Source organism: Mustela lutreola, chromosome 8, assembly GCF_030435805.1.
Source record: "Mustela lutreola isolate mMusLut2 chromosome 8, mMusLut2.pri, whole genome shotgun sequence".
Classification (NCBI taxonomy): Eukaryota; Metazoa; Chordata; class Mammalia; order Carnivora; family Mustelidae; genus Mustela; species Mustela lutreola.
The window spans coordinates 96294792-96366880 of NC_081297.1; the positions used below are offsets into that span (position 1 = coordinate 96294792).

Consider the following 72089-nt stretch of genomic DNA (forward strand, 5'->3'; position numbering starts at 1 on the left):
CTTGACATTGATCACAGAATTTAAAAGAAACAAGAACTTTCCTGGACACTCAGAGATCAGCAGCCTATAGAACATAAGGTCAGAATATTCAAGGAACCACAACCAGTAACATTAGACTTGACTTTTGGTTTGTTCTTCTTTCTAGACATGGTAACTTTTCTACTGAACATTTTAGAAATCCTCATAATAACAGAATTTGTTCTAGGAAATTTTGCCAATAGTTTCATAGTGGTGGTGAACTGCATTGACTGGGTCAAGAGACAAAAGATGTCCTCAGCTGATCAAATTCTCACTGCTCCGGCGATCTCCAGAATCGGTTTGCTCTGCGTAATGTTAATAAATTGGTATGGAACTGTGTTCAATCCAGATTTATTTAGATTGGAAATAAGACTTCTGGTTCATATTGCGTGGACCGCAAGCAATCATTTTAGTGTCTGGCTTGCTACTTGCCTCAGTGTATTTTATTTGTTCAAAATAGCCAATTTCTCTAGCTTTATTTTTCTTCGCCTCAAGTGGAGAGTTAAAAGTGTAATTCTTGTGATACTGTTGGTGTCTTCGTTCTTTTTGGTTTTTCATGTTGCGGTGGTAAGCATATATGAGCTGACGAAGGAATATGAAGGAAACATCACTAGACAATCCAGATTGGTGAACATTGCACGCCTTTCAAATATGACTATATTCACGTTAGCAAACTTTGTGCCTTTTGTTATATCCCTGACATCTTTTCTGCTGTTAATCTTTTCCCTGTGGAAACATCTCAAGAAGATGCAATCTGGTGGTAAAAGATGCCAAGATCCCAGCACCAAGGTCCACATAAGAGCCATGCAGACTGTGATCTCCTTTCTCTTGCTATTAGCTGGTCACTTCCTGACTCTAATTGTCACTGTCTGGAGTTCTGAGTGGCTGCCGACCAAACTGTTCTACGTGTTTTGCCAAACTTTTGGATTTGTGTATCCTTCAAGCCACTCATTTATCCTGATCTGGGGAAACAAGAAGCTAAAACAGGTCTTTCTGTCTATTTTGTATCAGGGGAAGTACTGGCTGAAAGAACAGAAACTCTCAACTCCATAGACCAGTAAGAAGTGGCACTGTGTATATTTTGAAGGTTATTAGCACTTTATACCTCCTACTGGTTTTTCCGTAGTGTATGTAATTGAGTAATTTTTCAGAGTTTTACTTAGAAAAGTCTTACTTAAGCTTATCACTTGAAAGTATATATGTGTATGTATGAAAAATGTAAGAAAGATTGGAAATAATATACCCTTGCCAATTTTTTTCAGGTAAACAATCTAATTATGCATATTATTATAAGAAATTCCAGAGAATTATGAAGCCATGTGTATTTCAAATACATTCACAAAGGTATGATGAAATGAATGAAGATTATGCATTTTTCATAACTGACAAGTTATCTGGGATGTCATTGCTCTTTTTCATTGTAATTGCTATCACTGTGTGTTTAGATTTCATTGTTTGAATATCCAGTCTTCTGCATGGTAAGAATATTCAATTCTAAATCACGCAGTGAGGTGAATGTTTGGGGTTGATATTATTCAACCCTAAATTCTTATTTCATGGTTAATAAAGAGCAGTTAGGGCTGTGATTAAGAAAGTTGTACAAATATTGCAAGTAAATTTTATATATGTGTATAATAAACTCTACTGAAGGGTTGCTGGGGGGAAGGGGGTTGGGAAAAGGGGGGTGGGGTTGTGGACATTGGGGAGGGTGTGTGCTTTGGTGAGTGCTGTGAAGTGTGTAAACCTGGTGATTCACAGACCTATACCCCTGGGGATAAAAATATATTATATGTTTATAAAAAATAAAAAGTTAAAAAAAAAGATGAAAAGCTTAGGAAGAACTGAGTTCTACAACAGGGATAATATGAAGGAAACATGCTCATGACATCTTTTAAAAATTTTTTTTATTTTTTAAATTTCTTTTTAGTGTTCCAGAATCATTGTTTATGCACCACACCCAGTGTTCCATGCAATACGTGCCCTCCATAATACCCACCACCTGGCTCACCCAACCTCCCACTCCCCTCCCCTCTAAAACCCTCAGTTTGTTTCTCAGAGTCCACAGTCTCTCATGGTTCATCTCCCCCCTCCAATTTCCCCCAACTCCCTTCTCTTCTCCATCTCCCCATGTCCTCCATGTTATTCTTTATGTTCCATAAATAAGCGAAACTATATGATAATTGACTCTCTCTGCTTGGCTTATTTCACTCAGCATAATCTCTACCAGTCCTGTCCGTATTGTTACAAAAGTTGGGTATTCATCCTCTCTGATGGAGGCATAATATTCTGTAGTATATATGGACCATATCTTCTTTATCCAGTCATCTGTTGAAGAGTATCTTTGTTCTTTCCACAGTTTGGTGACTGTGGTCATTTCTAGTATGAACATTGGGGTACAGATGGCTCTTCTTTTCACTCCATCTGTATCTTTGGGGTAAATACCCAGTAGTGAAATTGCAGGGTCATAGGGAAGCTCTATTTTTAATTTCTTGAGGAATCTCCACACTGTTTTCCAAAGTGGCTACATCAACATGTATTCCCACCAACAGTGTAGGAGGGTTCCCCTTTCTCCACATCCTCTCCAACATATGTTGTTTACTGTCTTGTTAATTTTGGCCATTCTAACTGGTGTAAGGTGGTATCTCAATGTGGCTTTGATTTGAATCTCCCTGATGGCTAATGACGATAAACATTTTTCATGTGTCTGTTAGCCATTTGTATGTCTTCTTTGGAGAAGTATCTGCTCATATCTTCTGCCCATTTTTTGACATGATTGCCTGTTTGTGTGTGTTGAGTTTGAGGAGTTCTTTATAGATCTTGGATATCAGCCCTTTGTCTGTAGTGTGATTTGCAGATATCTTCTCCCATTCCGTGAGTTGTCTCTTTGTTTTGTTGACTGTTTCCTTTGCTGTGCAGAAGCTTTTGTTCTTGATGAAGTCCCCAAAGTTCATTTTTGCTTTTGTTTCCTTTGCCTTTGGAGACATATCTTGAAAGAAGTTGCTGTGGCTGATGTTGAAGAGGTTACTGCCTATGTTCTCCTCTAGGATTCTGATGGATTCCTGCCTCACGTTGAGGACTTTTACCCATTTCAAGTTTATATTTGTGTATGGTGTAAGAAAATGGTCAAGTTTCATTCTTCTACACATAGCTGTCCAATTTTCCCAGCACTATTTATTGAAGAGACTGTATTTTTTCCACTAGATATTTTTTCCTAGTTTGTTGAATACTATTTGACCATAAAGTTGAGCATCCATATCCGGGCTCTCTACTCTGTTCCACTGGTCTATGTGTCTTTTTTTGTGCCAGTACCATGCTGTCTTGGTGATCACAGCTTTGTAATAAAGCTTGAAATCAGGCAACGTGATGCCCTCAGTTTTATTTTTCTTTTTCAACATTTCCTTAGCAATTTGGGGTCTCTTCTGATTCCATACAAATTTTAGGATTGTTTGCTCCAGCTTTTTGAAAAATGCCAGTAGAATTTTGATCAGAATGGCATTGAAAGTATAGATTGCTCTAGGCACTATAGACATTTTAACAATGTTTATTCTTCTGATCCATGAACATGGAATTGTCTTCCATCTTTTTGTGTCTTTTCAATTTCTTTCATGACTGTTCTATAGTTCCTTGAGTACAGATCCTTTACCTCTTTGGTTAGGTTTATTCCCAGGTATCTTATGTTTCTTGGTGCTATACTAAATGGAATTGATTCTCTAATTTCCCCTTCTGTATTTTCATTGTTAGTGTATAAGAAAGCAATTGATTTCTGTACATTGATTTTGTATAAAATACCTTTTATTTCTCTTTGTTGTCTGATTGCTGTTGCTAGGACTTCTAATACTATGTTGAACAAGAGTGGTGAGAGTGGGTATCCTTGTCGTGTTCCTGATCTCAAAGGGAAGGCTGTCAGCTTTTCCTCATTGGGGATGATATTCACAGTTTTTCATAGATTTTATGAAGTTGAGGAATGTTCCCTCTATCCCTATACTTTGAAGCATTTTAATCAGGAACGGATGCTGTATCTTGCTCATGACCTCTTTTTAATGCTGTTATGAGTTTCCATAAGCAGTGAGAAAAGACTGACCATATATGAAGTTGAGATCTGATTTCAAATATTTCAGTTTTCTCTTAAACCACCTCTGGGTCTCGAATCGTCAAACAACTCAAACACCTTCCATTTTTAAGATTCTTTTAAAACTTCAGTAAAGACCTAAATACTCCCCATCAAAAAAATACTATAAGAATAGTAAAGAAATTATGGAGTATAATTCAATATACCTTTCTGCATACATTAAGTGGCACCTGTTAAGTCCATGTAAAAATTAAAGGGGGTTTCTTAAAGAGATGTTATATTATGATCTTTGAAAACGATGAAATGAGAGTATGTGAGTATGTGTTGGCATATTCAGTGATAGAGAATTCTACTGTAGTAAAGAAATATGTAAAGTTGCTCAACAACAGAATTCTGCATGACCGTTATTTCTTGGTGTTAGGCATTGTAACAATTTTCTACATCTTAAGATAAATCATCTTCACATCTGCTGTATCTGTTTATTATCTCTCTCACCTAGTGTAACATACACTTCAAAAAAGGGAAGAACTTATCTAGTGCTGACTCTTAAAACTTACAAGCCAGTCATAAAAGTGTTGATTAAGGGGGAGTTAGAGAAGAGAAGGGAGTTGGGGGAAATTGGAAGGGGAGGTGAACCATGAGAGACTATGGACTGTGAAAAACAATCTAAGGGTTTTGAAGGGGCGGGGGGTGGGAGGTCGGGGTACCAGGTGGTGGGTATTATAGAGGGCACGGATTGCATGGAGCACTGGGTGTGGTGCAAAAGTAATGAATACTCTTATGCTGAAAATAAAAAATAAATTTTAAAAAAAAGATTTAAAAAAACGTGTTGATCAAAAATGATTTTTTAGGGATGCCTGGGTGGCTCACAGAGTTAAGCATTGCCTTCCGCTCACGTCATGATCTCAGGGTCCTGGGAGGGAGCCCAGCATCATCTGGCTCCTTGCTCCACCAGGAGCCTGTTCCTCCCTCCCCATCACCCCTGCTCCTGTCTGTCTCCCTCTCTGTATCTCTCAAAAATAAATAAATAAATCTTTAAAAAATGATTTTTTTTTACTTTTACTTTTTTATTTTTTATAAACATATATTTTTATCCCCAGGGGTACAGGTCTGTGAATCACCAGGTTTACACACTTCACAGCACTCACCAAAGCACATACCCTCCCCAATGTCCATAATGAATGAATGTGTGAACTTTTTGAAAACTGGGAAACCAATGAAAATAAAATGTGTCATAAAACCTTCAGATGCCATGCATTCTCAGCTCTGGTTTCATATCTACATTTCTTAGAACAGAAGACTGGCTATCCCATATTTCCTAGGGAAACTATCACTAGAATATTGCCTTGGCATGACTATTCTATATGTGTGAAGTGGAAACAAGGTACAATGTCTGTTAGACATCTATCACAATAATTTTTAAAAAGCATATAAAAGATTTTGTACATTTGTATTTTCTTTATTGCAAATGTTATCTTTTTACATGATTTTTTTCTAGCTGGGTATTGGATACACAAAAATTGTATTTGATTTATTAAAACTGAGTTAGTAACTGTTTTACTAACTCAGCTGCCTTAGTAAAATGTTATTTTTGACATAACATTTTCTATACCCTTTCCAAATACAATTTTTATTGTATAAACTCACATAAAGTAAGTAAATAATGATTGTATATCTCATTGACTATCTTATCCTGTGGCCTCTAAAATCCAATCAAAGTCAGGGCTCAAAATGATGACATTTATTTTGGAAGGTTGAGTCTGGGACAGGAATAGGGAGAACATATGGAAATGAGACAAGAGAAGATGTAGAAGGTTGTGCTGTGTTGTGTCACTCTGGCAGCTAGCCTCTTACAATGTGTCAAGAGACAATATGGTAGTCTGCATATGGATGCACATGGCACACAATTTTTCCAAGAGGTTCCAAGGAGGAACCACATGTAGCATTAGTCCACGGAAGAGAGAGAGGAGAGGGGAATGTATCTAATCAGCTCATTCTTGTCTTCTATTTTCCATGGGCAGGGTTTACCAAAGTGGGATTAACACCTTGGTGGTCATTTTGAAAGCCACATTTCATAGCCCACAGTGTAGTGTTGCTTTCAAATCCAAAAATGGAAGAATAATCTGGCTCCAGCATGGTGCTGACCAAAAGAAGAGGAGGCAGTGAAGGGAATCTGAGAAAGCACATAGATTTGTGTTCCATGCAGTCCACCCTTGTGTGGAGTACATGTACTCACGCCCTCAAGTCATGGTGGCTTTTTGAATGTACGCCTTGCTCAGTGGCACAGGGCTTCTCATTAGAGGGGCTTCATGCTTGGTTTAACATTGTGCTCTTGTCATTTTGTTTTTCAAGCAGATGAATTAATAAAAAATTTTAAGAAATTTCTCAGAATCATGAAGCTGCTTAATTCTAATTATTCTTTCTATATTATTAGTTTCACAGTCGAGGATTCTTGCATTGCATTTACCATTATTAAGAATATATAATTTATATTTGGATACAAGTTGTATTTGCCAATATAGCTTTTAAATATGTAACACAGTACATTTTAATTTTAATGTGTAAGATTACCAAATCTTGGCTGATTGGCTAATGATAGACTTTTTTTTTTAAAGATTTTATTTATTTATTTGTCAGAGAGAGAGAGAGAGTGAGTGCACTAGAGAGCACAAGCAGGGGGAGCAGCAGGCAGATGGAGAAGCAGGTTTCCTGCTGAGCAAGGATCCTGATGTAGGACTCAAACCCAGGACCCTGGGATCATGACCTAAAGGCAGACATTTAACCAACTAAGCCACCCAGGTGTCCCTGATGATAGTCTTTTAATTGTGTATAACTTTCTGGGAGATTGGTATTTTTGTTATATTTTATCAAGTACCTCTATTTTGCTGGTGAATGGGAAACAACAGATTATAGTACAGAAATTTAGAGTAACTCCCGAATAACAAATGATTAGCATGAAATTTGAATCTGTTTATATGTTAATCAATATTGGTTGTATGACAGCAATGAAAGCTACATAGGTAAAAAATTTAGAATAAATTAAGGTCAAGGGGCAGAGTAAAGAGAGACAATCATGGTCATGTGCCCTGTGTTCAATATTGTGAAATCTTGAGTATGACAGGATCTGGTTTTTTTTACAAATGAAAAATTCTTTAAAAAAAAAAAAGATTTTATTTATTTGACAGTAAGAAGCACAACGAGAGAGGGAACAAAAACAGAGAGGATGGGAGAAAGAGAAGCAGGCTTCCCACTGAGCAGGGAACCCAATGCAGGGCTCAAACCCAGGACCCTAGAATCATCACCTGAGCCAAAGGCAGGTCAATGACTTAATGACTTAATGACTGAGCCACCCAGGCACCCCACAAATAAAAAATTCTTGACCCATGGCTTACATTCACAAAGTAAAAGCCTTTATATTTGAAATAGATTTTCTTGTCCTCTTGATGAGGATCATTCATTCATTCATCTATTTATTGAATAAATATATGCCAGACACCTTTTCTATGTGCATTTTGGAGACATTTTAATAAAAAACATTAGCTACAAAATAAAACAAAAAGTGAGCATATGTAACAGGTAGCCACTAAAAAGAGTAAGTTATGATATTTACGTGTCAGTTAACCTGCACACTTCATTACTTGTTAATACTTCACACGTGCATAATACTGTTTTTCATGTGAAGAAACTGACTTCCTGAGGTATTTCATGACTTGCCTCGTGGTGCATAAGGATGCAAGCACAGAGCTAGCATGATCCCGAATAGAGTGGGGCTCCTCCCCAAACTCAGTCAAATTATCAACAGGGACAGGCTGCTTATAGCCACATCTGGTATCTAGTGGGAAAAGCATATAAAAATATGCAAATCTGGTACTTATATTAATAATTCTTAATTTTATCTGTGATATTTAGTACCTGGTTAATGTGTCTACAAAAAGGTCATTGTATTTATTTGCTTGTTTGTTGAGTTAGAAGCCAGTTGCCTTACTAAATTGTCACATGTGCTCTTTTAAGGCTCATTCTCTTGACTTTTGCAGATAGAAAGTGATGTCATTTGCATATGATGATTATTTTACTTCTTTTTTGGATTATTTATAATAATCATTATTATTTTTGGTGTTGGCTTTTGTGATGAAACCCCCAAATTTTAGATTAACAAACATGTTAGGTATATGTATATATGATATTTTATAAAATAAAATCTTAAATATTTTGTATGTTTATAAATTTTATATATTTTATCCTATGAAAGAGTTAAACCTAAAAGAAATAAATGAAAAATGGTTGAAAATGCATGGATAAAGATATAAGAATGCAAATGGCCAAAGGACTGCTAGATGCTTTCCAGTATTTATTCTTTCCTTCTTGGTTGATGACAAAACCCTAATATTAATCTTGTGCATCATTTTTTTCTAATTTTTAAAATTTATTTTCAGCATAACAGTATTCATTGTTTTTGTACCACACCCAGTGCTCCATGCAATCCATGCCCTCTCTAATACCCACCACCTGGTACCCCGACCTCCCACCCCCGCCCCTTCAAAACCATCAGATTGTTTTTCAAAGTCCATAGTCTATCATGGTTCACCTCCCCTTCCAATTTCCCCCAACTTCCTTCTCCTCTCTATCTCCCCAGATCCTCCATGCTATTTGTTATGTGCATCTTGGTGTGCAAACTAATTTTTTTTTAACCAAAATGATTTTTTACTTTTTACCAAAATGTTAAAACCCAAAACTTTGGGTTTTGTTAGTTGATAAACTTCTAGCTAAATCACTAATATGATTTTACTCATTTATTTAGCTTTATAATATGAAACTGAGTTCTATACCAACATACCAATATACCAACCAAACACAAGTTGGTAGAGCCACACTGATATCAATGAAATAATATTTTAAGGTAAAGGTCTTCACTACTGAAATGTGAGTCAACATTTTGTTCATTTTAAAAAATTGGATTCGTTCAACTTGGTACTACATTTTTAAAAGTGCTCATACCTCTAATCATTATCTCTTGTGTACTGTTGTTTCCTTTTATTAGTTTATATATTTCTCTTTCAATAGTGATGACACCTTAAAAATTATTTTGCTTACTATTTTAAAAATTACATATTGACAAAGTCTTAAAGTGAGATTCACATATTTTCTCCCATGTTTTTAATGTACTTCAGGCCAAGTGCATGGAGGGGTCTTTGGGGTTAGCATTATGTATATAGCCCAGGGTTTGAGACTTTCCAGCAGTTCATTTTAGAATATGTTTATTTAAAATCCCTGGCAGCACCTAGATAGCTCAGTTGGTTAAGTGGCTGTCTTCAGCGAGGGTCATAGTCCCAGAATCCTGGGGTCGAGGCCCATTGTCAGTCTCCCTGTTCAGCAAGAAGATTGCTTCTCACTTCCCCTCTGCTCCTCCATCCCACACATGCTCTCTCTCTTGTTCATTCTGTTTCAAATAAATAAATAAAATCTTTAAAAATTAGGGCACCTGAGTGGCTGAGTTGGGTAGTGTTACTTCATTACAGACCTCCTCCTGTCCCCACTTTCCACTTTGAATTCATCTCTCAATCCAAACTAAAACACATCTTAACATGAGAGAAAGAGACTTTTTAAAAGCCACTTTCAATAGATTAGGGTCCTCCAGCAAGAAATGCTACATCTGTGTTTGCCTGTCTTCTTCTTCTTGTTGCTCTCCTTGTTCTTGTTCTTTTTCTTCTTCTTCTTTGAGAGGGAGAGAGCAAGAACAGTGGGGAGCAGAGGGAAAGGAGAATCTGAAGCAGGGTCCATGCTCAGCACAGTGAAGCCTGACACAGGGTCTGACATAGGGTTCGATCCCAGGACTCTGAGCTCATGACCTCAGCTGAAATCAAGAGTTGGGTGCTTAACCAACTGAGCCACCTAGGTGCCCCTTGGCTGGCTTCTTTTAGTCACTAGTAAATGTTGGCATGGGGTGAGATATTTATTTGATTTGCATGAGTCTGCTTTGATTATTTTAATCCTGTGTGTTAACATAGATTGATGGCAGCGTCCAGATTGCCTTTCAGACCCACAAATCATAATCACAAGCTACTTTCTGGCAAAAAAAAAAAAAAAAAAAAAAGAGAGAGAGAGAGAGAATAATGACAAAAATATAAGAATTTGATACTGGGATGAAAACATCAACATCTATGGTATAAGTCACTAATGATTCATAGTACTCTTAACAACAAGTTTGGGAGGAAGTAGACTTAAACTTGGGATCTTGGATAACTGGATGGACAGATAATGCCAAGAAGAAGGAAAGTTAGCTGAAAATTATATTCCCTACCTGTAATTAGCAGTCCTGTTGAAAACTGGACATGTAAAGGAAAAAACCAGAATATTGGAAGAGAAAGAACTTATTCCAGCTACTGGAAGTCTTCCTATGTTTCCTTGGAGTATTTCATAAAATATCGGGGACTATTTTATGTTGACCTTCAAGGTAACTCACTCATGACAAGGAATCGCCCAAAGGATCATACAAGTAGTTCCTAGTAGTGGTCGAGTGACCTTGAAATCTAGAGGACAAAGCTGTGACACTTCATGGAGAAACCAGTAGAATCTTTTTTTAATACTTTATTAACTATTTTTATTAACATATAATGTATTATTTGCCCCAGGAAACCAGTAGAATCTTGACAAATACCTGTTAGCAAGGATGTTCAGAATAAATAATCTCTAACTCTAGATAATACATGGAAAGACTCAGTTGACAGCTGTTGCCCAATGTCTTCAATAGTTGTACATTTTGTGAGCAGTCTCTTCCAGACTGAATAATGACTAACAATGCAATGTAGGAGGCAGAAGTTAAGCAGGATTATCCTGAAAGTGTAACTGCCTCACCTCTTCTCTAAGTAAAAAATTTAATATTCCTTCCTTAGCACTAGAAATATTATGGGTATAGGCAACCCTAGATTGACTGTATGATGATTAGAGGATAGGTAATTTGATGTCATTGTCACAGGCCATGATAGATGCTGTGATTCAGTAGAGTCCACAATCTCGAGCACCTTATGTAAACTTGATCTTGGTGACAGGCATTAGAAGAAAAACCTCCCTGAATTTATTGCATTTCTGCATGGCCATGGTCTTCCTTTCTGAGTAAAGAGCATGATTGATTAGCAAACAGCAAGACCAGGGTCAGGGCTAGAGGGAGGTATGCAAGGCAACTAGGGGGCAAAGATTAATAAGCTGCTTGGTCTCACGGTCCCTCAAGTGTATGCTCAGCACTTGACTAAATACCCCCTTAAATTTTATGCCCTAGGTGCCTCTCTTGCCTCCTTCTAAACCTGGTGCTGGCCTAAAGTCTTAGAATTTTAAAATGGTGTGTCTCTCTTGGTCAAAGGGCAAGTTGTTTAAAGATAGTTTCCTTCTCTCCCCAGAGAAATTTGCTTACATTCCAGTGTGAGGATAAGGTCTCACAGAGACCTTATCCCCAGAAGGGAAGATAGATCATCCACAGTGGTCAGAATTTATAAGATCAGAATTTCCTGATTTCAGGATTCTTCTGTTATTGCCCCTCACTGCACACACATATGATATTTGGCTGTCATCTTACCTCCCTAAGAGGATTGAAACTAGGGAATCCAGTGCTGTGATGTTCCTCTGGCTAATGCTTCTCTGAGTAACAAATAGTCTAATGTCTTCTGTACTACAAATGGCAGGCTAATTTATTAGCTTACAATAATTTTGACAATAAGGTTGGGGCAGTGGCAAAGACATGGCCTTCCAGAGAGAAGTTCAAGGGCTCTGCAGACTGATTAATAGTATTTGAGGAAGTCCATAGGAATCATTAGCTGGCATATTAACCAAACTGCGTAGCCATTTAGTCAATAAAGTATCTTCCATTTTGTTGCTTATTAATGAGTAAGATTGAGAAGTGGTTAATAGTTGAGCAAGCTGGTAGTATTGAAACAAGCCTCCCACCCAAATGGCACTTTTAGTTTTTGCTCTCTGGTATAGATAGAGGATTAAGGATTCCCCAGATCTGGTACAGACCTTTTGGTAGAACTAAAATGTTGGAAATTTATTCAGTTGAGCCATAAGCAGCCACTGAAGTGTTTGAATTCAAAAGTAAATGTGTTTTGTTACTGGCACAGAGATATTTTATCTGGATATCTCTGATCCGTTCTTCCCCTCAGCTCTGACCTCTGTTTCTTAAAGAATTTGGGTTGGGGTTGAGATTTCTCTGCTCCAAAGACCTTATGAACTCATCCAAATATGTTTCAAAATACCAAGAAGGGTAAGAATGCATACTTTCATGGCACTGTTGAGTACAGGAGCTCAAATCCCCATTCTACTCAGTTCTGGGGGACTGGAAGGAAACCTGCCAGACACAGGAGTAAACACTGGTGCTGGGGAATAGAGGATGGAGCCACAGTGGTGTGTGAAGGGACAGAAAAAGAGAAACCCTGAGTCTGCAGACTCTACAGACCCTGGGAGATGCACTGAAAAGGAGGCAGACATTAGGACAAGAGGAAAAAGAGCCTCCCTGGATGCTCTAGCCATTCTTCTCAAGCTAGCCTCATTCTCTCGCATTCCACAAATCTGCAGCCAGAAGATATCAGGACCTCCTATCATAGCCCTGAACAAGCAGATATTTTAACTCTGCTGTTCTTATGGAAAAGAAAAAAAGAGCTGACTGGGTTTGACTGGTAAGTTTTGAACAAACATTGCCTTAAAAAAAGTTGGACCTTTTGGGACTACTCAGTGTGTTTTTTTTTTTTGTTACTTTTCATCTGTATGTATAGTAGGATGTTATGTACATATATTTTTGTCTCATAAGTGCCAGAGAGAGTCATCCAGAGGAAAACTGCAAGAAGGAGAATGTGTCAGGGGGACAAACTCCCCTCCCATTTGCTGCCAGTGGGTAGATCAAGATTTAGTGTGAGTGCCTTTATTCTCTGATGTCCAAAATTTTCCTTATAAAACTTTTGGTATCAGAAAGAGAGCAAATCCTTGTATATTTTTAAAAAGAGCAATTTTCAAGAAATAAAACCATCAAACAATGCTAACTCTCAAATAATTTAGATATGGAAATGATCAGACAAAGAACACAGAACAGTTGTTACAATTATCCTCTATGGGGTAAAAGTAGACACTTTCCAAATACATGGACAGAAAATATTTTCTCAGTGGAGAAACAGAACCTATACAAAAGAATGAAATTTAAATTTTAGAACTGAAAAACATAAATCTGAAATTTAAAAATGACAGGTTTAATCAATAGCAGAAAGGAAGTGACAGAGACAAGAGTCCATGCTCTTGAGTGTGACTTAATGGAAATCATATAACCTGAAGAGCACAAGGCACAATAAGTGAAAAGAAAACAAGTAGAACTTCAAGGACATGAAGGACCATAACAAATGACTTAATGATTTTGTCATCTGAGTCCCAGAAGAAGAGGAGAAAGAAAGTGGAGCTGAAAATCTACTCAAAGAAATAATGGCTGAAAACTTTTCAAATTTGGCAATAGATATACACCTACAGGTTAATAAAGCTGAGCAAACCCCAACCAGGAGATATATATATATATATATATACATATATATATATATATATATATATATATATATATATATGAAAATCTACACTGGAAATTATTGTCAAATTTCTCATAATTAAAGATGAAGAAAAATTGTTGAAAGCAATGGGGGAGAAATAATATATTACTTATAGGGGAAAACAATCTGAATATCAGTGGAAGTATCATTAGGAACCATGAAGACTAGAGGGAGTGGCAGAGCACTTTTAAAGTATTAAAAGCAAAGAACTGTAAATCCAGGATGCTGTATCCAGTGAAAATATTCTTCAGTACTAAAGAGGAAATCAATTCCTTACATGGAAGAAAACTAAGAGCACTTGCTGCCGACAGACTTACCATAAAAGAGCAGATGGACTTACAGATACATACAAAACGTTTCATCCCAAAGTGGCAGAATACACATATTCTATGCTCATGATTGGAAGAATTTATATTGTCAAATTGTTCATATTACCCAGAACAATCTACAGACCCAAGGTAATCCTTATCAAAATTCCAATGGCATTTTTTATAGAAATAAAAAACCCCAAATTTGTAAGTAGCTGTAAAAGATCCAAAGAGTCAAAAAATCTTGAGAAAGACCAAAGCTGAAGGCTTCATGATCCCTGATTTCACATTTATATTACAAGAGTATGGTATTCAAAATAGTATAGCATTGGCATAAAAATGTACATATAGATTAGTGGAACAGGACAGAGAGTGCAGAAATAAACCCAGGCCCATATGGTCAATTAACTTATGACCAAGAAGGCAAGAATATATAATAGGGAAAGGAACATCTTTTAATAAATTTTGCTAAGCTAACTGGACAGTCACTTCCAAAAGAATGAAACTGGACCACTATCTTACCCTGTATGGAAAAATTAATTCAAAATGGATTAAAGACTTGCATCTAAGACCAGACAGCATAAAACTCTTAAAAGGAAATATGGGTAATGAACTCCTTGATGTTGCTCTTAATGATATTTTCTTTTTGGATTTGACTCCAAAAGGAATGATAACAAAACCAAAAATAAACAAATGAAACTACATCAGACTAAAAATCTTCTGTACGATGAAGGAAACCATCACCAAAATATAAAGGTAATGTACAGTACCCATGCTACCGAATGGGAGAAGTTATTTGCAAAACACGTCTCCAATAAGGGGTTAATATTCAAAATACATAAAGAACTCATACAACTCAATAATAAGAACAACAACAAAAACCCAGTCCGACGCTCTAAATAAAAGGACAGAGGATATGATCAGACTTTTTTCCAAAGAAGACACCCCAATGGCCAACAGACACATGAATGATGCTCAACATCACTCAACATCAGGGAAATGTCAGTGAAAACCACAATGAAATATCACCTCACACCTGTCAGAATGGTTATATTTAAAAGGACAAGAAGTAACAAATGTTGGCAAGGATGTGGAGAAAAGGGAATCCTCAGACACCTTTGGTGGGAATCTGAAGTGGTGCAGCCACTTTAGAAAACAGTATGGGGGTTTTTCAAAACATTATAGATAGAACTACCATACAATCCAGCAATTCCACTTTCGGCTATTTATCTGAAGAAAATGAAAACACTAATTTGAAAAGACGTATGCACCAAATGTTCCTTGCAGTCTTATTTATAATAGCTGACCTATGGAAGTAGTCTAAGTGTCCATTAGTGAATGAATGTAGTCGTATTCCATCATATATGTGTACATGTATATATACCACAAGATGTGCTACTGCTTCACCATTAAACAAAAGAATGAAATCTTGTCATTTACAACAACATGAATGTACCTTGTGAATATTATGCTAAGTGAAATAAGTCAGACAGAGAAAGTGAAATACTTTATGATTTCGCTTAGAATCTATAATACAAAACAAATGAACAATCAATCTGACTTATAAGGTGCCTGCTGTCTGTGGTGATGAGGAAAACGTGCCCATAAATCTCTGACCTAAGGGATCCTCATTGGCTACGTAAGGGCACATACAAATTAAAATGAGAGGTTTAATTGTGATTGCGCCCTGAAAGAAAGTTCTCCAACACCAATCTGAGCAGCCTTGCAGGGCTGCCTCTGCAAAGGAGAGCAGCAGCCGCTGAAACCTGCACTTGGCTTTCATGGTTTTTTTTTGTTGTTGTTTTTGTTTTTTGTTTTGTTTTGTTTTTTTGTTTTTTTGTTTTTTGCTTTTTTTAATGAGGAAAGCAAGGGCAGATGCTTCCCAGCATGGGAGCGGAGAACAAAGGGATGGCAAATATACTGAAGCAGGCTTGCCCTCTCCCCTATGGGTAGGCACGCAGGGCGTCAGTCATGGGGTAAGGGAGGAGTGGGGTGTTGGGGCTCCAGTCGCTAGGTGCAGAAACGGGGTGGGGACTGAGGGTCACATCCTTCCATAGCTCCTAACTCATGCCCTGCCCCTTGGGTCTGTGGGATCCTACTTCTACCAGGCCCAAAGCCTGTGTTCCAAAGCCTGAGAACAGGAATGCTGCTGACCTGTGGGCTGCTTCCACAATCACTCCTTAGGGTTTTCAATATCTCCCAGTGTCTATGGGAGGGTAGGAGCCTCACTTCAGCGAGTTCCTGACTCCAAGTGGCAAAACTACCTCCTGTCATAAATATAAACACTAATTTTTCCTTTGTAGAGAGCCAATTAGCTAACATAGATGGTCAACCCAGGTAAACTGAGGCTAAATTGCCTGTATTCAACCACGATGCCAAGTCTCCTTACTTGAGGACTAGTTATTGTTTACCTTGAGAACATATGGACAGTATCTGTTGCACTCTATAAAAGGGTGAGACTTCTTTCTGCTTTTTTAAGTTTCCATGAGGTGTATCCGATTCTGGTTTAATAAAGTGGTTTTCTTTTTCTACTACCTTTCCTGGAGAGGTTTTTTGGGGTTTGGCAGGAGATTTTGCTTTTTTGCTTTTAACAGTTGGCCAGCCCATGTTCCTATGCTCTGCAACCCTTCTATGAGCAGCTCCCCGCCAGTGACTGAGCTGGGCAGAGAGTCAGTGGCAGGGTCACTCCCACGAGGCTTGGGACACCTCTGATGGGCTCTGTGGGCTTGCCAAGTCCCACTGGACTTCTTGAGACTCTCTTAGGACTGCTCTGCGACCAAGACCTACCTTCTTGCCTTCCCTCTCCCTCCACAGGACTCAGACTCAATGTAGCCTATAACATCTCCCTCAGCCCTCTCTTGCTCCCTTCTTGATTTTCCATGCAAGCCTTTCCCCTGCTCATTTGCTTATTTCTCAGAACAGAAGACCGAGTCACTCTGTTTTCTAGATTGGTGCTTTCTGTCTAGCTTATAACAAATCAAAAAATGTCTCTTTTTTTTTTAATTTTAAAGATTTTATTTCTTTATTTGACAGAGAGACATCACAAGTAGGCAGAGAGTCAGGCAGAGAGAGAGAGAGGAGGAAGCAGGCTCCCCGCCAAGCAGAGAGCCTGAATCGGGGCTCGATCCCAGGACACCGAGACCATGACCTGAGCCGAAGGCAGAGGCTTTAACCCACTGAGCCACCCAGGTGCTCCCAAAAATGTCTAACTCTTAAAAAAAGGTCAACAAGGGGCGCCTGGGTGGCTCAGTGGGTTGGGCCGCTGCCTTCGGCTCAGGTCGTGATCCCGGGGTCCTGGGATCGAGCCCCGCATCGGGCTCTCTGCTCAGCAGGGAGCCTGCTTCCTCCTCTCTCTCTGCCTGCCTCTCTGCCTGCTTGTGATCTCTCTCTGTCAAATAAATAAATAAAATCTTTAAAAAAAAAAAAAAAAGTCAACAAATCAAAGGTCAATGAATCAAAAAAATGTCTAACTCTTAAAGAAAATAAAAGACATTGTAAAAATATGTAAAAATCTAGCTCTGGTTTGTGTTTTTACAAACCAGGATTCAAATCCTAATGAATAGCTTTACATAGAAATTATAATCAGAATCATGGGAGCAGGTAACCTGTTATTTGCCTTGAAAATCACTAGCCTGGAACTTGAGAGACGATTTCCCAACGTTAACTAAGACTTTGGGGGTGTACTGGAGGCATTCTTTTCTTTGCCAGTGGTTATGAACGTCCAGGAAAAAGAAATGTATTGAACATTAAAGTTTTGGATCCACAAATCTGTAATTTGCAAATTACTTAATTTACAGATCAGTGAAGTACTGAAGACAGAGATTTCCTGACAGCAGTCATGGCAAGCACATTCAAGAATGTATTTACGATGATTTTTGCTGGAGAATTCATAGCGGGGCTTTTGGGAAATGGGTTCATTATATAGGTTAACTGTATTGATTGGATCAGGAGCTGGAAGTTCTTCTTGATTGACTTTATTCTTACCTGCTTAGCTATTTCCAGAATACTTCTTCTCTGTATAATAATGCTAGGCATAGGTATAGATATAATTTGTGAGGAAATATGCTACAATGACAATCAACTGATGATTTTTGAAATCCTCTGGACAGGATCGAATTATTTCTGCATAACCTGTACCGCCTGTCTCAGTGTCTTCTATTTGCTTAAGATAGCCAACTTTTCCAATCCCATTTTCTTCTGGATAAAACAGAGAACTCACAGACTGCTTCTCATTATTGTCCTTGGAGCGGTCCTCTCTTTCTGTTTGTCCCTGCTTTTTAAGGATACAGTATTTAAGAACCTGATCAAAACCTGGGTAAACCCTGACAGCAATCAGACATTGAACTTCACAGTAAGAAAATATGATTTATTAACTTCTAATATAGTCCTGAACATAATGTTCATCATCCCCTTTGGAGTGTCTCTGGCTTCCTTTATCCTTTTGATCCATTCCTTATGGAAACACACCAGGCGGATGAAGGGCACAGGTTTTGGGGATCTTATCACCAAGGCCCATGTGCGAGCCATGAAGTCTATGATTTCATTCCTACTCTTCTTCTTTATGTACTGGTTGAGCAATATTATAATATATTTGGCCTATGTCATGCTAGACAGTTTGGTGGCAAAAATGTTTGCTTATATGCTTGTATTTTCCTATCCATCTGGCCATTCATTCCTTCTGATTTTATGGAACAGCAAATTGAAACAGGATTCTCTCTGTGTCCTGAGGAAGCTGAGGTGGTGCAGGAATGTCAGGAAATCTTCAAATCCATAAAGCATGCCTGAAATGACTGTGATTTTCTGAAGAATGAAGATCGTGAATAGAACTCCATGTACCTTTCTTTTATTTCCTTCAACTTCTTTTATACTGTTCTGTGGTAGGTCCCTGAACCTTATTGGAAATATCTGTCTGGAAGAAGTTAAAAGAAAGAAGAGCTTGCTGTGTTTCCATCAGAATAATGCTGATATAATTAATAGTAAAATTAGAACATATCACCAAGACAGAGAGACACAAATAGACTTTGAGAAGACAGTAATTTACTTGTGCTTAGATTACAACTGTAAAAAAATTAAGTGTAGCAAGTCTCAGAGACAGAAAAACCCCCCAAATCATGAAATGAATATTTCAGAATTCTAACAACTTATTACCTGTGGCTGATGGCTAACCATGACTTAAAATTGTATTTGGGAAAGAATGAACATGGAATGAACTGGTATGACAAATTTTCGGCTACTATCTAAAATATGCTCCTGGAAGTCCGGTTACAGAACCCATGAGAACCCTACTATTTCTTAAATATATACCAAAGACGGTCTCAAACAAGTAAATGAGTAAGAAAGAAAACACATGACTTAGAAAATACAAGGCGTGATCACACGGCAGCACAAAATTGGAATGATATAGAGACTAGCATTGCCCTGTGCAAGGATAACACACAAACTCGTGAAGCATTCCATATGTTTTTAACTTCTTTCATTTGTACCATTCCTTCAAATAAAGTAATTTGGTATCTCCCCCCAAAAAAGATACAAAACTCAAAGTAGAGGGTACAGTAGAAGTTATTTTGTTGGGTAAAAAACACAGAAAATACAATGCAAAATAGTTTTACATTTTTCTCATTCCTCAAGTATGGTACCAGTTTTGGTACTAAGCATTACTCGTTAGTGCTGGGTTATCAGGAATCTCATGTATTGACAGAGATCACTTGCTTTCCCCACCCCCCCAGTAAAGTTTATTCCCCAATAAACTATTTTATTTATTTCACTTTTCTCTCTCTTGGTGTTTTATTTTTTAAGCAAGAGGATTTGGGTTTACTGTTTGACTTTCCATTGGTATATGAGAAAAAGAGTATTTATTTTTCAGAAATATGTTGTTTTAAAGGCCTATAGAATATATCATAGGAAAATAAATGGGGCGGAATTATTTTTTGTTGTTGTTGAGATGTAACTGACGTATAACATTGTGTAATTGAGGTGTACAGTGTGTTGGGTGGATACATTTATATATTGTCTTATGATTACCACTGTGATTCATTAGCTAATACTTCTGCCATGTTGCATGATTATGATTTATTTTTTGTGTTGAGAACAATTAAGATCTGGTCTCTTAGCAGCTTTGAAGTTTATAAGTCATGTTGTTGACTATAATGACTATGTTGCGCATTAGACCTCACAAATTTATTTATCTACTAGTTGCCAGTTTATACCATTACACAAAAATTCCCCCAAATCCTCAATCCTAGCCTCTGGTAACCACCGTTCTACTCTCTTTTTATAAATTCAGATGTTTGGGATTTCACATATAAGTAACATACAGTATTCATCTTTCTCTGTGTAATTTATCTCACTTAGCAAAATGAGTGATCACTTGCTTTTGGCTCCTTCTTTGGGAAGTTCAATTTATATATGGGGTACCGACATTTTAAGGGGGTAGAATATACAAGAAGCTTTGCCTAGGTGAGATATAAATGAAATTTATCTTTAAAAAGTTGGACTTAGGGGCGCCTGGGTGGCTCAGTGGGTTAAGCCTCTGCCTTCGGCTCGGGTCATGATCCCAGGGTCCTGGGATCGAGCCCCGCATCGGGCTCTCTGCTCAGCGGGAAGCCTGCTTCCTCCTCTCTCTCTGCCTGCCTCTCTGCCTACTGCCTACTTGTGATCTCTCTCTCTGTCAAATAAATAAATAAAATCTTAAAAAAAAAAAGTTGGACTTAATAGCATGAAAGCAGAAAGCAAATTTATTCTTTCTTATTATGGCTCCTACAACCCTTTTTGTTGAGTTATCTTTTTCCAGGATAAAACCTTAGACAGAGTCCACAGCTGCTATAGTCACTCATACATTAAGTCCAATTGAGACTAAAACCAAAACTTATATCTGTCATTTAATATCAAACTTCTCTCACTCACCTTTTTCAGATCCTACTCAAGCTTGAAAACCTGACATAGGAAAGGTTGTGTCATTGTTGAGTCTTGTTCTTCTCCCCAGTATTCATGCTGCTTTTAGTTTCTTTATGATTCCAAGAGTTGGATAGCTAGTGTCCCCTATAGCTTTCTTTTGGCTAAGGAAAGTTGTCAATCATATCAGATATTTTAATGCAGATTCATTCTTCTGTAGGTATCTATGTCTGGGATCCCCAAGGCCACCCTCATGTTTGATGACTCACAAAAATACTCAGGGAACTCAGAAGGGCTGTTATAGTGACAGTCGGGGGGGGGGGGGAAGACAGATCAACGATTGCTTGTGCTCTGTTAATTTACTCCAATACAGATATAATGCCTGAAAAGTAGCTGCAAACTGGGTGAGAGACTGTGGCTCTCTTTCATAGCAACCTAAATTAGGATTCTGGTTATGAAAATTAAAATTTTTTCTGTGTTATATGGATTAAACAGCATTTCAGTGAGCTAATGACCTTCTTCCTGAAAATTTGAAGCATCGATCTTTATTGTTGCAATTTATAAATTCCTCCAAGATATATCTAGGTGTGGAGTTTGCTTATTTGCTTTCTAAAATTTTTGTTATTATTATAATGATGAGTATTCTCCTTCTACTAAAGCCTCAAGAATGTCCTCAGTTTAGCACTTGGACTACCCTCTCAATCCAAAGTTTTATTTGGTTAGGAATTTTTTCCTATTATGTGATTATTTCTTGTCATTTATCTTTTCTCTTCTATTTTTAAAGATTTATTTATTTATTTATTTGACAGAGATCGCAAGTAGACAGAGAAGCAGGCAGAGAGAGAGGAGGAAGCAGGCTCCCTGCTGAGCAGAGAGCCCAATGCAGGGCTTGATCCCAGGACCCTGAGATCATGACCTGAGCCGAAGGCAGAGGCTTTAATCTACTGAGCCACCCTGGTGCCCCTATTTTTAAATAAGAATATGTAGACATATTATCCTATGGATCCACCAATTGTTCTTTATTTAATATTGATTTAATATTCTATGACCTCTGCATTTTCTGCACTTTCTTGAAGGTTAGTTCATTTGTTTTTTCAATTTAGCATTTCTCTTGTTTTGATTTCCCTCAATATTAATCTCTAATATCCATATGTGTGTACAACACACCTTCATGTTTCCATCCAGCAATTATAGGAATTTGATTTTATGACCTTACTCAAGGATATGCCTTAATAAGTAGAGGGAACAAGTCAGTTTTCTCTGTCCAAGTGAAAGTCACCAGTTGCCTAAAAACTAGAGCAGGGTTAGGAAACCCTGGGTCTGGTAAATATGTTAGACAAAAGCATGAAGAAATGACTGCAGAATTTTCTTAAGATAAATGGACTGCTTGTTTTTGGAAACATGGCATCCTTTACACCTTGAAAGAACCTGAGGTACTGCACTATTTTTTCTTAATTTAATTGTTTGTCTTGTCATGAACTTTATCCCTTTTTTTAACAGGACTATTTGACTTTTTCTTATTACTCTTCAGATCCCTTTATGAATTATGACTATTATCTCTTTGTGTGTTTCAAATATTGCGATATTTCCCAATAAATTATTTCTTTTTAAAAGTTTTACATATGGTATTAATTTTTATAGGATTATTTTACTATTGTATGTACAAAAATTTTCACCTCTTTTATGGTTCTGGGATTTTGTTCTTTTTTTCCCCTCACTTTTTAAATTGAAGTGTAATTAATATATAATGTTCTATTAGTTTCAGGTATACAATTTAATGATTCAGTATTTTTGTACATTACTCAGTGTTCATCTTAATAAGAGCACTCTTTTTTTTTTTTTAAAGATTTTATTTATTCATTTGTCAGAGAGAGAGCGAGCGAGAGGGAGCACAGGCAGACAGAATAGCAGGCAGAGTCAGAGGGAGAAGCAGGCTCCCTGCGGAGCAAGGAGCCCGATGTGGGACTCGTTCCCAGGACGCTGGGATCATGACCTGAGCCGAAGGCAGCTGCTTAACCAACTGAGCCACCCAGGCGTCCCAATAAGAGCACTCTTAATTCTCTTTATTTCACACATCCCCCACTCATCTCCCCCTTTCTGGAATTTTGAACTGAACTCTTAGGAAGAATTTCATATTCAATTTTTAAGAAACATTTCCCCATTTCTTTTTTTGTTTTGTTTTGGTTTTTTGTTAGCTTTTTTATATGCAAGTTTTGGCACAATTACATCTTTAATCAAACTCAAGCAGAGAGAGTCAATTATCAAACTCATTTTTAATTTTGTATATTCTGTGAGGTAGGGAATCTGACTAATTTGAATAGATGATCAATAAACTGTTTAAAGTAAAATACCTATATTTTATTATTTTTTTAAATTAAATTTAACTTTTTTTCAGTTTTCCAAGATTCATTGTTTATGCACCACACCCAGTGCTCCATGCAATACGTGCCCTCCTTAATACCCACCACCAGGCTCACCCAACCACCACCTCCCACCCCTCCAAAATCCTCTGTTTGTTTCTCAGAGTCCATAGTCTCTCATGGTTTATCTCCCCCTCTGATTTCCCCCAACTCACTTCTCTTCTCCATTTCCCAGTGTCCTCTGTTATTCCTTATGCTCCATGAGTAAGTGAAACCATATGATAATTGACTCTCTCTGTTTGACTTATTTCACTCAGCAAAATTTTCTCCAGTTCCATCCATATTGATACAAAAATTGGGGGGGCACCTGGGTGGCTCACTGGGTTAAGCCTCTGCCTTCGGCCCAGGTCATGATCTCAGGGTCCTGGGATCAAGCCCTGCATCGGGCTCTCTGCTCAGCGGGGAGCCTGATTCTCCCTCTCTCTCTGCCTGCCTCTCTGCATACTTGTGATCTCTCTCTCTGTCAAATAAATAAATAAAATCTTTAAAAATAAATTGGGTATTCATCCTTTCTGATGGAGGCGTAATAGTCCATTATATATCTGGACCATATCTCCTTTATCCATTCGTCTTTTGAAGGACATCTTGGCTCTTTCCACAGTTTGGTGACTGTGGCTTTGCTGCTATGAACACTGGGCTACATATGGCCCTTCTTTTTCACTCCATCTCTATCTTTGGAGTAAATGCCCAGTAGTGTAATTGCAGGGTCTTAGGATAAATAAAATATCTTTATGTAGTGGTAGCAAACTCTAGTGTCCACAGGAGCCAGGAATGTCTATAAATGTGTGAGCACATTGATAGTAGAGCTAATTGTGATGAACCTATGAATGAGCTCCTCGTAATTATGTTCAAATTTATGTTTTAAACAGTTACTGCCAGATCAGTCTGCCAGTGGCCTCTTACTGTCTTTTTCAATTTCTTAGCTACTGTGTAACATATACTCTTATAGAGGATTTTCAGAATCAACTTCTCAAATCCCATAAAATACACTATTGGGATTTTGACTGGACTCTCAGTGAACTTACAGATTTCTCTAAAACGTAATGTATTCCCTTTAAAGCATATAACTTACAAATTAGTTTCCTTACGCCTTCTCTAAGGTTATTCAATAACATTTCATAATTATTCTTTCCCTTAGGTATTATGCTTTTTTCTATTGACTTTATTCCTAAATCCATTTTAGTTTCCCAACTAATTTTAAATATATTTTTTGTCTTACGTTTGAGATGAGAAAAATAAAACTTTTGTTTAGAGCCATGTTGTTAAAAGGCCTGTGCAGTTTGATGAACTTGTATAGAAAGTTAAGAGTCATAACCCGGAACTAAGTTCCACCTTGTTACAACAGTGGAAATCATGGGAGTAACGACTTTGTAAGTAAAGAGATATTAAAGAGTTTTTGTCTGGAAGGAGAAGAGTACAGTTGTTCAATATTCCATTTGGTGTACATTTTAAATTATAAATTAACGACTTCTATTTTAGCTTCTAATTTAAAAAGCAAGTAACAACTGAGATTGATTAATTGATACAGAAAACAGAAAGTATGCTGATATATCATGATGGAAAACACCATGTTCCACTTTTCAATTAAATATTTTTTATTAATTAATGGTAATGCTTTGCATAGGCTGATAACAATTTGGGTTGAAAAATATGCATTGGAAAACCCAAAAATACTTACACATTTAAACTCATAATCTCACTTACTGAAGTTTCATCTAAGTAGAGAAATAATTACAGGTACTTGGGTAATCATTGTCATATTGTGAAAAAATAAAGTAGAAAAAGAGATAAAAGTACTCTCAATAAGGGATTACTTGAAATAAAAATATTATATGCCTTTGATGTAATGTTATGAAGCTATAATCAGAATAATTGTTGTGGAGAGTTTACAAAATTTACAAAAGGCCTTATCTTCTAAAGCTAGTGAATCAAAATTAGACCTCAACATTACAAAAATAGTATGATTATAACTATGTGTAATGATAAGTAAGGAATAGTTAAATATTAAAATACTGGAAGAAAATCAGTATAAATATTAATACATTATTGGTATTTTAATTTTTACCTACTTTTTACAAAAAGATTTTATTTATATGATAGAGAGAGAGAGCGAGCACATAAGCGGGGGAGCGGCAGGCAGAGGGAGAAGCAGATTCCCCTCTGAGCAGAGAGCCCTGTGTGGGGCTGGATCCCATGACCCTGAGATCATGACCTGGGTGAAGGCAGAAGCTTAACCGACTAAGCCACCCAGGTGCCTGAAATTTTTATATACTTCTAGAACTTTCTATGATTGTACTTTTTTCAATTCAGAAAATATTTATGAAATGTTTACTATTTGTCAGGTTTTGCATTTACTAAGAAGATTTTGACAGTGAAACGTTAGAATTTTTTCTTCCTTCCAAAAAATTACAGTCCAGAGAATAGTCATAATAGATCACAAAAAAATGCTATAATTAGAGAGACACAGGATGATGAAAAAGGACACCAAATCCAAGTTCAGATGATGAGGGACATTTTTCCAGAAGAAATTGTATCCAAACTATGTCTGTGGGAATCAGAAAGGAGATGAGCGCCAGGAATAAAGCATGAAAATAGGGATGCTTTCATCCTGAAAAGAATGACAGCATTTTCACCAAAGCAGAACCTCTACATACATAATGGAAAGAACTTCTACAAAAGGATAAGACTCTAAGTAAAGAGTAATGAGACTGGTCTTGCAGTCCGTGCCAAAATGATGAGGGTCTGAATCAAGATAGTAGTCATAGACTTGGTGACAAGGGGATAGATTTGAGAGCTTTTAAGATCGTAAAAATTACTGGATTTGGTAGTGAGTAAAAGTAAAATCAGGCTGGCACAGATTTCTGGCTTCTGTGAATAGATGACCTATAAAGGATTTAGAGCTATAATTTCTGGATTTGTTTGAGAAATTAAGAACTAGTCTTTGCGAATTCTCTCTAGTCTATGGAATGATTAAATCAGCACTGGACAATATAAAAGAAAGAGATTTATTTTGGATATACTGGGAAGTGGAGGGCAAAAGGGGTGTCATCCGTCCCCTATTCTTTTACACGATCTCTAGTCCTTAGGGCATGAAGTGATTAAGGTCTGTGTATCTCTCCTCTGAATGTATTTTGCTAGCAACAAACGTAATGATCAAACTGTCCTTGGATCATGTCTAGATTGTTGATGGGCCCTCCTTTATGGTAGATTTGTTTGTTCTTAGAGGTTGAAGTGGCAAGGTTTAATTAGTCCTAAAGCATCATCTAACTAGCAAACCAGCTAACTAACTAGCTGCTTGTTGCAGGACTACCTTAACATGATCTGCTTCTAGAACATCATAATCTCACAGGATCTCTTCCCTTGGGCTAGTTATGTCATTATTTGAATCTTTTCACTACTAATTCCCTTGAAAGACCAAGTCAGAAAGGTAGGGATGAGAGTGACATCTAATTACTATTGATTCAACTGCACTGAAGACATCAATAAATCAAAATATTTTTCTAATTTATTTCAAATGATCAGAACAGATATCCCTCAGGCATTTTGTATTTTAAGCAGAAATATACCCTGTAGGTAATTTTAAATATAGTAAAACATTTTTCAGAGATTTAGTTATTAATTTGAGAGAGAGGGAGATCAACATGGGAATTTCCTGGCCAGCACCAGCAAATTTACTGATAGACCCCTTTCAGTCACCTTAGGAGTGTGACCTTGCCTAAAATAATAGATTCTTTGTTAGTAATTCCCTATTTTCTGCTCCCTTTCTACCTTTAAAAACTTTTCTTTTTCTGTAGCCCTTTGTAGCTCCTCTCTACTTGTTACATAGGATGTTGTTTGATTCATGAACTGACTAATAAAGCCAATGGGATCTTAAAATTTAACTCAGTTGACTTTTTGTTATTTAACAGAGGTACCTATTTCACAATTGAGATTTGTAAATCAAATGAAGCAGTTCCTTGAGAGGAGAGAGGAATTTTTATTCAAAAGAATGAAAATTAATCTGTGCCTTTATTTACATATTAGCAAATGAGGGTCTAGTCTTTCAACCATCTCTTTACATAGGATGTTACAATTTCTAGCTGACATCTGGACCAAGACTTAAAATCTTAGCAGAGCTGGTTGGAAATGTTCAATGGCTGTTGGAGATGACTGGGATTTATAGCTAAGAGGAAGAGCCATAATAAAAAAGAAAAGTAGATATTATTGCATAATTAAACAAAACCTATATCCTAATCTAGTAAATCGTAAGGAGATTAGTCAACAAACTGAAGATCAGTTTTTTCTTTGCAACCATATCGAATACATTGGAGAAAGTTCTCATGGTTGTAACACGTGAGAAATTTAAAATAGATATTTTAAGGAATGGATTCATTAGACTCACAAATTGCATTGCTTGGATTAGAAGTAAAAAATTGTGCTTGATTGGCTTTATTCTTATTAGTTTGGCCTTTGACAGAATTAGTCAATTGTGGTTAACAATCATTGATTTGTTTTCAGTGTTGTTGTACCAGAAAATCCCTGTTCCTATGGGAAATAACCATATCCTAAACTAGTGTTTGGATATTGGCCAGCCACTTGAGCACTTGGTTAGCTACCTATCTCACTGCCTTTTTGTTTTAATCCTGAAGGTCGCCAATTTCTCTATTCACTTCCCCTTTGGCTAGAATGGAGAATTAATGAGGCAGTTTTCATCCTTCTGCTGGTATCTGTGACCTTCCTGTTCATAAGCTTTCCTTTGCCATATAGTTTTGATGTTTCTAATATCATTCCCTAAAACAACAACAAAGAGGAAGTGAAAGAGGGAGAGAGAGAAATATAACTGGGATATTCAATGTGAATAAAAATAAAAATTTAAATTATGTGATTATCTTTACTACTGGGTCTGTCGGAAGGCAGAATTCTCCCTTTATCTGCAATTTCTTCCAGCTGGACTAAGAATTAGATTTATGTGAGAGGGATTAAGAGGAGGAAAAAAAAAAAAAAGCTTTTTTTTTTTCTTCCCCCTCATTAAACTCAACAATGAAATTGAGACCTAAAGAAATTACCAAGGCAGGCAGTTTTTTATACATTTTAGACAAAGAAAAAATAAATTTGTGAAGAATTTACAGAACAAGGAAAATAGGTGTTTGGGAGTTTTAATTAGTAAGGAATTCTAAACAGAATTTGGGCTGAAGTTGTAAAGGAGTGAAAAGAGGCAAAGATTGTTTCTACAGCTTTCTCAGCTTTCAAGTCCCTATCTCCGGTGATAAGGATGTCTTTTTACTTTATTGCAGAGGGGATATTTTTTATTTAAGAGATTCATTTCTGCTTTCAGGGGAATGGAGGAGGGTCCAAGTGTTTTGGCACTGGTTTCTTAAGTAACTTTTATTTAAAATAATCAGTATACCAAAGTGGCACATTGTGGGAGTGGCCTGGCTTTGGCCCCTCCAGTTTCCTCACTCCTGTATCCCCTTGATTTTCTTTTTCTCTGTTCCTCCTTTTTTTTTTTTTTTTTGTGGAAACACACATGGAAGCACATTGAGCTCATCAGCGATTCTAGAGACCCCAGTATGAAGGCCCATTTCAGAGAGGCAAACCTAATTTTCTCTTTCTTGTGTTCTTTGTGCTATATCCGTTTGCCTTTTTCAAATTTGGGGAATATTTTTTTGCTACAGAACAAGCTGGCTTGGTTTGGATGTTTGGTGGTATGATAAGAATTCCCTATCTTTCAGGTCACACATAAGTTGTGATTTTTGGAAACAGCCAAATGAGTAAAATCTTAAAGGGAGGGCATTTTCAGCTACATTGGCCTATGAGAGAAGTCAATGAGAAGTCTGTGTAATCTTCCTTGTTTCACTGGATTCTTCCTTTTGTATATGTGCTATCTCACTGAGTGTCATTTAAATTCTTCCTAGATCTGGACAGACCTCTAAGCAATAACCAGATGAAAAAATAATAAATAAATAAATAGGAACTATCACCTCTCTGAACTGTTAGAACTTCTGTGCATGTATGTATAAGTCACCTTCCACTCATGCAGACCTAGAGAAGAAAGATGTTATTAAAAATCAAACACAAGTAATCAAAATTGAACAGGTGGGTATAGTAAGATATGGCAGAGAGACAAAGCTAAATAGAAGAAAAAATTCCAAGACCAATTGAAAATTGCTGTCATTAACACTGAGTCATTCACAAATGTTAGGAGGCGAGTATGGATCTGTGATATGAATGGTCATTCAGGGATATTAATGTCATATTAATGTGCTTTTACCTAAAGCTATTTAATTCCTCTAAATCACCACCTGGTTTCTGGAATAATCCAGATTTAGCCATTTAATTCCTGTTTTGGTAATCTTTTGCCATAAACTGTATTTGAGAGTATTTCTGTACTGATGTAACTGCAGAAATCAAATAGTTTAAAATTCATTGAGGTTGTTAAAATCCTTTCCTATCATCTGGTAACTAATGCTGGAAATGTTATTATACTAGCATATTGTACATCCTGAGGGATGTGGGGCTATCATATCTGGAATACATATCAAAATAATGCACAGGGAGTAGGAAAGGTAAGGGTAGAGTGGTCATATATTGGTAACTGATGAAAGCAGATGATTAGTACATAGGACTTATTTTTTTTTTTTAAAGATTTTATTTATTTATTTGACAGAGAGAGATCACAAGTAGGTAGAAAGGCAGGCAGAGAGAGAGAGGAGGAGGAAACAGGCTCCCTGCCGAGCAGAGAGCCCGATGTGGGACTCGATCCCAGGACCCTGAGATCATGACCTGAGCCGAAGGCAGCGGCTTAACCCACTGAGCCACCCAGGCGCCCTATACATAGGACTTATTGAATCGTCCTCTCTGCCTTTGTTTATGCTTGAAATTTTTCATAAAAAAAAGTTAAATAGAAAATAAAGAGAAAAAAAAAAGGACTAGTGTCCAAAATCTATAAAGAACTTAGCAAACTCAACACCCAAAGAACAAATAATCCAATCAGGAAATGGGCAGAGGACATGAACAGACATTTCTGCAAAGAAGACATCCAGATGGCCAACAGACACATGAAAAAGTGCTCCATATCACTCGGCATCAGGGAAATACAAATCAAAACTACAATGAGATATCACCTCACACCAGTCAGAATGGCTAAAATTAACAAGTCAGGAAATGACAGATGCTGGCAAGGATGCGGAGAAAGGGGAACCCTCCTACACTGTTGGTGGGAATGCAAGCTGGTGCAACCACTCTGGAAAACAGCATGGAGGTTCCTCAAACTGTTGAAAATAGAACTGCCTTATGACCCAGCAATTGCACTACTGGGTATTTACCCTAAAGATACAAACGTAGTGATCCGAAGGGGCACGTGCACCCAAATGTTTACAGCAGCAATGTCTATAATAGCCAAACTATGGAAAGAACCTAGATATCCATCAACAGATGAATGGATAAAGAAGAGGTGGTATATATACACAATGGAATACTATGCAGCCATCAAAAGAAATGAAATCTTGCCGTTTGCGACAACGTGGATGGAACTAGAGCGTATCATGCTTAGCGAAATAAGTCAATCAGAGAAAGACAACTATCATATGATCTCCCTGATATGAGGAAGTGGTGATGCAACATGGGGCCTTAAGTGGGTAGGAGAAGAATAAATGAAACAAGATGGGATTGGGAGGGAGACAAACCATAAGTGACTCTTAATGTCACAAAACAAACTGAGGGTTGCTGGGGGTAGGGGGGTTGGGAGAAGGGGGGTGGGGTTATGGACATTGGGGAGGGTATGTGCTTTGGTGAGTGCTGTGAAGTGTGTAAACCTGGTGATTCACAGACCTGTACCCCTGGGGATAAAAATATTTGTTTATAAAAGATAAAACAATAAAAAAAAAGAAAATGAAGAGAAATGCTCTTTGTTTACGTCTTAGTCTTTTGTTGGCATAAAACACAGATATGAAAGAGGGAAAATATAGTAAGAGGCCAATAAAACAATTTCTTGGAAATACTTGTTTTATAAGTTATGCTTAGAAAGGTAAAAGTATGAAAAAGTGGTTCGATTTTTTTTTTACCATACCTATATATTCACAATGCACAATCCTACCTGATAGTTGATCCTTAAGGAGGAATCCTCCAATAAAAATGGAACAATGTTGTTAATACAGAGAAGACCATTATATTGTACACAAAAATACAGACTTCACCACTTTCTTAAGCTATCCTCCGAAGATAAGGACATAATTGAAAAATGGTAAGATTTCTTCCTTTCTTTCTTTTTTAAAAAGATTTTCTTTATTTATTTGACACACAGAGAGAACACAAGCAGGGGGAGCAGCAGGCAGAGGGAGAGTGGGCTCCCTGCTGAACAAGGAGCCCAATGTGGGACTCAATTCCAGGATTCTGGGATTATGACCTGAGCCGAAGGCAGACGCTTAACTGATTAAGCCACCCAGGAGCCCCAAAATGGTAAGATTTCTGATTACTTTCAGATGGTGCTATAAATCTCAGAGTCAAGAAGATAGCAGTTAGTAGAAATCTTCATTTTATGTTGAAGATTTTATTCTCCAGGAGCCGCCTGCACATCACTCAAGAGCTAAGTGCTTCCCACACAGAGGGAAACAAAGGGCTGGCTGTGTAAAGCTGAGACTTTATTATGGATTTTGAGAATGAAAAAAGAGAGAAAGACAAGAGAAGAGACTCTATTTCTTAAAATATACCAGGATCAAGTTAACTAGTAGTCTTCTAAATATACTCTTAACCTGAATAAGGGAGACATTATATTTAAAGGTCTTTTGATTTATACTCCTAAAAAAAAAATCAAGGTATATTTTATTGTTTAAAATAAGCTCTAGGGGCACCTGGGTGGCGCAGTGGGTTAAGACTCTGCCTTCGGCTCACGTCATGATCTCAGCATCCTGGGATCAAGCCCCTGCATTGGGCTCTCTGCTCAGTGGGGAGCCTGCTTTCCCCTCTCTCTCTGCCTGCCTCTCTGCCTACTTGTGATCTCCCTCTCTGTCAAATAAATAAATAAAATCTTTAAAAATAATAAAGTAAGCTCTATACCCAGTGTGGGGCTTTGAACTCATGATCCTGAGACCAAGAGTCACGTTCTCTCCTGACTGAGCCAGCCAGCCAGGTACCCTGTCACACACACTTAATAAACAAGTAGAACACTTCTTTTGTCTGACAAAGTACACTTACTTGAAATCACTTATTTATTCATTTGCTTATAAGAATAAATATATATTTATATTTAAAATATATGGATGATTCATATTTTATTCAGCAGACATATTGTATAATGCAGGCTCATATTTTATTCAATGGGTTATTACCTATTACTATCATGATTTATTTTAATGCCTACATGGGTCTAGATTTGTCAAGTAAAAACCACTTCTAGTTGACTTTTGTATTCTTTTGACATGTCTCCATAATGCTTTTAGTGTTTCCTTACATTCTTGCACAGCAAAATATTTTAGGCTCATTTTGTATTTCTTCTAATTTTGCCCTGTATTTACTATTTCTCCAAGGAGTCCTGATTTCTTTTAGTGTAGAAGTGTACTTAAAAATCAGGATTTGGTAGCATACATACATACACATCCATTATTCTCTCCACGTGTCTATATATATATATAGACATATATATATAGACATATATATATATATATAGACATATATATATACACATTCATTTGTTTAATCATAAAATACATCGAAAGTAGTTTCAGATTTGCTAACACATGCCACTTGTAGAAAGAAAGAGTACTAACTACATCTCAATACTTCTTTATTGTTCATGAATGCCTATATGAAGACATACAGTAAAAAAAATCTATTCAAAGGTTATTTTGGAAAAAAAAAGTTACTTTGGTTGGTTCTCTTCTTTTTCCCCTTCTGACTATTAATTTGAAGATGTAAAGGCTGTATTTTAATTGCATTTTGCTTTAGGTTTTTTCTTCAGCCCTTGCTTTATTATCTAAAACATTATCATCAAGACTCAAAACTAAACAAAAGGCATACTGATAATAGTGTAATCCCTCTTCCATAACTTCCATTTCATTTTAAATCACTTCCTATAGGTAGTCAATTTCACTTATTTCTGGTTTCTTCTTCCTATTTGTATTTTGTTTGTTTTTCTCACTCTTTTTTTTTTATAGGAGGGTATCAGTTTCTTTTTTTTTAAATTTAATTTAATTTTTTCTCAGTGTTCCAAAATTCACTGTTTATTTTAATTATGCTGCTTAAAATGCTTTGGAAAAGCACAGAGCCCCAAACTGCGTGAAAATCAAAGAATAACCTTTGCTCCTTCATCCTCACTCAGTTCAGCGATTCACCAATGAATGGCAGGAATGACCATGGTGACTCGTAAATTGATTTAAATGTTGCACCAACTTTGGAGAATTCCTGATCTTTCCAGGGTGGTCCACAATCACTGGACTTGGGGGTGATTTCAGCAGTGGAGAGAATGGGCAGGAAACCAGGCTTTAAGGAGGTGGACAGGTTTTCAGTGTGCCCCCAAGATCAACAGGAAGGGAGCTGAGCTCAAGCCGTCTGCCCCAGGCGTGCCCCAGGCAAACCTCGGGGGCTCTCCTGGGCATCACCTCTGCCAGGGCCAGGAGCAGGGGACAGGGGTGTGTGGGCTGTCTGCTTGGATGAATGGAAGTGGTACCGGGATGGAGGGCAGGGATCTGAGATGTGTGTATCGTTGTCCTGCAGTGATGGGAGATGGGGGTTGGGGGCGTTGGGGGTGGGGGGAGGAGGGCGGGTCGCCATCTGGGATGAGCGGAGTGGGGGGCGCAGTTGGGGCTCCGGTGCTGGCAGAGGTGACAGGGCTGTCCTACCACCAGGTGACACCTCCTCAGGTCGCTGCTGTGTTGTAGGGACTGCCTCTCCTATTTGTGTTTTTGAAAAAGTAAACAAATATGGAGCCTCTGACTGGCTCGGTCTATAGGTCATGTGACTCTTGATCTCCCGGTTGTGAGCTCAAGCCCCATGTATAGAAAAGAGTTTACTTAAAATAAAAATTTAAAGAAAAAAAAAGATACATACATATTACCTTTTTCCCCATTTCTTATACGAATGGCAGTTTGCACTTTCTTTTTTTAAATTCTATAATATGTAAGAGACTGCTTCATCCGTTTGTAAAATTATTTCTTATCCTTTTTCATGGCTTCATAGTACCAGAATGGATTCAGCAACGTTCTTATGTTTATTTTGTTTCCAAGATTTTGCAATGACACACAATGCTGCTATGAGAAATCTTGTGTGTATGTGTTTACTGATTCTGACACCCAATTCCAGTGTGTTGGGGGGTGGGGGGAATAGGGAGAGAGATTTCCTATACCACCTGTACCACCCAGCTCTTCACTCAGTTCTGTCACTCTCTACCCAGAGATAGCATCAGTACCACCAGACAGACTGCCAGTCAGATGCTAATCCCAGGCTCATGTTGTTACTTGTGCTTTGACCCAACTGGTTATAAATCAGGGGTTTCCACACCCCCTTCTCCGGGTCTGTTAATCTGCTAGAATGGCTCATCAGAACTCAGGAAACCAGTTTCCTCAGCAGATTACCGGTTTATTACAAAAGACATTAGAGGATTACAAATCAAAAGTCATATGGGGGAGATAGGCAGAATGAGGTCCTGAGCAAGGAGCTTCTGTCCTTGTGTAACATGGGACCCCGCACAGTGGCACTTGGAAGCATTGTGATTCACCAGCCTGGAGCTCTCCAAGCCCCATCCTTTTTGGTGTTTTATGGAGGCTTCACTATATAGGCAAGATTGATTAAATGATTGACTTCACCTCCATTTCAATAAGAAAACTAAATGAAATAATTACATGCTCCTCTTCTCCCACACACTTAGTAGAAAAAAATATATGGGCATAGTAGTATGATACATTTCACATTTTATCAAAGAATTTGGGCATCTGATCAAAGCAGGTATTTCTGACGTAGTCCGTAGAATTCTTGTTATTATTAATATTAATAAAATTTCAGAGCACTTATATTATAGTATATATACATTATATATAATATTTTATATATAATTTATTATATATTATATAATATGCAATTATAATATATAATATATATTATTTAATATATATTAAATATATTTTAATATATTTAATATATTAAATATTTTATTTTATTTTATTTTATTTTTTTTTTTTAAAGATTTTATTTATTTATTTGACAGACAGACATCACAAGTAGGCAGAAAGGCAGGCAGAGAGAAAGGAGGAAACAGGCTCCCTGCTGAGCAGAGAGCCTGATGTGGGGCTTGATCCCAGGACCCTGGGATCATGACCTGAGCTGAAGGCAGAGGCTTTGACCCACTGAGCCACCCAGGTGCCCCTTAAATATTTTAATATATATTTAATATATATTAAATTTAACATATTAAATTAAATTAAATAATATATATTATTACATATAATTATATATTATTACATATATTGCATATATTATATATATAAATAATATATATTACATATATTACATATATATTATATGTAATTATAATATGTGATATATACTGTATATTAAATAATATATAATTATATATTTGTATATTATTTAATATATATTATATATTAAGTATATAATATATAATATATTATATTATATTAATAATATAATTGAAAATAATGTTTGAATGGAATTTTGATTTACCTTCCAAGAAGTGTCTCATCATCAAGGTCACTTGAATCTATTAATATTCTTAATTACCTATTAAAAAAGTGTTTATTAATAAACGTTATCTTTCCAAATAATGTAAGAAGCTCTCCAATGTGTTAATCACGATTTTCCAATTCCAAAGGATAGGATTCAGCATTTGGTAAACGCCTGGGGGTTCAGTGGCCCTCTTGGAAAGGTCCCAGGAACCCTGCACCCTTTCCATAAACCTTGCCCTATGCATCTCTTCCATCTAGCTGTTTCTGAGTCATATCTTTTTAAATAAATCAGTAATAGAGTAAGTAAAATGTTTCTCCACGTTCTGTGAGCTGCTCTAGTAAGTTAATCAAAATCCAAGGAGGAGGTTATGAGAATCTCTCTGATTTAGAGTTAGTTCAGAGCCCCACGTAACAGCCTGGGCTGGTGATTGGTATCTGAAGTGGGGGGCAGAGGGAGGTAGTCGTATAGGACCAAGCCTTGACCTTCTGGAATCTGACAACATCTCCTAGTAAATAGTGTGAGAATTGAATTGAATTGTAGAACTCTCGATGTCTGGAGAGTTTCTTGTTGATGGTATGGGAACCAAACTTTCTCCACACATTGAAACTGCTCTCAGAATGAATTCACCCTAGTTCTTTTTTTTTTTTTTTTTTAATTTTTTATTTTTGATAAACATATATTTTTATCCCCAGGGGTACAGGTCTGTGAATCACCAGGTTTACACACTTCACAGCACTCACCAAATCACATACCCTCCCCAATGTCCATAATCCCACCCCCTTCTCCCAAACCCCCTCCCCCCGGCAACCCTCAGTTTGTTTTGTGAGATTAAGAGTCACTTATGGTTTGTCTCCCTCCCAATCCCATCTTGTTTCATTTATTCTTCTTCTACCCACTTAAGCCTCCATGTTGTATCACCACTTCCTCATATCAGGGAGATCATATGATAGTTGTCTTTCTCTGCTTGACTTATTTCGCTAAGCATGATACGCTCTAGTTCCATCCACGTTGTTGCAAATGGCAAGATTTCATTTCTTTTGATGGCTGCATAGTATTCCATTGTGTATATATACCACATCTTCTTGATCCATTCATCTGTTGATGGACATCTAGGTTCTTTCCATAGTTTGGCTATTGTGGACATTGCTGCTATAAACATTCGGGTGCATGTGCCCCTTTGGATCACTACATTTGTATCTTTAGGGTAAATACCCAATAGTGCAATTGCTGGGTCATAGGGCAGTTCTATTTTCAACATTTTGAGGAACCTCCATGCTGTTTTCCAGAGTGGCTGCACCAGCTTGCATTCCCACCAACAGTGTAGGAGGGTTCCCCTTTCTCCGCATCCTCGCCAGCATCTGTCATTTCCAGACTTGTTGATTTTAGCCATTCTGACTGGTGTGAGGTGATATCTCATTGTGGTTTTGATTTGTATTTCCCTGATGCCGAGTGATATGGAGCACTTTTTCATGTGTCTGTTCGCCATCTGGATGTCTTCTTTGCAGAAATGTCTGTTCATGTCCTCTGCCCATTTCTTGATTGGATTATTTGTTCTTTGGGTGTTGAGTTTGCTAAGTTCTTTATAGATTCTGGACACTAGTCCTTTATCTGATATGTCGTTTGCAAATATCTTCTCCCATTCTGTCAGTTGTCTTTTGATTTTGTTAACTGTTTCCTTTGCTGTGCAAAAGCTTTTGATCTTGATGAAATCCCAGTAGTTCATTTTTTCCCTTGCTTCCCTTGCCTTTTGCGTTGTTCCTAGGAAGATGTTGCTGCGGCAGAGGTCGAAGAGGTTGCTGCCCGTGTTCTCCTCAAGGATTTTGATGGATTCCTTTCGTGCATTGAGGTCCTTCATCCATTTTGAGTCTATTTTTGTGTGTGGTGTAAGGGAATGGTCCAATTTCATTTTTCTGCATGTGGCTGTCCAATTTTCCCAGCACCATTTATTGAAAAGGCTGTCTTTTTTCCATTGGACATTCTTTCCTGCTTTGTCGAAGATTAGTTGACCATAGATTTGAGGGTCTATTTCTGGGCTCTCTATTCTGTTCCATTGATCTATGAATTCACCCTAGTTCTAAGAGCATGCCCAAATAGTATCTGATAATGTCAGAGCAGTTATAAATGTTTGTCAATAGAATAATGGTTTTCATATCAAATGTGTCAAATGAAGATCAACTGCCTTGGAAATTTTCCTGGTAGCTCAAAGTCAATTAAAAAAAATCTTCATCTGTGGCAAAATGTGTGTATAATGAGTTGGAGTCGATGTGTCTTAACTGCAGGTACTCTAATTCATATAAAAGTCAAATCATAACTTTTAGTAATGCTAACCAAAAACAAATTCTCTACTCTCCAGATTTCATTTTGATTTTTACAAAAAATCTTTATGCCATTACTGGTGATGTCCCCTTTCATTTCTGGTATTAGTAATTCGTCTCCTCTCTTTTTTTTTCTTTGTTAACCTAAGAAGTTTATCTATTTTATTTACCTTTCAAGGAAGTGGCATTTTTAAAATTGATTTTGTCCATTGATTTCCTGCTTTCAGTTTCATTGTTTTCTGCTCAAATTCTTATTTCTTTTCTTCTGCTTACTGGGTTGAATTTGCTCTTCTTTTTCTAGTTTCCTAAGGTCGAGGCTTAGATGATGATTATAGATCTTTCTTCTTGTCTAATACATGCATTCAATGCTATGTATTTCCCTCTAAGCTCTGCTTCCCCTTCATCTCCCAGATTTGATAAGTTGTGTTTTCATTTTCTTTATATTTTAAATTTCTCTTGGGATTATTTCTTTGACCCACATATTCTTTAGAAATGTGTTGTTTGTTCTCCCTGTATTTGGGGATTTTCCAGTTCCTTTCTGTTATTGATTGTTAATTCCATTCTGGTCTGAAAGCAGATGCTGTATAATTTCTACTCTTTAAACTTGTTAAGGTGTACCATGTGGCACAGAAGGCGGTCTATTTTTAAGAATGTTCCAGGTGAGCGTGAGAAGAAGGTATAATCTGCTGTTGTTGGAGGAAGTAGTCTATAGATGTCAATTATATCCTATTGAATCCAGCTATGTCCTTACTGATTTTATGCTCGCTGGATCAGTCCATTTCTATCGCAAAGTGGCAATTGCTCAGTGTTTCTATATAATTGAGTCATAATCTATTGTTCTCTTTATATTGAAACTTAAAATGTGTTTTGCCTGAATTATCAGGAAAATAACAAAAATGTGTTTATGCCTCTACTTATTCAAAGTAAGTGTCTACATTGGCTAGATTCATTTGCCACCTCTATAAACTGTTTTTCATTTATATATGTTTAAACGGTCATAAATACAACCCAAATGATGAAGTTGTAGTTGATATTTAAAAGGACGAAGTCAAATTTTTGTTTCTGTTCTGTTTCTTGTGGGTATACATTTGACACTCCGACTCCACAAGTCAGGTTAACAGATGCAAAATAGTCTCACAGGAGGATAAGTGAAATCCATGAAACAGAAACTTTCATTTGCATCTTCACAAATCGTACATAGGCATTCAGTCTGAACACATGTTCCTCAGACTCGCTAAGTTATAAATGAAACTGAGGTGGTCTCCATGAAGACATTTCCGATTCCATCACAAGGCATTTTAGGGGTATTTTTAAGTATTTATGAAATGAAATAGAAGAAAAAAATTCTTCCATCAAGCAGCTAACATTCGTCTCATTCTGAAGCAGGTAACATAAATGTAATGTAACAGAAGCAATACTAGGAATTGGCAGATATGATAAGCATACTGGAAGGCCTTCTCATTTTTATAGCAGTTAGTGAAGCAGTACTGGGAGTTCTAGGGAATGGATTTATTGGACTTGTCAACTGTGTAGACTATGTGAAGAACAAAAAGTTTTCGATGATTGGCTTTATTCTCACTGGCTTAGCTACTTCCAGAGTTTTTCTGATATTGTTAATAATTACAGATGGACTTATAAAGCTATTCTCTCCAGATATGTATTACTCTGGCAAACTAATTGATTTTATTAGTTACTCATGGATAATTATCAATCAATCAAGTATCTGGTTTGCCACCAGCCTCAGTATCTTCTATTTCCTGAAGATAGCAAATTTTTCCCACCATATTTTTCTCTGGCTGAAGGGTAGGATCAATAGGGTTCTTCACCTTCTGATGGGATCCTTGTTTATTTCATGGTTATTTACTTTTCCACAAATTGTGAGGATTATTAATGATAACAGAATGAGGAGTGGAAATACAACCTGGGACTTCAACATGCCAAAAAGTATATTCTTTACTAAGCAGATTTTGGTCAACCTAGGAGTCATTCTTCTCTTTATACTCTGCCTGGTTACATGTTTCTTGTTAATCGTTTCCCTCTGGAGACACAGCAGGCGCATGCAAATGAAGGTCACTGGACCCCGAGACCCCAGTACAGAAGCACACGTGAAAGCAATGAAAGTTTTAATATCTTTTATCTTTCTCTTCATCTTGTATTTTATAGGCATTGTCATAGAGATAGTATGTTTCAATATGCCAGAAAACAGACTACTGTTTATTTTTGGCATGACGACCGCAGCCATCTATCCCTGGGGTCACTCCCTTATCCTAATTCTAGGAAACAGCAAGCTGAAACGAGCCTCTTTGAAGGCCCTGCAGAGATGCAAGTGCTGTGAGGCCGGGACACGGCTCACAGCTGACAGACCCGCGTGGGGGCAAATGGATGTTCTAGGAGAATAATCTAGAGAAGAAGCCCCTGTAGACCTGTATTACTTGCACCACACGCACTTGCATTGACTGTAACTGTGTTATTGAACCTCGCTAAAATCGTCCATAATTATCTTGACTACATTCTAGGAAATTTTACTCTTCGAGTGATGATTCGGTGGCTTTGTCACCTTTCCGACCCTGTGATGTCTTCTTCCCACACGCCTCCTGGAGGAAAACCAGCTTGGAGACTATTTTCACTGTTAAGTTTATGATGGTGAGAATAAGCACCTAAAACAAGAGTTTGCACTGTGCTTTGCCCGACTTCCCTGAACCACTGAGAGCCTTTCACCAAGAAGACCCGTAGAAACAGAAAGCAAGACAAAGGGAATCATAATCAGCCTTGAGATTTAGAACATGGATATAAGAGTCAGAGACAGAAGTGTGTGTTTTGAGTGTGCAATTTTAATTATTTAAAAGATCACTTTTACTCTCACTGTTTAAATCTTAATTTGTGTGGAACTGGATGTGTTTGATGGGATAGAGATAGTAGTAGGTGCTTGGTAAGAAGGAGCTAGGAAGCACAGCCTACATGGGGGTCAGGGCATTAGAGCCCTGATGAAGGAGTTTTTATATTTCAAACCCACTGACTGGAGATGAAGCAGAATCACGAACCAACTGGAGCTGAGCAAAACTTCTGCTAGAGGTACAGATACAAAAGACTCAACACGGTCCCTGAGTTATGCTGAGGGACATAAGATTAAACCTGGGATGAATCAGTATGAATTAGGAGATGTTCTGCTTTAAGCTCTTACATGTATTTAAGTTCATACACACAAACTTGCACTCACAGATATATCTCAAATGCTGATTTTATTTTTTTTTTAATTTTTATTTATTTATTTATTTATTTGACAGAGAGATCACAAGTAGACAGAGAGGCAGGCAGAGAGAGAGAGAAGCAGGCTCCTTGCTGAGCAGAGAGCCCGATGCGGGGCTCGATCCCAGGACCCTGAGATCACGACCCGAGCCGAAGGCAGCGGCCTAACCCACTGAGCCACCCAGGCGCCCCTCAAATGCTGATTTTAGAAGGGAATATTTATGCCTAATCCAGAATGTGAACCAAGTAACTTATTTTGGTCACTTGCAGAAGTGCATTGATCTTATACTATGACCTGAGGTCTAGAAGATTTCTCAATATAAGTGCTTAATTCATTCAAATAGTTTTTGAACACTAACTCTGTTAAGGGATGAAGCTATAGTGCTGAACAAGAGGCCAGCATAAGGAACAAGATATTCTAGTAGAAAAGCAAATAAATAGCAAATAATAACTTAGACAATTTTATTTGTGGAGTTGTGAAAGAAAAACTGAAGGATACTAAATAAATGATCTGACTTGGTCCAGAGAAAAGAGAAGGTGCCATTGAAGTTGAAATGCTTTTGTTTCTGTTTTTGAGATCTGAATAATGCCTAAGAGTAAGGTGGGCAGAGCGGGAGAGATTTGGGGTGGGGAACATGCAAGTGCATACGTGTTGAAGCAAGAAGGAGTAGAGGGCATTGCAGGAACTGAAGGTCCAATATGACTAGCATATAGAGAGTGCAGTATGTGAAATTATTTTTTAAGAAAAACTCCAATATGGAAAAATTTGATAAATTCCTTGCAGAATTGAGAAAATATCCTGCAGAAATTGTAAATTAATATTTTCTCCACTTTATTTTATTTTATTTTTTTTCAGTGTTCCAAAATTCATTGTTTATGCACCTCACCCAGTGCTCCATGCAATATATGCCCTCCTTAATACCACCAGGCTCATCCAACCCCCCTGACCCCCTCCCCTCCAAAACCTTCAATTTGTTTCTCGAGTTCACAGTCTCTTATGGTTCGTCTCCCCCTCCGATTTCCCCCAACTCCCTTCTCCTCTCCATCTCCCATGTCCTCCATGTTATTCCTTATGCTCCACAAGTAATTGAAACCATATGATAATTGACTCTCTCTGCTTGACTTATTTCACTCAGCATAATCTCCTTTAGCTCATCCATTTTCCATATATAGTACAAATTCTGGTTGCAAATATACATATGTACAAGTCTTTCTTTTGGAAAATCTCAGAATAACAAATATTTTACATTCTCACTTCATTCAGTGTGCTTGACAGGTAAATATCCCTAATTTTAACCTTTTGCTGGACACACAGTATTTTTTCAATCGTTTTTAAGGAATTGCATTTCAAGGGTCCTGGTTAATTGATAGCATTCAATCTCACTTCTAACCTTGGAGAGGCCCAAGCTACACCCATTATCTGGCCTGTGCATGGTCCTTCAAAATGTATGAAGTTGAAAATGCCCCCCAAAACTTTACTTGCAGCATTTCTTTTCTTCTCAAAATTTGCAGTATCTCACTATTTTTGGCATCTGAAGATATTTAAAAAATTTTTTCCTGGCAACTAAGCCATACACTTAATGTAATTCTGAAGACTTGTTTTTCCTTATTTTTGTGTATTTGAACTGGAAGTATTTCTCTAGACATCTTGTTTGGCATACTCTTGAAAGCAAAAGTTGTTTTTTATTTTAATTTTTAAAAATTTTTAATTTTAATTTTTTTGCATTTTTTTGTTTTTCTGTGTGTTTTTTTGGATTTTCTTTTCTTTCTTTATTCCTCCTCCTCCTCTCCTCCTCCCCCTTCTCCTCATTCTTTTTTGTAAATACATCCAAAGCTGTATTTTCTGCCTCAATATTTTTTAGATACATTCTGCAGTGTCGACACATAGTTCTTATATTTTTTAATCAGCTCGAAGAGTTTTAAAATATTCCTTGTAATTTCCATTTAAGAGTTAACAATAATTTTCTAGTTAGAAGAGGTTTATAAAGGAAGTTTTGCATTGATATTTCACGGAAGTGAGGTCAGGCAACATACTTATATGATACTTGGCCTAGAATAAGATATATTTGGCTTAATATATGATCTGTTTTGGTGAATGGACCATGTTTTCAAAAAAGGAGTTTGATGGTGTTCAAGTGAAATTTACATACATGAGATAAACCATATTAGTGATATGGCTTCTCTATTATCTGTGTTTTTTATTTGTTAATTTGCGATAGTTAATATACATTCATTCACAATTACCGAATGATTGATAATTCTTTTATTTGTAGCTGCATTTAACTTGAAGCAATATTTTAATAATTGTGTTTGTGTTCATGGTCATTACTTTATTATTATTATTATTATTATTTTAATTTCTTTTCAGTGTAACAGAATTCATTGTTTATGCACCATACCCAGTGCTCCATGTAATACGTGCCCTCCATAATACCCACCACCAGGCTCACCCGACTTCCCACCCCATGGTCATCACTTTTATTATTAATTTTACTTATATTAAAAATACTGCTTGGCACACATGTAGTTTTTTGCTCTAACTTTTCTTTTGTCCATGTTAAAAATCACTAATTTTGTTACTTTGCTTCATATTTGATTACTACGTGTTTTCTATCTGTATATTTTCAACATTTCTATACTTTTCTTTTATTGTCTCTTGTGGGAAACAAATAACTGATTTTTGATGCTTTAATATTAGAATCTCAAAATTATGGTCATCAAGTGAACCCTTTTATACTTACTGTAACTGCAATTATATTAATTTTTTATCTTCCCATTTCTTCTTTTTTTTCAGTTTTTCATCCTTTCTTCTAGTTTTCTTTCCCTCCTTTCCTATGCTCTAGTGATACTAGTTTCATGTGCTGGTCTAAAAATATCTTTACCTTCATGTCCTCTGGTCAGTTGGTTAAGCATCCGACTCTTGATTTCAGCTCAGGTCATGATCGCAGGGTTGTGAGATTGAGCTCAGCATCAAGCTCCCCACTTAAGATTCTCTCTCTCCCTCTCCCTCTCCTCCTCCCCACTCACTCATGAATTCTCTCCCTCAAAAAATAAAATCAAATAAAAATCTTCACCCCAAGTAAAATTGAAGTTTAGCTTATCTACTTCTAGTCTTTCCTATGTGCATATTTTTATGGTCTGAGGTTTCCAATTTCAAAACTTATGTTTTCATTTAAAATGTCTTTTTATTATGGTAAAATATATACAACAAAAAAATACACTCTTAACTGTTTTAAGTGTACAATTCTGTCACGTTAACTATATTCACAATGCTGTGCAGTCTTGAAAAGATTCTTCTCCTAATAAGTTGTTTTAACATCTTTGTTAAAAATCAATTTACCATATGTGTATGGGTTTATTTCATGACTTTCAACTCTATTGTGTTGGTACATGTGTCTATCTTTATGCCAGTACCATACAGTCGACTACCGTAGCTTTGTAGTACGTCTTAGAAAACAGTAAGTGTTGAGTCTTCCGACTTTGTTCTTTTTTTAAAAAATTATTTAGATATTCAGTATCCCTTGTAATTCCATATGAACTTGAGGATCAGTTTTTCTGTTTCTGAGAAAAAAAAAATCTGGGAATTTCTGGTAGGTATTTCACTGAATCTATACATCACTTTGGGTAGTGTTGGCATCCTAACAATATTGTCTTCTTATCCATGAATCTCTGTCTTATCTTTCTATTTATTTGTGTCTTCTTTAATTTCTTTCAGCAATACTTCATAGTTTTTAGTGTATAATACTCTTGCTTCCTTGGTTAAATTTATTTCTAGGCATTTTATTCTTTTGTATGCTATTGTAAATGGAACTATTTTTTATATTTACTTTTAAGATTGTTTATTGTAGTGGTATATGAAACAGCATATTTTGTGTGTATACCCTCCAACTAGAGTTTTAAGATTTATTTTCCTAGTAAACTGATGTTCACCACAACTTTACATAGATTTCCATCATAAACTTTATAAAATTCCTTACTAAATTTAACTCCACATATGTTGTATGGCTTTCTTCTCACTCTGCTTCAGTTTTTGCTAATGCATCCTCCAAAAAACTTCTTTGAAAAAAGGTCTGTGTGTTGTAAACATTCTGAAACCTATATACCTGAGAATATTTTCATTTAACTTGCACATTTAATTGAGTCATCAAATAGAAATAAACATTCCTTTGTGTTTACATGGATATACTGTTAGTTTCATTTTATTTATGCCATTGTGAAGGAAACAAAAGAGAAACCTGTTGTATCAGTATCAGAATATGTAATTAGCATTAATACTGAATGAATAAAAGAACAAAAAACTGAATAAGAAAAAACTTACTAACTCCATTGTTAGTTTATACATCTTCAGTAAATAATAAATAAATTGTTGAACCATCACTATTATATTGCCATATTAGATTTCATATAACTATCATGAGCCTTGGAATTTGTACAAACATAGGGAATTATAATTATGATGCATCAAGAAAGGCTCTATAGCAAAACAATTTGATAAAGGTGTCATGATTTTTTTGAATTGACAAGAAATTCAATAATAATATCTAATATAAGACTTCATTAATCATAACTTCTATGAGGTAGATATTATTTTTAGCCATGTTTTACACATGAAAAGAGTTGAACACAAATGTCATCAAAATTTTGATATTAACTAATTGGTACTAGTGAGTTATTTTGCTCAGAAAATTAGTTACAGAAACTACTTCTTGACACTAATAACTATACTTTAACAAGTATGCAAAGGACATAATTCACAAAATTTTTTACTTTAAATATTCTTTCAGTTCATAAATTCTTAAAAAACTTTGGTCAATGCCTTTCAATATGAAACAGCAATAAAGGATTTTCTGACCAAATTATTTTGAATAAAGGTGAAATAAATGAGACTCTTTTGATTTTTTTTCCATTCTGTTCTGTTTATATTCTGTTCTTAGAACATACATATAACTTCTCTATAGAAGAGTTTCTTGGGGTGCCTGGGTGACTCAGTGGGTCAAAGCCTCTGCCTTCAGCTCCAGGTCATGATCCCAGAGTCCTGGGATGGAGCCCGGCATTGGGCTCTCTGCTCAGTGGGGAGCCTGCTTCCCCGCCCCTTCTCTCTCTGACTGCGTTTCTGTCTACTTGTGATCTCTGTCTGTTAAAGAAAGAAAGAAAGAAAGAAAGAAGAGTTTCTCAATGAATAAAAATCTATTGTATTTAATTTTAGTTTTTCCCAAATTCTAATCTTTGGTTAAATCTACTCTCTTTTTAGCCACAGTATATAAATTTACAATGTTTTTGTAATATCTTTTTTTTTTTAAGATTTTATTTATTTATTTGACACAGAGAGAGATCACAAGTTGGCAGATGGGAGGCAGAGAGAGAGGGGGAAGTAGGCTCCCTGCTGAGCAGAGAGTCTGATGTGGGGCTTGATCCCAGGACTCTGAGATCACCACCCGAGCTGAAGGCAGAGGCTTAACCCACTGAGCCACCCAAGCGCCCCTGTTTTTATAGTATCTTATATTTCCTAAAATATTTCTGAAAGACGTTCACTAGAGGGTATTATGCTTAGCAAAATAAGTCAGACAAAGAAAGACAAATGTATGATTTCACTCATATGTGTAATTTAAGAAACAAAACAGGTGAACATAGTGGAAGGAAGAGAAAAATAAAATAGGATGAAAAAAAAGAGAGGGAAAAAAACCCATAAAAGACTCCTAACTATAGGGAACAAATTGAGGGTTATTGGAGAGGATACAGGTGGGGGATGGAGTATCTGGGTGATGGGTATTAAGGAGGGGACTTGATGCGATGAGCACTGAGTTTTGTCTGAAACTGATGAATCACTGGATTCTATCTCTGAAACTAATAATATAGTATATATTAATTAAATTGAACTTAAATAAAAATTTTTATAAAGCAGGTCATAATAAACAAACAGTTGGATCTCTGAAGAGAAAAAACAAAATAAAGAAATGAGCTAATACTTAAAAAGAACATTCAAGAAAGCTTTTTAAAAGTAAATTATTTGAAAAAATAAGATAAATAAAATAAATTACTTGAAGTCATATGTTGGAATGACAACATATATGGGAAAACTGATCCAGAAAGGTCAGTTTAGGAACATATGCTACTAATCACTGTAGGCTTTAAATGTGAAGATAAATGTTTCTGAGTTGACAGGCAAATATATACACTTTAATCTATCTGGATTTCTTTAAATTCCGTGTATTTTCATTTCATTCACTTAAATAAACATTCTTCTGAGGACATAATAGTCTTCACTAGTCTGTCAAAGTAGTCCATGGTACAAAAAAGTTTAAGACTCCCTGAGTTCAAACAAAAAAGGTAAAGTGAACTGTCAGAAAAATGGATGAGAACATCAGGTTTTTGTGATAATTTACCATGAATTGCTGTGGACATGGTGAAGGATTTGGAGTGGAGAGGGAGATGAAATCAGCAAGTGATTCAATTTATGAGTTGTCTAAAAATAGGACCAGTATGGCAGCATTCTATTATTTTTCTTTTTTAAGATTGATTTATTCATTTGAGAGACGGAGAGGACATAGAGGGGGAGAGACAGAGGGAGAGGGAGAAGAAGACTCCCTACTGAGCAGGGAGCCCAACGTGTGGCTGTATCCCAGGACCTGGAGATCATGACCTGACCTGAAGGCAGATGCTTAATAGTCTGAGCCACCCAGGTGCCCCAGCATTATGTTCCTGATACATGTAGAAAGTATAGTCATTTGCCTGACTTGTCCATAAATAATCAGGAGCAAAACTAAGGGGAAAATATCAACAGAAAATGCAATATTCTAAAGAATGGTAAACAGTATTTCAACAAAGAAAAGAAAATACATTTAAAGAAACATCTGCCTACATAAGTTTGTATTTGATCACTTCTGATAATAAGAAATGAGAGAAATAACCCAGGCTAATACGTTGAACCCAGATTCTACCAAGGGGCAGTTATATCAATACACTGACCCAGATGCAGTGTTATAATCTATCCTCTTTGGTCTAAACTTTATACGGTCCATTCTCACATGTATTCTTGGAGGGTCTGCCAGTATAAACGAGTGAAATCTTGCAGTTCTTTTGGAGTAAGAGATGTTTTCCCCTTTTGTCAGACTTTGTAAACACCTTCCACCTTTTCCTGCCCCCATTGCCTGGAACATGCTGCGTATGACTTTGATTATGGGTCTAGAGACAAAAATAGTGATTGAGGTGGATCTTAAGGAAAATAAACATCACTTTGCATGCTAACTTTCCCAGGTGAGGCTACTACATGGTTTTCAAACAAAGCAAGGCTGATTCCCTCTGACATGGGAGGGTGGACTGCTTCCACCAGAAAGGAAATTTGAGATTCTCACGTTTATTGATCCAGGTGTACCTTGATCTCCTCATTCCCAGTTTTAAGGTCCTACTCTTTTCCCATCATTGCTCTAAATTTCATTTGATGAAACATGATGAGTCTGTGACTACATCTTATATAGGAATTCTCTTATGTACACAGTTAACTTTTAGAGCTGACTTACCACTGTAAAGAAATGAATCTTTCAGGGCCACCATAGATCTCTGGTTTTCAGACTGTCATGAGTTGAAAATGTAAAATCTCCAGTTGTCATCAGTTCTCCTTATGCAGTTAGAAATAACTACGCCACTCACCATCCTTTTAGTCATTTCTAATGCATTAAAAGTCAAGAGCAGTAGCCACTTGGTCTGCAAATACATAAGGGAGATTATTTCAGTAAAGGTGGCCTCTCAAGCAGGGGTACAAGATGGATTACCAAATCAATATTATTGAAACAAGTGGATACCCATCTTGATTCCATTAATCAAGTTGGATCCACAGTTGACAATATAGCCATGTATATATTGCCAAATTACTTTTACAATTTTTTTATTGTGAAGAAAAAGCAAACCATGAAAGTAACAGAGAAAATATCAGAAAATTTCAATGGAGAAATTTTCTAACAATAACTCAAAATCCAGAACCTATAAACAACTGATAAATATAATTATATGAAATTTGAAAACTTCTGCTTGCATTTTATAAAATACAAGAAAAAACTAAAGACAAATGACAAAGTGGGGAAATACTGTCAATACAAATATGCTAATTTCTCTAACATAGAAACACCACAGGAATTTATAAAAAGGTAGAAAAATGAGCAAAAATATAAACAGTCTAACAAAAAAAAATTCAAATGGCTTTTAAATATATGAAATGATACTTGACTCCTAACTCACCTAATGGGTGAGATTCTTCCTCTGCAGTCCCGATACTCAGTGTCTTTTGTCACGAATATTCTTAAAACGCATGTGCAAATGATGTTGGATGTTTGCTAAGATCATCACCTCAAGTCCTTTCTCTCTGACAGAGTAGCTTCTCCAGTCAGAGCAAAGTCTAGAAATCACCAGCATACATGTTAAGTTGTTGAACTATTAAAGTCTGTACGGGAGAACATTAATATAGCTTGGTTTATTGTTTTCTGGATTTAGATGCTATGTGCTTTAAATCGTGAAAAGTATACAGATAAAAAAAGTATACAAATAGTAAAAATGTGATTCAATATGTTTTGTCTTTGAAATTGGTATTCATTATCATAAAAGCATTATAAGGGATTATTACAAGGAAGATTGTACTCAGATTCTAATGTAAGCTACATACAAATACATATTCTGAGGTCAAATTCTGAGTAATAACAGACACAACTGGAATATCTTCAATGCTCAGACTTCTTTATCATAGGGTGAAAGAACTGGAAAGTCAAGTAAGAAAATTGAAAACCACTGCTTCCTTACCTGAGTTATCCTAATTAATGAGGTGAATACATGGCTACAAGGCTGAAATTAGTCATGTTAACTGTCTACACTCTAAATTCACAATTATTTTTCAGCTCCAAAGCATCCTTTTGCATCAAATGAACCATAATTTGGGGGTACTTTGTAAGTCATCAGAGATAGTAATGCTGCCACATCTCCAAATTAAATAGTATCCATATTTTCCAAGTAATTATTTTTTTTTCTTGAAGTTCCTGGTCAAAAGCTTAAATTCAACAACTCCAAAATACACAGAGCATAAAATAAGGAAGATTTTGCAAATCCAAGAAATGAGATCCATTCCTATTTGCATCTTGGAGACTTTCAAGCATCACTGCACATGAAAGACATTACTGGCCAATCAATGAAGTCTTTAGGCAGTTCTCACTGGAGCAGAACTGGCAATCTCACTGACCTGGATCAAAGCTGACAAAGAGGACAGAAGAGACAACTGCAGCATGACCTAAGTGACAGACATATACACCCTTCTTCACCGGTCAGCTGAAAGCCAATTCATCCTCAGTGATATCCCAAATCAGATCTCTCTGTTGACATGCTAAGTACAATGGAGGTAATATATACCATCTTGATCGCTGGTGAACTGACAATAGGAGTTTGGGGAAATGGATTTATTGTACTGGTTAACTGTACTGGCTGGATCAAAAGGAGAGATATTTCCATGATAGACGTCATCTTGGTGAGCTTAGCCTTCTCCAGAATCTGTTTGTTGTGTGTGATATCTTTAGATGGCCTTCTTATATGCATCTCTCCAGATACATATGCCAATAGCAAGTTAACGAGCATTGTGGATGTTTTCTGGACACTTAGCAATCATTCAAGTGTCTGGTTTACTTCTTGCCTCAGCATCTTCTATTTACTGAAGATAGTCAATATATCCCACCCACTTTTCCTCTGGCTGAAACTAAAGATTAACAGAATCATCCTGGGGATTTTTCTGATGTCCTTCCTTAGCTGTATAATCATTAGTGTTTCAATGAATGAGGACTTCTGGGATCCCTTCAAAGTCAATCATAAAGGGGCGCCTGGGTGGCTCAGTGGGTTAAGCCGCTGCCTTTGGCTCAGGTCATGATCTCAGAGTCCTGGGATCGAGTCCCGCATCGGGCTCTCTGCTCAGCGGAGAGCCTGCTTCCCTCTCTCTCTCTCTGCCTGCCTCTCCATCTACTTGTGATTTCTCTCTGTCAAATAAATAAATAAAATCTTAAAAAAAAAAAAAAAAGTCAATCATAAGGAAAACACAACTTAAGGAACTGAAAGTGAGTAAAATCCCAAGTGCTTTCAAACTGCTTTTCCTGAACCTGGGGGTTATCATTCCCTTTGTTCTTTGCCTAACCTCGTTTCTCTTATTACTTTTCTCTCTAATTAGACACACCAAGCAGAGAAAACTTTATGCCACAGGGTCCAGAGACCCCAGCACAGAGGCCCACATGAGGGCCATAAAGGCACTGATCATCTTTCTGCTTCTCTTCCTTATGTACTATGCAGTCTTTATTATACTAACCTCTAGCTTACTGATTCCTCAGGGAGAATTAGTGGTGATGTTTGGTAGTGCTATAGCTGTCATTTTTCCATCAAGCCATTCATTCATCCTGATAATGGGGAACAGCAAACTGAGGAAGGCTTTTCTGAAAGTGCTAAGGGTTGTGAAAAGTTTGCACAGAGGAAGAAAACCTTTTGTTCTGCAGAGAATCCTGAATACAAGGGGAAAGAAATCAACAAAAGATCCTCTCCCTTCTCCCAATTAATTACATTCAGTTTTTATAGATGCTATTAAAAATCATTAATATCTATATCTATCGTTATCCTAAATTTTCCTTTGTGTTCCTTCACATTTCTGTCTTAACTTTAAATCAAATGTTATCGAGCCACGTATATTTCTTTGCCTTTGCAAGAAAAAAATGAATACAAACCCCATGCTAACATTTCATATCATTGCCTAAATGCAAAGAGATTCTACTTCTTTCTGTCTGGTAAAGGTCTTGAACTCCAAAAGTAGAATTTTAGGCAAATAGGGTGCGGAGCAGAGATTTTAGAATATATCAGTCCTTCCTATAAAATCAATCATGTAAAACCTGTCTACTTTGTGCTGGAAGTCAGTACTTACCTTTTCTGCCCTGTCTTCTCCATTTCAAAATGGTTTATCCTCATGTGGAGGGAGAAAGGACACTCTGGTGAGATTCTCCCTAGGGTGAAATACAATGGTAAAAAAGAGGGGTGATCTCAAGGAAAGGTTGACCAGGAAAGGGGACAAGGGGACAAAGGGTGTACACTTAGAAATATGCATATTGAAACCACCCTAGCCAGTTTTAGGAGTCAGTTCTCAAAGATTTTTTGGAATGTTTTCTTTCTTTTCTTTTTTTTTTTTTTACTCAAGAATCTTTGACATGTCTTTTTTTTTCTTTAGCATCATTCTCTCTTCTTTTTTGTTTATTGTAACATTTTAAAGACAACTGGGTTTCCTTAAATTATTAATTTCATGCTTTCTTATTACACACTATGCATGCATAAGAAATAGGAAAAATAGTACATATGTTTCTTACATTATAGAAATACCTAAACACAGTTAGAAGAACCTTAGTTTATGTGATTTGTATTACCTAGGTTTAAATTTATTGTGGGTTGGTTTTCCCAAGAAAGAATAAATCAATTTAATAGTAGAATTAGTCCTATTCCCTGGAAATATAATTCAGTAAATATTTTCTTAAAAGTGATTGCTCCATCTAGAGAAATGACTATAATTTAGAATGTGAGATTATAAATCTTATAAAAGGGTTTGGTTGTAAATAGAATAATTTAAAATATGTTTTCTTAATTTTACATGAAAATGTTCCTTATCCAAGAGATGACATTTCAGGAAGTGAATTGTCATGGACAGCATTTCCTGTATTAAATAAAACTAAACATAGCAAATCCTTATCTAGCATCTTTCACATTTTGAGAAAAAAATGTTTAGTAAATATCGCCATGTGCCTGTCTCATAACAGTCATTTATAATTCGATTTGTAACACAGCCTTCGTTAATTAACCACTTATATGAAAACAAAATTATTATCCTCTGACTGAAAGTTAATTTTCTACAACTGACTGTACTGATCATTTCCAAAATCAAAATTAATTTCCACTAGGGAAGCTGACTTTTGATTAATTTATAAATATGGTGAAGAAAATGTACTTTCATTTACACATTGTGATTTTTATAGAATACATGCTTTTGTTTGCTTTCTGTGGCTCTGTATTCAAAATTCAATTTGACAGATCAAAGTACACAAAACTTAAGAGCAAGAAGCTTGTTGCAAATTCATGAAATACAATCTCTTTTAATTTGTATGAGAGCAGTTTCAACCCAGCATTTCCCTTATCACACACTAAAGGGTGATGGCTGTAATTTGCCCGAGATCAAAGCTAGTCAAACTGTTTGGAGCAACCATTTGGTTTAGTCCTCATGAATGGAGAAGCAATTCTATTTCAAAAGAAAGCCGCTTACTTCTAGAATTATATCAAAGTCAAAATAATGGATGAGATGATGTCTGTCTGCAGTGATATTGGAGATCGGGGTGTTCTCCCTACCAACATGCTCAGTATGGAAGACAACATCTTTGTGATCATTATAGCTGAAGAATTCATAATAGGAATGTTGGGGAATGTATATATTGGACTAGTAAACTGGGATTGACTGGATTCAGAAGAAAAAGATCTCCTCAGTTGACTATATCCTCACCAGTCTAGCCATCTCCAGAATTTGTTTGCTCTGTATATTGATACTAAATGTCATCATAATGATATGCTACCCAGATTTTTATGAAAATGATAAACTACAGACATTCATTAGTATCTTCTGGACACTCACCAACTACCTAAGTACGTGGTTTGCCACCTGCCTCAACGTCTTCTATTTGCTCAAGATAGCCAATTTCTCCCATCTGTTTTTTCTCTGGCTAAAGCGAAGAATAGACAGAGTGATTCATTGGATTCTGCTGGGTTGTTTGGCCATTTCGTCTTTGATCAGCCTTATACTAGCAATGACACCAGATTATGATCATGAGTTTCATAAAATTGTAAATCCTAAAAGAAACTGCACTGAAATGTTCAATGTGAGTAAAAGTCAGTTCTTCCACTCATTGATTCTCTTCAACCTGTTGGCAGTTGTCCCATGTACTGTGTCATTGATCTCATTTTTCCTTTTAGTTATGTCCCTATAGAGACATATCAAGCAAATGAAACTCAACGTTACAGGCTGCAGAGACCCTAGCACAGAGGCCCATGTGGGAGCCATGAAAACTATGACTTCATTTCTCTTCCTCCTTTTTGTATACTATGGGGCTTCTCTTTTGGCGACTTTTAGCTAGCTTATGAAAGAAAGGAAGTTAGTTGTGATGTTAGGAGAAATGATAGCAATTCTCTATCCTTCTGGTCGTTCACTTATTTTAATTATTAGAAATAACAAGCTGAGGCAGGCATCTATCAGGATGCTGAGATATGGGAGAACATTCTGCATGTTGTAAAATCTAAGCTTTATAAATGGATTTTGCTAATAAAAAATACATTTTCATTTTTTCCAGTTATCCTGTTTATTTTGGGTACATATCTTTATTTAAGTGTTCTTGAGACCTGTTAGCACATGAATGTATATATCTCTTTGTGTACAGTTCAGATTCTTATCTTCAGATGCCCTTTCCTCCAAGAGTGTGAGAGCTCACACTTCCCTTGTTGCCTTCTTACTGCAGATATTAGGCATGTACTGCCTAGTTAAGTTCCTTTAAGATTTTACATAGGCCCATGATAAAGAGCACTGAATCGCACTAATTGCATTTTCATTTTTTCCCTATCATACACTTCTTTCATTGCTGGGCCTTAATTTTGCTTCCTTCATGGCTCTGTCAGGTCACTCCCCTTTGGCTTATTAACTAGGAATTCAGATCTCCCCTGTTTCACCTCTGGTTCAGTGTCCCAATTATGTATCTGTCTCCTCCCAAGTGAGTGATGCTCTAGGTGGTCTCCTAGATAGTATTTTCTGGTTGACCTTATTCTGGCACCTCCTGTTGATTTTCCTTGAAATTCAATGTCCTTACAAACAACTTGCTGCTCAGGCAGCAATAGGATAGGAACAGATTCCATCCCAGTATCTCTCTCTATGGCCAATCCTAAGTGCTCTTCACAATCCGGATAAAAGAATGGGACAATTAATTTTGATCAGACTGTTTTATTCAGCCTCTTTTCTTAAAAAAAGACCTGCAGGGGTTCTTTTCACTCAGGACATTAGAAAAGCAATTAATTGGGAAGAAATTAACATACATTATGGAATAACTACATGCTATCACTAAAAGAATAATGTATGCCATAACACTTATAGAGTAGATTACAAAAAAAAAAAAAATAAGTGAATAAGAGTCACTACCAAAATGTTGTTCTACTGTGAACTACTCACTAGAGTAGTGTTGGAACACTTGATCTGGCATGTCTAAGTTCATGTCTGTCTGATAATGGCTATGCATTTCAGGTACCACCCTTTGCTATTTCAAATTCTGGACTATTTCAATCTACTCATTTTGTTTTGTTGTAACTAAAATATTAACTACCTGAAGGTTATCAATTTGTCTTCATATAATGATGTGAAATTCACTGTGAAAAGTCCTGAAATTTACAGTCATCAGTACATAAACTTCATCAACCATATTTCTAATATCCTAGCATTTAAGTTGCTATTTATTGTACAAGACAGGAGAATTGATATTCTTCTAATGGAATATATTAGTACATTCTACAAAATACCTCTTAATCCTACACTTACATTCTTCTGCAAGTTTAGATGAAAGAAGTGTTTTGTAAGATTAGTACTTCTGGGAAGACTTTCCTATGTTAGTGTGAAGTCCTTCCTTCCATGTTTAGTTTTCTGTATCTTCAAGGTTTGAAGCGCCTCCACTGACCACCAAAGTTCAAAGTAGTTCAAGTAGTAAGGGTTCAAAGCAGTAAGTTCAAAGTAGTAAGGTGACAAAACATTCTCTTGCAAATTTTTGTTGGGTTTTCTTTTCTACTTTTTAAAAAAAAATTGTAGTAGGGTATTTAATATGAGATCTGCACTTTCAACAGATTTTTAAGTGTACAATATAATGTTGTTAACTATAGGCACAATATTGTAAACCATATCTCTAAAATAAATTTATCTTGTGTAACTGAAACTTGATGCTCGTTGAATAATAACTCTGCCTTCTTAACTCCCCTCAGGCCCTGGCAACCACTATTTTATTCTTTGCTTTGATGACCTGACAATCCTAGATACCTATATAAGTGGAATTGGGCAATATTTATCCTTCTGTAATTAGCTTATTTAACTTGGCATAATGTCCTCCAAGCCCACCCAGGTTTTTGCATATTTCAGAATTTTCTTCTTTCTAAGACTGAATGATATTCCATTGTCTGTATATAACACATTTTCTTTATTCATTCATATGCCAGTGAGCAATTCGGCTCTTTCTACATTTAGTTGTTGTGCAGGACACTGCAATGAACAGGGCTAATATCACTTTGAGATCTTGATTTCGATTCTTTTAGATAAATAACCAGATTTGGGGGATGCTGGTTCATGTGGTAGTTATATTTTTAATCCTTTGACGAACTTTCATCCTGTTTCCATAGTAGCTGCACCCTAATTTATATGCTATACAACACAAGTATGCAGAAAATCTATACTTACCTGAAAAACAACAAAGAACAAAAACATATCCTCAAATTTATTTGAGTAAAGGTATCATAGTTACAGAGACCTTTTATTTACCAGGATACTAAGGAGAAGAAAATGATATGCCTGGGTCAGGGATCATTTCCAAGATCAGAGGAAAGCAGTCATCTGTGAACCTAGCTACATAATGAGACAAAAATCAAAGCTGAATCTTGGGAATTCTGAAGGTTTGTCCTTTAAAGAAGGATGGAAAGATACATGTAGCCAAAGAAAGTATCATCACCCTAGAATTATTCTACGGAAATTCTATATAGCAAAGTGTTTCTCAGTAACTCTAAATTAGAGAAGCTACTTCAAAATAGGAGTAGCTTGTAAGAATGAGGTAAACTTAATCATCTGTCTCTTCCCTTATAGTTTAGAAAGGCTAATGATCTAGATTCTCAGATGCAGTTTGGCAAAGCAGAGGGTGTAGAATAGATAAAAACACAGAATTTTAATCTCTTCTCTCATGTGTGCACTGCTCTTGAGAACATTTTAAATATAAAGATAATCAATACTCCATTAGGGCTCCTTCGTCTTGTTATATATTACATCACAAACCAAATGACCATTAAATTGATTTGACTAAGAAGACAATGCGTTATTTTAAAAGATCTTGTGCATGTAACTCTTCATCTGAACAACCAAGATAAATGAGCTAAAATGTTTTTTAGACCCAGATAATCTATATTTAGTGTTAATCTTTTAGAACCTCCGAAAATGTACAGTTCTCAATGCTAACCCAAACTTTGGATTTTTAGCAGTAATCAATATTATCATTTAGGAAAATGAAGATTCCTCTACAAATTTCGATTTTGGCCTGTTTTGTAATAACCAGAAAATCCTTGGAGTTTAGATTTGCCAGATAAAATACAGAACACCCAATTAAATTTGAATTTTAGTACTTCCTGGAAGTACTAATTTCATGCAATTTGGGACATACACTTAAAAAAATCATTTATTTTATTTTATTTTAATTTATTTTTTCAGTGAAAGATCATTTATTGTTTCTTTGAAATTCAGGTTTAACTGGGTGTCCTGTATTTTTATTTGCTAAATCTAGCAGCCCTATTGAGGTTACTAGTATGTGTCCCAGATTAATGAATCCAAAATTTGCAAAACATAGTCTTGCAAAACACAGACAATGCAGGACCATGAAAAGGAACAGGTCTAATTTGCATCCTAAAATGTAGCTCAGCCTAAATTTAACCATATGTGGAAAAGTAAGGCCTGCCGATCCCAGTTTTACATACAGGTGACACAGGCAGTGGCCAGGACAGGGATTGCCAACCACATTTGCTTCTCAATACTAATTAGGATTTAATGATGATAGCTACAGTCTTCATTTTTCACTCCAGTCTCCACCACAAGGCAGACTACAATAAGAGAGGCAAAGGAAATTAGAGCAAAATCGAGAAGTAGGTGTACCTATCAAACTACATCAGTTCAGCTTGAAACCAGTTGGGTTTTTTTCTGTATTTTACCATGCCGGATAAAGTGGAAACTACCTTAATGCTCATAGCAGCTGGAGAGTTTTCAATGGGGATTTTAGGGAATGCATTCATTGGATTAGTAAACTGCATGGGCTGGATCAAGAATAGGAAGATCACCTCCATTGATTTAATCCTCACAAGTCTGGCCATATCCAGAATTTGTCTATTATGTATAATACTATTAGATTGTTTCATATTGGTGCTGTATCCAGATGTATATACTGCCGGTAAACAAATGAGAATCATTGACTTCTTCTGGACACTAACCAACCATTTAAGTGTCTGGTTTGCCACCTGCCTCAGCATTTTCTATTTCCTCAAGATTGCAAACTTTTACCATCCCCTTTTCCTCTGGATGAAGTGGAGAATTGACAGCATGATTCCTAGGATCCTGCTGGGGTGCTTGGCCCTCTCTGCATTTATTAGCCTTGTTGTGACTGAGAATTTGAATGATGATTTCAGGTATTGTGTTAAGACAAAGAGGAAAGCAAACGTAACTGTGAGATGCAGAGTAAATAAAGCTCAGTATGCTTCCATCAAGATTTGCCTCAACCTGTTAACGCTCCTCCCTTTTTCTGCATCCCTGATCTCATTTCTCCTCTTGATCCTCTCCCTCTGGAGACATAACAGGCAGATGAAGGTCAGTGCCACCCGGTGCAGAGACTTCAACATAGAAGCCCACGTGGGAGCCATGAAAGCTGTCATCTCCTTTCTCCTCCTTTTCATTGCCTACTATTTGGCCTTTCTCGTAGCTACCTCTAGCTACTTTATGCCAGAAACTGAATTAGCAGTGATCATTGGTGAGTTAATAGCTCTAATCTATCCCTCAAGCCATTCATTTATCCTAATTCTGGGGAGCAAAAAACTAAGACAGACATCACTAACAGTGCTATGGAAAGTAAAGTATATTCTGAACAGAAGAAATTTTTAACACCATGAACAGATCTGAAGGCCCAACTATCATTTACTAGGACGAAGGAAGACATGATGTTTCTTAGTTGTCTTTGGTTCTTGCATTAATGTTGGTTTCATATGGTTAATTGTGCTTAAATGTATTTACTATATCTATAATTGTAACTTGGGAAATCTCACATAGATCAGATTTTGCCTCTTTTTCTTAGTCTCTTTCTTCTCTCTCTCTCTCTCCTCCCTTTCAGAGTTTTTTCTTTAAACATGTTTTGGAACATATAAAAGTTAATATCTTAATATTAACTGTCAGAGGAGAGAATATTTCCATAGTTAGTTCTAAATCATTTCTCTAGATGCAAAATTGTACAACTAATTCAGAACAACTGTAATAGTATCTAGTTGTTATTTGCATCCCTATGAAAAGCAGCTCACTCATCCCCATGGTCCTAGTTAGGTTTTCTCCACAGACCATCCAACTAGACTCCACCTTTGAAAAAAGTTCAATATGGTGACAGTTCTTAATCAAATGTTATGCAAGTCTGTGAATGTGGCAGAAAATAATACTGATTATAATCATGGTTTAAATATGTATTGTAATTAAAGTAAATATTGTCACAAGTTCAAAAATTATTTTGGGACAATAGATCAATGAAAGAAAGATACTCTGTAAGTGTGAGAGAAGGAGAGTTTATATAGAAAGTTTCTATAAAACAAAGTTGGCCAAAGAAGGAACTTACTGATTGATTATTGAAGTACATTTCTCCATAAAAGAACATACAGAATTGCTTTTAGCAGACAAAGATTGTACCAGACACTGATTGTCAAGATACCCGTATAAGATAAGACCGTCAATCAAAAACTAATGCACTGAAATGATAAAACATCAAAACTGTCAACGAGGACATTGATTCAATACAGATCACCACTACATGCCAGGAGAATACTACTTGGATTATACATATATTATTTATGAAATAACTCTTTGGGAAATTCCAGAAAAAGCATATCATTTATGTTGCAGAAAGGATATTTTGCAGTGATTAACTATGTTACTAACTAGCCTAGAATAGCCATAATCTTTGTGTGGAGAAAAAATGTTTGTAAATATTCTCATCAATAAATTTGGCAAAAATAAAAATTAATTCTACATTAGTTTCATATGTTAATTTTTCTTATCTGAATCTGAGTGTGCAAGATACATGTTGATTAAAAGGATAAATTTTAAAAGAATTATATTGAGTCCTTTGTAAGTTAAAGAGATAGCAGAAAATTGGAAGCATACACTGAAGCTTACATTCTTTTCAATATAGTCTTAAAGAATACCTGTCCCACCTCCCACATATGCAAAGGCCAATATATTTGGATTTACTAGGCATGGGAACGAAGGAAAAAAAAAACAAAACCCTGGGGGCTAAGAGAAATCTTGGAAAATCCATGTTTGATGTTTTCATGTTGTAGACTTGAGAATTTTGATAATTTACTTACATAAGAAACATTAACACCTTAACATTCAACTTCTCTGTAAACAGCAGCCAGGCAAAGGATACTAACAGGGAAAGAGAAGCTGTATTAGAAATCTCTTATTGTACATAATTCTACTTACTGACATATTTAGGATGAAAGTGATGTAACCAAATGGCTTATCTTCTGAGATTATATTAATTCTGAGGAGTTAGGCAACAATGATAACTTAGGGTTGAAAGAAGACTTGTATTATTCTTTGATTCTGTTTGGAGTACAGTTTTCCAGGTTTACTCTAAGAGAATGTAGCAAACAGTTTACAGAGAATGCAGGCAAATTCCTTCTTGTTTTTATTCCTTGTATAGTAACTAAACATACACTCACAAACTGAATATCTGAGTGTTATACACAATATTTCATGCTGTAAATACAGATGAAATGTGACAAAATCCAAAAACATGGTGGAAGACAGATAATGATCATGTAAACAAACTCAGAGTTATAAGTCATGATTGATACAGCTTAGAATAACTGGAGAAGAGGAAGGGAGGAGTCAAGATGGCAGAGAAGTAGCAGGCTGAGACTACTTCAGCTAGCAGGAGATCAGCTAGATAGCTTATTTAAAGATTGCAAACACCTACAAATCCAACGGGAGATCGAAGATAAGAAGAACAGCAATTCTAGAAACAGAAAATCAACCTCTCTCTGAAAGGTAGGACTGGCGGAGAAATGAATCCAAAGCGACAGGAAGATAGACTGCGGGGGGAGGGGCCGGCTCCCGGCAAGCGGCGGAGCAACAGAGCACAAAATCAGGACATTTAAAAGTCTGTTCCGCTGAGGGATATCGCTCCAGAGGCTAAACCGAGGTGAAGCCCACGCGGGGTCAGTGTGGCCTCAGGTCCCGCAGGGTCACAGAAGGATGGGGGGTGTCTGAGCGTCGCAGAGCTTGCAGGTATTAGAATGGGGAAGCTGGCTACAGAGACAGAGCAGAGGAGTGAGCTCTCAGCTCGGGGTTACCTTGAACCAGTTGCAGGCTCGGTGAGCTTGGAGCAGGGCTAGCCAATAGGATTCAACAGTACATTAAAAGGATTATTCACCATGACCAAGTGAGATTTATTCCAGGGCTGCAAGGTTGGTTCAACAACCCCAAATCAATCAATGTGATACAACACATTAATAAAAGAAAGAACAAGAACCATCTGATACTCTCAATAGATGCTGAAAAAGCATTTAACAAAGTACAGCATCCCTTCCTGATCAAAACGCTTAGAAGCGTAGGGATAGAGGGCACATACCTCAATATTATCAAAGCCATCTATGAAAAACCCACCGCAAATATCATTCTCAATGGAGAAAAACTGAAAGCTTTTCTGCTAAAGTCAGGAACACGGCAGAGATGTCCATTATCACCACTGCTATTCAACATAGTACTAGAAGTCCTAGCCTCAGCAATCAGACAACAAAAGGAAATTAAAGGCATCCAAATTGGCAAAGAAGAAGTCAAACTATCACTCTTCACAGATGATATGATACTATATGTGGAAAACCCAAAAGACTCCACTCCAAAACTGCTAGAACTTGTACAGGAATTCAGTAAAATGTCAGGATACAAAGTCAATGCACAGAAATCAGTTGCATGTCTCTACACCAACAACAAGACAGAAGAAGGAGAAATTAAGGAGTCAATCCCATTTACAATTGCACGCAAAACTATAAGATACCTAAGAATAAACCTAACCAAAGAGGCAAAGAATCTATACTCAGAACACCATAAAGTACTCATGAAAGAAATTGAGGAAGACACAAAGAAATGGAAAAATGTTCCTTGCTCCTGGATTGGAAGAATAAATATTGTGAAAATGTCTATGCTACCTAAAGCAATCTACACATTTAATGCAATTCCTATCAAAATACCATCCATTTTTTTCCCAAAGAAATGGAACAAATAATCCTAAAATTTATATGGAGCCAGAAAAGACCTCGAATAGCCTAAGAAATATTGAAAAAGAAAGCCAAAGTTGGTGGCATCACAATTCCGGACTTCAAGCTCTATTACAAAGCTGTCATCATCAAGACAGCATGGTACTGGCACAAAAACAGACACATAGATCAATGGAACAGAATAGAGAGCCCAGAAATAGAACCTCAACTCTAAGGTCAACTCATCTTCGACAAAGCAGGAAAGAATGTCCAATGGAAAAAAGACAGCCTCTTCAATAAATGGTGTTGGGAAAATTGGATAACCACATGCAGAAAAATGAAGTTGGACTATTTCCTTATACCACAGAGAAAATAGACTCAAAATGGATGAAGGAGCTCAATGTGTGAAAGGAATCCATCAAAATCCTTGAGGAGAACACAGGCAGCAACCTCTTCGACCTCAGCTGCAGCAACATCTTCCTAGGAACATCACCAAAGGCAAGGGAAGCAAGGGCAAAAATGAACTACTGGGATTTTATCAAGATCAAAAGCTTTTGCACACCAAAGGAAACGGTTAACAAAACCAAAAGACAACTGACAGAATGGGAGAAGATATTTGCAAACGACATATCAGATAAAGGGCTAGTGTCCAAAATCTATGAAGAACTTAGCAAACTCAACACCCAAAGAATAAATAATCCAATCAAGAAATGGGCAGAAGACATGAATAAACATTTCTGCAAAGAAGACATCCAGATGGCCAACAGACACATGAAAAAGTGCTCAGCATCACTCGGCATCAGGGAAATGCAAATCAAAACCACAATGAGATACCACCTCACACCAGTCAGAATGGCTAAAATTAACAAGTCAGGAAATGACAGATGCTGGCGAGGATGCGGAGAAAGGGGAACCCTCCTACACTGATAGTGGGAATGCAAGCTGGTGCAACCACTCTGGAAAACAACATGGAGGTTCCTCAAAATGTTGAAAATAGAACTACCCTATGACCAGCAATTGCACTACTGGGTATTTACCCTAAAGATACAAATGTAGTGATCCGAAGGGGCATGTGCACCCAAATATTTATAGCAGCAATGTCTACAATAGCTAAACTATGGAAAGAACCTAGATGTCCATCCACAGATGAATGGATAAAGAAGATGTGGTATACACACACACACACACACACACACACACACACTGGAATACTATGCAGCCATCAAAAGAAATGAAATCTTGCCATTTGCGACAACGTTGATGGAACTAGAGGGTATCATGCTAGCGAAATAAGGCAATTGGAGAAAGACAACTATCATATGATCTCCCTGATATGAGGAAGTGGAGATGCGACATGAGGGGTTAAGGGGGTAGGAGAAGAATCATTGAAACAAGATGGGATTGGGAGGGAGACAAACCATAAGTGACTCTTAATTTCACAAAAAACTGAGGGTTGCTGAGGGGAGGGGGGTTGGGAGAAGGGTGGTTCTGTTATGGACATTGGGGAGGGTATGTGCTATGGTGAGTGCTGTGAAGTGTGTAAACCTGGCGATTCACAGACCTGTACCCCTGGGGATAAAAATATATGTTTATAAAAATAAAAAATTTAAAAAAAAAAAAAAAAAGAAAAAAAAAAAAAAGAATAAATGGAGAAGAGGAAGAGCTTTATAGAGCATAGTTAGAATAGACCTACCTGAGAAACAGATTTCATACTAAAACTTGAATCACAAATACAATCCAGCCATGTGCCATCCTGGACAAATAAATCTCTCAAAAAGATGGCACTGCAAGTGCAAGTACCCCCAGGAGCAAATGTTTGAGAAGGGAAATAAGATCTGAGTGACCAGAGCATAGTGAGGAAGTAGTGACTGGCAAGATCATAAAAAAGCCTTTTAGGGGCACCTGGGTGGCTCAGTGGGTTAAAGCCTCTGCCTTTGGCTCAGGTCATGATCCCAGGGTCTTGGGATTGAGCCCCGCATTGGGCTCTCTGCTCAGCGGGAAGCCTGCTTCTTCCTCTCTCTCTCTTTGCCTACCTCTCTGCCTACTTGTGATCTTTGTCATATAAGGAAATAAAATCTTTTTTTTTTTAAAAAAAAAAAGCATTTTAAGTAATGAGAGGGAATTTAGATTTAAGTGCCATGAGAAAACATCAAAAGAATTGAAACCACGTGAAATACAATTTGATTTATATGTAGATTTAAATTTACTTTGGATATAAAAGAATGGAAGCACTATGTACTATGTGTTGGAATGGGCAAGAGGACAATTAAGGGGACCAGCTAATAAGTTATAGTGTAGTAAGTGGTCCTTCTGAGAAATCACAGCGGCTCAGATTTGGATGGTGGTAATAAAGTTAAAACATTTTTTTTCAAGATTTATTTATTTATTTGAGGGGGGGTGCAGAAGGAGAGAGTATCCAAGCAGATTTCTGCTGAGTATAGAGCATGTAGCAGGGCTCAATCTCACAATCCCTGAGATCATGACCTAAGCCAAAACCAAGAATCACACAGTTAAATGAATGAGCCCCCCAGACACCACTAGAATTAGGACATTTTAAAAAGATGAATTCTGTATATTATATAGGTAAAGCTGATAGGTCTTATTATTCGGTTAGATAAAGCGAAGGAATTGAAGAAGAAGAAGAATCGGAAAGTACATCATTTTACTTTAACAATTCTGACTATACAACTACCTAAGATTGAGTGGAAAATGTTAAGGGGGTTGGGAGAACAATAATCAAAAATTCTTTTTTTTAACATATTACGTTTAGAAGATCTAGGAAATAACCAGGTGGAAATGTCAAATAGATAACTGAGTATCTGAATCTTTCACTAAAGATTAAAATAAGAGATATATATTTAGGAGTCATTAACATAAAAAAAGGATTACCTAAAAGCTTTCTAGAGGAGTGACAGTAGATTTGAACCCTGAGATATTCAAATCTTTAGAAGGTAAATTGGAGAGAGGCCACAGCAAAAGAAAAAAGTAGAGCCTGTAGGAAGGTAAGAAAAAAAGCAATGAAATGTCTGGTTGACTAGAAATAAGAGATGTCATTGTGTTAGGCAGAGGGGGAGATCAGCTTTCAAATGCTGCTGAGGAAAACAGTGAAATTGATATAACAAAAAAAAAACTTTGGATCTTGCAACACGGATGGTATTGGGGCAGAAGCTGGGTTCAGGGGGAATTAATTAAGAGAAAGCAGAGTGATGGGAAATGCATCATTTCCTAATGAGTTTTATTATTAAGGATAGTAAAGAACGGAGCATGGGTTTTTTTTTTTTTTAATTTTTTCCATTGGTTTTGTTTTTCAGTGGGATGATACAGTGAGTGCATGCAAACTAAGACACTCAAAGAGAGGAGGATAATAATATAGGAGAGGGATAATAATGGCTGGAGCTATTATGTTACAATAATTATCCCTGACATTAAACAGTGGAACCCTCATACCTGAGAGAGGGATATTTAGGTGGGTGAACCTGAAACTATGAAACCATTAAATTTCCTGGAACCTCTAGGGCCACCAAGAGCAAACCCCTACAACCTACAAGCACAGGAGAGCCATTGCACTCCTGAAAACTGTTTAATTAACTCAATGTGAAGGAAGGAAACACTTATTCTTCTCAAGATATGTCCTACGACTCCTCATTTCTTCAGGAAAAAGTATCAACACAGCCCAATATGGTAAGTACAATTTCCATTCTAAAAAAAATCCAGAAACAAACAAATAGAAAAAAACAAGCTAATACTCTCACATACTGCTAACAAATCAGCAGAAATAAGAAAACATGCTGGAGATGGGTCTTGAGGGTGATGGATCAAAAGGTTCTCTATATTTAAGCTGGGTATGGAGAATTTATGGAGCCAGGGGCCCTCAATAATGACTCATATTCTGGCAAGGGCACATAAATCCAGCCCTAATGTGCTGTTGGAAGAGCTCTATGAATGTTGGACACAATGCTGGCCTCATATACAAGGTAGACTTGCTGCAATTCCCCAATTATAGAATTAAAAAGGATCAGACAGTTCACGGAGATGGTAATGTCAGCAAGGATTCCTACAGAAGACATAAGAAACCACCTCTTATTCCCCAGGAGATCCCTGAAGAGATCTTCTTCACTGAGGCAACCATAGATGCTTTGCTGAGGGGAACACCCGCATCACTGAAAGCCCTTGATGGCCTATTGTCTGTAGACCAGAGCTGGCTGATGGGAGAAGCTGCCAGGAACCTGGGTTCCAGGTTTCCATGAGAACACTGGAATTGTCTCTGGGAGCACTGAACTATCATCAGCGCTTCGAGCAACAAGGTCAGCCAGAGTGCTAGTCACCGTGTACTCAGCTGGACGAATCTGTGATCAATGCCAAGGAAAATGGTGAACCTAGGATTCTGAGAGATAGACAGTTGAGTAAAGTGCTTCTTGCACTAGGTAGGAAAAAAAATGGTAAGAAGCTTTTGTAATAGAGAAACACTATTGCTTCTCAAGCTTCCAACTCTCAGTCACTTCACCTTACTGACTGAAGAGAGGCTGTATCTTACCGAGGAATAACCTTGTCAGGTTTTCATGGTACACGTTTTCCAAATTCCATCCTGCCCAAAGAGAATTGCACTCACTTGGCAGAGTCATAGTGAACTGGAGAAAAAACGTCAGTTAGCTATGTAGAGAGATTTTCAATAGCAGATATGACTGGACAGTAACAACTGAACAACAGCAATGCCATCATGAGCTTCCTGGGGGAGTGGGAGTCTAGGTGGGACAAATCCTTCAGTGGTTCCTGTGGGTCTACACACCCACCCTGAAGTTATCTACTGTGTTCTCAAGAATAAAATTGGGATAGATGTTTTTAGCATCTGTCAGGATGCAGACCTGACATTTCTTAAGTTTTGGGTAAAGATCAGAGCTGGGACTACTACCCTGCTTGCATGATAAAGAGAAAGCTTCTAATTTTTTCTTGAGTCTTCACCCCAGTGACTTTCCAATGATTCAACCCCCAGGTTTATATGGCTTCATATATTTTTCACTGTGAAATATATCCATAGATAGGATAGTCACATTTCTTTAGAAATTATATGGCAAGCCTATGAGGGTACTGAGATTGCCAGCAGGCAGAGAAGAATTTTGCTTCCAAAGAGGAGGTCAGTTCTAGGACTGATTTCAGACGTGAATATGGCAGGGGGTTTGGGAATCGACAGATTTAAACATGTTTCCATTGTGTCTGTTTTCCTGACCTGTAAATTCTTCACTAGCACTAGTACTAAGAGCAAACTACTTATACTCTTGCTAGAAATGTTCACTAGAACCTTCTTTATCCTCACCGAATTTTATTGTCAGCCTTTGGGTCCACTGGCATTCACATGCATGAGTGTCCACAGGTGTCATCCAATTTGGACACTCAGAAAAACAAGAACCTCAAGGTAAAGCACAGTTCCTAGGCTGTCTCTATGGAGCCCACCACCTGAGGGATGTTTCCTGTCAAATCTCTTTCTGCTGCTCTTCACTCAGATGCTTCTGAGGTGGATGGAAAAAATGTATTGTCATTAGTCCAAGTATCTCCCTTCAATTAAAAATTCTCACCAGATTCTTTGGCTAGAGTTGCTGTAACAAAGGACTACAAAGTGATTGGTTTAAAGGACAGAAATTTATTTCCTCACAGTTCTGGACACTAGAAGTCTAAGAACAAGCTTTTGGTGCAGTCTGAGGGCTCTCAGGAAGAAGCTCTTCCAGGCTTTGCTCTTAGCTTCTGCTGGTTTCCTAGCAGTCTTTGGTGCTCCTTAGTTTCTGCCACATTTCCCTAATCTCTGCCTTGAGCATCACTTGCCCTTCTCCCTGTGTACATCTGTGTGTCCTCATTTTCCCTATTCATTTCTATGTTCTTATGGTCCCTTTTCTCTCTTTTGAAAAATGTGGAGACTAGCTGACATACAATATTACTTGAGTTCCAGGTGGACAACATAGTGATTCAACATTTATATACATTATGAAGGATCACCTGGAAAAGTCGACCTACCACCTATCAAGATAGAAAATTGTTAGATAGTATTAACTGTATTCCTGCGTTCCTTCTGTGTAGGTCATATCCCTGTGTTTTATTGATTTTGTAAATATATGTTTGTACCTTTTCATCTACTTGTTCATCTTGTTTGCCCAACCTCCACACCCTGCCTTCTGACAACTGGATAATTAGTTCTCTGTATCTATTAGTGTGTATCTGTTTTATTTTGTTAGCTCATTTGTTTTGGTTTGTAGCTTCCCCATGGGTATGAAGTCACACAGAATTTGTCTTTCTCTGACTTATTTCACTTAGCATTCTACTCTCTAGACCTGTCTATATTGTTCCAAAGGGCAAAATTTCCTTCTTCTTCATCACGATTAGTATTCCATTATGTCTACACACCACATCTTCTTGATCCGTTCATCTCTCCACAAATCCTTATGCTGCTTCCATATTGTGGCTCTTATAAATAATGCTGCAATGAACAATAGGGGTGCATGTGTCTTTTCAAAGTAGAGCTTTCCTTCTCTTTGCAGAAATACCCAGCAGTGGGCCCACTGGATTCTTTTGTTGTTCTAGTTTTCAGTTTTTGAGGAGGCTCCATACTGTTTTTTATAGTGGCTGGATCAGTTTGCATTCCCACCAACAGTGCACACTGTTCCGTTTCCCACACACCCTAACCTCATACTATGACACACATATATTGAATGACTACCAGAAATCATAGGAGTTCACAAGGTACCATTCTCTGCATTTAAGCTCAGAAAAGGGCGTGCATATTTGTAATCAAAACTTGGTCACCACCCTTACTGGTCTCAAGAAGATACATTTTTGGCTTGGTAATATTGGTGGTGGTTAAATCCTCACGAAATTATGGAAATCTGAGTTGTGGAAACTTGTACACTAGACAACATGTGGAGCCCACTCAGGGCTTTGGATCTCCCAACCTGTCCCTCCTGTCCCCTGACCAAGAACCATGGCCCTAGAAGGAAAACAAGAGCCAGGGCTTTCATGCTGATGACTTTATTGATGATTTGAAGTCAAGGAAAGGAAAGGCCATGTTTCCACCACTGAACAGTCCATGGTCACCAGTTGATGTCTATCCATTTCTAAATGAAGAGAAGAATTTTAGACAGACATATTAATTTGGCTTTGACATGATCTATGTCTCTATTTCTACTAGTAGGTAGTAGAAGACAGTATAAAACATCATATTATGAGAGAGAGAAGAAGAAGCAGCTGTGAAAGGAGGAGGCCAGGAGAGAGTAGAGAGAAGGGAAGAGAGGAGAGAAGAGGAAGGGTGTGGGGAGATAGAATTTGGAAAAGTTGTAGACTAAGATAAGTATGAGGGAGTCACAGAAAGAAATGAAGGAAGGAAGGAAAGAAAGGAAGTAGGAAATCGAAAGAAAGGAAGGAAGAAAAAAAGAAAGAAAGAGAGCAAGCAAGGAAGTTCAGGGTTGAAGGAACACTTGCTCTGATAAGTGAGGCAAGGAGAATCGCAGCAAGAAGAAGTTTAAGAGAGATTAAAGTCAAGGTTTCAATGAGACCAAAGAACAGAAAGAAAAATTAGGAATTGAAAAGGGGAAATTCAGGAGATCAGTGAATAAGAATGCACTTCATACCTAGAGAATCACCGGAGGACCTCCTTAGTAAGGTTACTTTGTCACTGGCCACCGGGCTGACCGTGCTGGTCATCTCTTCCCTGCTGGTCTCCCTGGGCACCTGGTCCTTTCTCGGCAGCTTGTTGGCCTTGTTGGCCACCTGGATGACCTTGGCCACCTGGTCCTTGCTGGGCAACTGGTCGTTGTTGGCTACCTGGTCCTTGTTGGCTATCTGGTCCTTGCTAGCCACCTGGTCCTTGTTGGCCACCTGGCCCATTGGAGACCACCGGGGCGATATGGGCCTCTGGGGCCATGTGAGCCATGTGGGCCGTTGGGGACACCACTGCCAAATGGTTCTTTCGGGCCTCCCTGGAGACTCTGGTTATGAGGCTTGTTTGCTTGACCATGGCCTTTCTCTCCAGGTTTGTCTCTCTCATCCCCGTTTTCCTCTTGAGATTTGACTTGGGACTTCTCTGGGTTTTCTTCCAATAATTCATCATCTCCTTGGCAAGAGAACACAAATTCAGCAAGGAAATAGTTAAAAGAGAGATTAGCCACCAACGGAAATGATGCAAGTGTGGGATGTATGATGGCCTAAATGTAGTTTGAAGGAGTATATTGCTAGATTCTGTGGTGGTAGGTAATGACCAGGGCCTAGTCTCCAGAAGAGAAGGGGCAGAGAGATCCTGGCAGTGCATGGACCTAGCTGAGTGAGTTTTTCCCACTGGCCGTTTACTCTGCCTATTCGGGTGCTTCTGCCTATTCTATATTGCCATCTACTCTGAAGTTGCCATGATATAGTCAAGTTCTGATTACATCAAATCATCTGTAATCACCAGATATCTCATGATATCTGAGAAAAACCACAAGACAATTTCACTGTGTCTACTTGCAGGATATTTTGACATGAATCTATTGAACAAGGGGAAATGCCCAGCTACCCTGCTTGTCGCAGTGCTACAGCAAATCATCCAACATCACTCTCCTCTTTCTGCTATCCTCTTCCACCAACAGTGAAGTCTGTGGCAAACAGGACGTGTAAATAAAGTCTGCCCTGTATTGTGTCTCTTTTGACAAATTTCTGGTACCTGTGCTTGAGAACAAGCCCTTACCATCTCTATCTCTCTGTTTTGAAGATTTTATTTTTAAGTAATCTCTACACCCCATGTGGGCCTCGAACTCACAACTGTGAGATCCAGAATCTGTGCTCTACCAACTGAGCCAGCCATCCCCTCCCCACCCTACAAAGATTTTATTTTTAGTTCACCCCTCACCATCTCTTGCATCCACTTTCATTCATTCCTTCCTCATCTCCTGGCTGTCACTCTTATAATCATTCTCTTCAGGTTACAACATTTATTTTATGGACTCCCCATGTACTAAATGGCACCTTTTGTCAGATGTTAAGATGGCAAGCTTAACAGATACAGTCTGTGCTGTCAGACTCCTTACTCCTGATTGTTGTCAGACTCACAAATAAATCTGTGTGTCACTTTCTTTTTCAAAACACTCTCTGTTGCCCATAGAATAAATTACACCTTCACTTTGCTGTCTCTGAGTTCCTGCACAATATGAAACAAGCCAATATCTTCAGCACTATCTTTGTATATTCACTTCTACCTTACTGATTATTCCATTTTCCTAGATGATTGAAAACTGTATTGGATAGATTTAGCTTTACATTTC

General features: G+C 37.1%; 6 protein-coding genes and 1 pseudogene across 6 annotated transcripts; all 7 read left to right on the forward strand.

Annotated features, from left to right (window-relative positions):
* The first annotated feature begins 147 nt into the window (after positions 1 to 147).
* Positions 148 to 1071, forward strand: LOC131837973 (taste receptor type 2 member 46-like). The gene has a single exon (XM_059183621.1). The coding sequence runs from the start codon at positions 148 to 150 to the stop codon at positions 1069 to 1071; it is 924 nt and encodes a 307-aa protein (XP_059039604.1).
* Positions 1072 to 17805: 16734 nt separating this feature from the next.
* On the forward strand, positions 17806 to 18741 carry LOC131839802 (taste receptor type 2 member 7-like). Its single transcript, XM_059187517.1, is given in 1 exon segment — positions 17806 to 18741. A coding segment is annotated over 1 exon segment (936 nt).
* Positions 18742 to 19332: 591 nt separating this feature from the next.
* Positions 19333 to 19430, forward strand: LOC131840051 (U6 spliceosomal RNA; annotated as a pseudogene).
* A 20250-nt stretch (positions 19431 to 39680) lies between these two features.
* On the forward strand, positions 39681 to 40646 carry TAS2R10 (taste 2 receptor member 10). Its single transcript, XM_059183659.1, has one exon. The coding sequence runs from the start codon at positions 39681 to 39683 to the stop codon at positions 40644 to 40646; it is 966 nt and encodes a 321-aa protein (XP_059039642.1).
* Positions 40647 to 50851: 10205 nt separating this feature from the next.
* On the forward strand, positions 50852 to 52061 carry TAS2R9 (taste 2 receptor member 9). The gene is made up of 2 exons (XM_059187518.1): positions 50852 to 51357; positions 51548 to 52061. The coding sequence occupies exons 1-2, from the start codon at positions 50852 to 50854 to the stop codon at positions 52059 to 52061; spliced, it is 1020 nt and encodes a 339-aa protein (XP_059043501.1).
* A 1826-nt stretch (positions 52062 to 53887) lies between these two features.
* Positions 53888 to 54848, forward strand: TAS2R8 (taste 2 receptor member 8). The gene is given in 2 exon segments (XM_059187519.1): positions 53888 to 53983; positions 53985 to 54848. Coding segments are annotated over 2 exon segments (960 nt in total).
* Positions 54849 to 58516: 3668 nt separating this feature from the next.
* On the forward strand, positions 58517 to 59455 carry TAS2R7 (taste 2 receptor member 7). Its single transcript, XM_059184548.1, has one exon. The coding sequence runs from the start codon at positions 58517 to 58519 to the stop codon at positions 59453 to 59455; it is 939 nt and encodes a 312-aa protein (XP_059040531.1).
* Positions 59456 to 72089: the final 12634 nt, after the last annotated feature.

Bases quoted from the DNA above. Each gene is read 5' to 3' on its own strand.
- LOC131837973 (XM_059183621.1), top strand. From the start codon at position 148: ATGGTAACTTTTCTACTGAACATTTTAGAAATCCTCATAATAACAGAA.
- TAS2R10 (XM_059183659.1), top strand. From the start codon at position 39,681: ATGATAAGCATACTGGAAGGCCTTCTCATTTTTATAGCAGTTAGTGAA.
- TAS2R9 (XM_059187518.1), top strand. From the start codon at position 50,852: ATGCTAAGTACAATGGAGGTAATATATACCATCTTGATCGCTGGTGAA. The intron at 51,358-51,547 runs GTTAAGCCGCTG...GTCAATCATAAG, and splicing joins GCGCCTGGGTGGCTCAGTGG to GAAAACACAACTTAAGGAAC.
- TAS2R7 (XM_059184548.1), top strand. From the start codon at position 58,517: ATGCCGGATAAAGTGGAAACTACCTTAATGCTCATAGCAGCTGGAGAG.